Source organism: Vicia villosa, linkage group LG3 (genome assembly GCF_029867415.1).
Source record: "Vicia villosa cultivar HV-30 ecotype Madison, WI linkage group LG3, Vvil1.0, whole genome shotgun sequence".
Taxonomy (NCBI): Eukaryota; Viridiplantae; Streptophyta; class Magnoliopsida; order Fabales; family Fabaceae; genus Vicia; species Vicia villosa.
In genome coordinates this window covers 62,697,144-62,769,232 of record NC_081182.1, presented here as the reverse complement: position 1 = coordinate 62,769,232, position 72,089 = coordinate 62,697,144, and the positions used below count along the sequence as shown (strand labels likewise).

General features: G+C 33.8%; 5 protein-coding genes across 5 annotated transcripts; 1 reads left to right on the top strand and 4 right to left on the bottom strand.

Annotated features, from left to right (window-relative positions):
* The first annotated feature begins 17,983 nt into the window (after positions 1–17,983).
* LOC131655942 (methionine gamma-lyase-like) lies at positions 17,984–20,548 on the top strand. The gene is made up of 2 exons (XM_058925742.1): positions 17,984–18,832; positions 19,805–20,548. Exons 1-2 carry the CDS (start codon positions 18,046–18,048, stop codon positions 20,380–20,382), a joined length of 1,365 nt encoding a protein of 454 aa, XP_058781725.1. The 5' UTR covers positions 17,984–18,045; the 3' UTR covers positions 20,383–20,548.
* A 12,917-nt stretch (positions 20,549–33,465) lies between these two features.
* Positions 33,466–40,381, bottom strand: LOC131661656 (oligopeptide transporter 7-like). The gene is made up of 6 exons (XM_058931262.1): positions 40,160–40,381; positions 39,589–40,040; positions 39,249–39,346; positions 35,053–35,622; positions 34,505–34,760; positions 33,466–34,428 (listed from the first exon to the last, which is right to left on the bottom strand). The coding sequence occupies exons 1-6, from the start codon at positions 40,209–40,211 to the stop codon at positions 33,640–33,642; spliced, it is 2,217 nt and encodes a 738-aa protein (XP_058787245.1). The 5' UTR covers positions 40,212–40,381; the 3' UTR covers positions 33,466–33,639.
* A 7,747-nt stretch (positions 40,382–48,128) lies between these two features.
* On the bottom strand, positions 48,129–48,791 carry LOC131658198 (agamous-like MADS-box protein AGL61). The gene has a single exon (XM_058927521.1). It carries the CDS (start codon positions 48,789–48,791, stop codon positions 48,129–48,131), a length of 663 nt encoding a protein of 220 aa, XP_058783504.1.
* Positions 48,792–58,707: 9,916 nt separating this feature from the next.
* Positions 58,708–60,486, bottom strand: LOC131658196 (uncharacterized). Its single transcript, XM_058927520.1, has one exon. It carries the CDS (start codon positions 60,484–60,486, stop codon positions 58,708–58,710), a length of 1,779 nt encoding a protein of 592 aa, XP_058783503.1.
* Positions 60,487–61,735: 1,249 nt separating this feature from the next.
* On the bottom strand, positions 61,736–64,951 carry LOC131661655 (serine/threonine-protein kinase WNK8-like). The gene is made up of 7 exons (XM_058931261.1): positions 64,386–64,951; positions 64,246–64,283; positions 63,912–64,139; positions 63,594–63,814; positions 63,352–63,509; positions 62,831–63,230; positions 61,736–62,760 (listed from the first exon to the last, which is right to left on the bottom strand). Exons 1-7 carry the CDS (start codon positions 64,449–64,451, stop codon positions 62,066–62,068), a joined length of 1,806 nt encoding a protein of 601 aa, XP_058787244.1. The 5' UTR covers positions 64,452–64,951; the 3' UTR covers positions 61,736–62,065.
* Between the last annotated feature and the right edge of the window lie 7,138 nt (positions 64,952–72,089).

Genomic DNA, 72,089 nt, shown 5'->3' with positions numbered 1-72,089 from the left:
TGTTTTAGAAATGGAAATAACTGATTTTTTTAAAGAGTAACAAAGTTTGTTTTATTAACATTGCTTGTATTCAATGTATTGGATATTAAAATAAATCATTTTTTAAGGAATTTTTTCTTTATATGGAATGCTTAAAGAGTGCCCCTGGGGCACTCATTAGAAAATCATTCGAAATGACCGGACTGTAAACGTAAATGATTCGACGGGGAATTTAAAGGTATTTAAATGACTTGTGTTTATAAAACAAAGGATAAATATTGAAAAAATAATGGTGTTACACGTACATTTCTCAGTGAAAACTCTTTCTCTTACGCTTGATACTTGAGTGATTTGTGAGTAATTTGTACAAAATGAACACCCCTGGATCCTACCACTAAGACCCTTTATCTATACTAATTTGACCCTAACGGTCTTACTCTAATGAGATGACACGTTGCTCGTTTGCACGTGCTTCGAATTCCTGGAGTTCCACGCGTCCTTCTTGATTCAAACGAAACGCTTTGAAATTCAAATCTTCCCGCTCGAAACTCTTTGATGCGAAGCAACATATCTTTGTGAATAATAACATGTCAGAATATCCTAAGTCTTTTATTCTTTAGACTTCGAAGAGAATCCATTTATATCTTACTTTGACTTAGAAAATACTTTTTGACACATAGTAACTCTAAAAATAGCCATTAAAAGCCATTCTCTCTTGGAAACATATGAATTCGAAGAACATAAATATCATGTCGGAATCTCCAGCTAACACATGTATATTTTTAATCAATCTTAACAATTTCCATTTTGATTAAAAATAATACAAATTTCGTTGTCTTTACCAACAATCATACTCCACCATAAATAGTATAGTCACTTGAAGCTACGCCACTCCAAAAATTTTCACATTGTCTTTATCAACAATCATAGTTTTAAAAAACTATCATACTCTCTCATGAAAAATATATTTCACTTGAAGATAAACCTCTTCAATAATTTCACACTGTCATCACCGACAATAATATACTTTATCATGAAGAATAAATTTCACTTGAAGCTAAACCACTCCAAGAATTTTCACATGCCGAAAATTAGGTTGAAAACTTATGGTGTAACTTCCTTGTTGGCAGGAAGCTCTTCAACCACCGACATAATCTTGCACCTTGTGTAATATTGATTTTATCAACACATCTTTGACTTGAACTTTCCACAAGTAAAAAACAATTCTTTCATCAATTTTCTCTATTCCAAACTGCACATCGGAACTTGTGATTGCAGCTCAACAACTCTTTCACAACACTACCCATCTTTTCTAATATACCAGTTGTTGAAAATAACAAACATAGAAAAAAGATGAACAAAATAACAACGCAAGAGATTAACGTGGAAACTCCAAAACCGAAGAAAAAATCACGACCGTTGTCAATAGATAACCAAAGAATAACACTATGTAAAAATTGTTACAACACATGATATACCCTCAAATAACCCAGAGTCCCAGAACACTCACATCATCCAAAATAAATATTTAACCACATATCACAACACTCTTATACTAAAGCATAAGATAACAAAGAAACTCAAATACAAGCTTAAAGTGCTTTTGACTGGTGCATCTTGAAAAGAAAAACTTGAATCCTACATATAGCCTTGAACTCTCTTTTCCTTCACAAAAATAAGCGATGCAAGACTTTTTCAATATATATATATATATATATATATATATATATATATATATATATATATATATATATATATATATATATATATATATATATATATATATATATATCAACCAAACCCATCACATTTTTGTAGCGAAATTTTCATACTTGAAAAAAAATTATAAAATACAAACCGGATGTCTTAATTAAAGTGTTCTGGTTAGCAGAAAAAGCACAAACTGGGTGATATGAATAAAATGTTCCAGTACCTAATACGTAAGAGCTGGAATATTTGTGTGAACTCTTCCGGTTCATGTAAATACATATCGAAAGTATTCCGATTCGGATGCGTATGAGTGCAATTTCCGAAAGTCTATTTTAAATAGTAAAAATAAAATGGTAACTTAGTTAAAAATATGCAAGGACAAAATTGACATTTTAAAAAATTATTTGTCCCAAAATAAATATGCAAGGATATACTCCCTTTGTCCCAAAATAAATGTCACATTTGCAAAATTATTTGTCCAAAAATAAGTGTCACAGTTGACACTTATTTTCAGTGTTTTAAAAACCGGACCGGTCATCGAACCGGTGAGGGTACTGGGTCACTGATTTATCGGTCGAACCACTGGGTCAACGGTCGAACCGCACGACCAAACCGGATTAAACCGGATTAAACTGGATAACTCGGTTGAATAGACCTGTCATTATATAGGTATAAAACTGGTCGAACCGGATGATTCAGTCTCTAAAAAAATATAACTAGCTTTTAAATTTTTTAAAAATATCATATCATAAATTCACAATTTCATAAATTAAATTCAAATTTTAAACAAAGGTATCACACATAACAAAATAGTAAAAAATTACAAAGTCTAATTGCAAACAAAGTCTAGTTACAACATAATCTAAACAAAGTCTAATTACAACATAATCTAATTGAATAGTTTATAACAAAATAACTCTAATGTGTACCAAATTTAATTCAAAATAGGATTCTCCTAAAAAGAAAATCAAATAAAATTCAATATGTTTATGCTATTTAGGGTCCGTTTGGTTCAACGGAGGGGAGGGGATGGGAGGGAATTTAATAGAGGGGAGGGGAAGGGAGGGGAAAGGAGGGGAGGGAATTTAACTAAATATATGTTTGGTTCAAGAAGGGGAGGGGAGGGGAGGGGATGAATTTTTAATAACATGTATGTTTGGTTCACAAGGGGAGGGGAGGGATTTTAAAATCAAATTACTTTTTATCCTTATAAATATTGTTATTTGTACTTAGTAAAAATAATTCTAAATAATAATAGTATTGAGTAAATTTCTCCAAAAAAAACTTGTTCGTTCATAAATCATATTATAATAGTAAACAACAACACACATTAGTTGAATTATAGATCTTCAACGCAAATCAAACCATTATCTGATCTTGATGATTCATCTAACCCAATAAAACAATTTCTATAATTAAAAATAAATAAAATAATGTTAGAATGTTAAAAAAATTGAACAAATAATATTAAATTTAAATCTTTATTTATAACATAAACATAATATATTTTGCATAATGTTATTATTATTATTATTATTAATAGTATAATAAAAAAATCTATTACTATTATATATTATAAATAAGAACTGATATAAGGATGTTATTATTATAAAAAAAATAACATAACATTAAAAAGGGAAATTCAACAAAATAAAAACGAAAAAATTCAACTGAGAGCAACAACGCACAAATAGCTAGAAGAAAAATGAAACGTAAAATAACACAGAAAAATCAAGTCTTTAATAATTCAATAAGGACAATTTTGAAATAAAAAAAATAATTGAGGATAAAATAAGAAAAATAATAAAATTTTAATTAATGATCTTCCCTCCCCTCCAAATCCCCCCAATTTGGAGGGGAGCAAAAAGTGAGTCTAGGAGGGAATTTGCTCCCCTCCCCTCCCATCATAAAAAATGAACCAAACACACATATTTATAAATATTCCCTCCCCTCCCCTCCCCTCCATCTACTTCCAACAAAACGGACCCTTAAGAAAATTTATTAGCAAAGATAACAAATAGACAATAAAGTTTTTAATTTGTCACTAACGAAAAAAACTATGTGAGAATGCTATTTAAGTAATACACTACTAAATATATTAAAAAAAAAGTTTAAAAGAAATGTTAAAAAAATTAAAAAAAAAAGTTTTAAAAAAAACAAAAAAAAAACAATTAAACCGTCGGTTTTTCGGTTTTCCCGATTTTTCCGGTTCCCATCGATTTAATGGCATACCCGATCCGACTATTGAACTAGATCGATTACCTGACCGGTTTCCGGTTTGACCGGTCTGACCGGCCGGTCCAGTCCGGTTTTTAAAACACTGCTTATTTTAGGACGGAGGGAGTAAGATAAACGTAGTGATATAAGGTAAATTTTTCATGTTCAAGTAGTTTTACCCCATGATGGTGACCGACCGTACAAAGACTTGAATCTTGAATAAAACGTGACTCTGCAAAAGCATAATTTCTGTTGGATGTTAAGGAAGTTGAGTTGTCAGAAGGAAGTGTGGTGGTTAAAAACGACAAAAATTAATGTCCAATTAGGTTCTCGAAATGATGTCTTTTGTTCACTAGTGTTTGAAAGCCACATGAAGCAGTGGGGACCTAAAAAGAAGAAATGATATCTTTTGTTCATTAAGGAGAAGAAGTTATGGCCACAAGAGAATGCTTTGTTAAAAGAAAAATATCTCACGTTTTCAAATTTTTCTCTCTCAAATTAGCCTAGTTTCTAAATAAATTTCTAATGTACTTATATTTCAAACAAATTAAATTTTTTATATAGAGGATACACAAATGTAATTCGCGTTTACAGCACTTTTATGGGTGGTGCAACTGTTCACTGTATTTATTTATTTATAATCTAGTTTTTTGTGGTATTCCTGCGAAAATTATTTTTTATGAAATTTTTTTATATTTTAATAAAAATCATATTCTTTAAAACTAGAATTTATTAAAATCCACAAGAAATTAGAGTTCTGCAAGAAACTAAAATAATTGCACCACCCATAAAAAGTGCAATGAGCATATTCTATTGTGGCATATCCTCTGTGTAAAAGAATTAATTTGTTTGAAACATGAGTATGTTAAGAATTTGTTTAGAAACTAGGTTAATTTGAGAAAAAGTTGAAAATATTGGATACTTTGACAAATGATCCCCACATGAAGGACCACTTATTTAATGATCCATGTAGCAACATGTGGTGTTTGTCCCCATCAAAAAAAAAAAATACCGAGGTGCTTCTCTTTGTCGAGAAATTCAGTCGGGACCTCACACCTTAAAGGCTTAAATAAAATATTATATTACTTTTTAATAAAATAAGAGAGAAGGGGTGATGCAGTGAATGTGTAAAATAATTTTACACTGTCAATCAATCACAACCATGTATCCAATTCCATCATATTTTTATATTTAAATTTTTTTAATAACATGAAAAATTGCTTGTTTTTTATTGGATGACAGTGTAAAATTGTTTTACTATGTCAGTGCATATCCATTAAACCCATAAAATAAAAGTAAATTGTCAAATATAAATTAATATTTTTGGATTTTTATAAATATTATATAAAATTTTAAATTTGGATAAAAGTTCACAAGTATATGTCTTTTTTCTTTCTTTAGTTTTACGGGATATTAATAACAATTGACACAAATTTATTCAAATGCAATCATTTTACATATTTACATCGAATTTGTAATATTATTGATAAGAAATGCAAGGTTGACATCTGAAATTTCGAAAATCTTAATATAATTTTCGATTGACACAAAAGTTTATAAAATACTCGATATGGGTGAGGGTGGATTTTTATAAAATCTAGTAAGTTTTTTTTTTAATTATTAGTAATTTTATTTATTTATTATTTATTCATGACTTATCATTGCATAATCTCAACATAAACTTAACAATGTTGACATATCATATCATAAACTTAAGAACATATGGACTCAACATAACACATGATATAAAAATTTAACATAAAACTAAAATAACAGGACATAAATCTAAAATAACATATCATCATCATCAATTGCGTTGAAATGTTTTAGCATTTTTAAAATATCATCTATTGATTTGATTTTGCAAGGATTACATTAATCTCAATTAGACCCTTAGATTTGTAATAGTGAAATATATTCATAACTCTTACGTCCTCATCCGTCTTGAGCTCAAACTCACTAAATCTTATCTTCACTTTAAAATAAAGTGGGTGAATGATAAACAATCTTAACCATTTTTTTATTGTCGTTGTGGTGTAAGAAATTCTTGAGATTGGATTTCATATCCACAAAAGTGGTATTTTAAGTAATCCTAAATTCAAATAGATGGCTCATATTAAAGTAAACAAATTTAAGATAAAAATATTGATTATTTTTATTTATGATTTTTTAACATCACCAGAAGCATATGTTTATAAGTCACAAACCGTTGTCAACCAAAGTTTTGGTACAATTTCGATCATAAAATAAAAAAGTGTCGGTACTATCAATACCATACAAACGTGACAATGCAATCTCGGTCATACAAATATGTCGGTTTAATCCCGCCGTCTCTAGCTCATCATTTTCACAAAGTTTCACCATCTTTGCACTCCTATTCATCTTCTCCACCTGAACTGTCCCATAATCTAAGGAGAAAATTGTTGAAAGCCTGACCTCAAGTGGCGGGCATTCAAGTGAAATAATTTCTTCAAAGTGTGGACACGAGTTAGAGGTGAAGATGTTAGTGTTAAAATCAATTGTATGCTTTTCATTTATTTTCTTGATACTATTCTTATTTTTTATCCTTTTATTTGATTTTGTTTTTTCTAAAGGATGAACACTGTGAAATGTTTCATTGGGATGATGAATTGTTTGTTAAAAAACAAAATTAAGGAACGTTAATTTCATCAAAAGTTGACGTTGGGTGTTGTAGTTATGAAATATGAAAGGTTACTTGAAACAAATTGGAGCTGAAATTGAAAACAATAAAAAATTGGAAAATAGTTTGAGAATGAAACCCTGTTTAAACAAGAATGAGATACATGAAGAAGATGAATGTAATGTTTTAAGTACCTTAAATAATGAGTTTGATTTTGCGTTATCAATGTTTATAAGTTAATGTAATGTTTTGAGATACATGAAGAGATGCTCAATAAATTCAAAAACTAATCATTTGGGGGGCAAGATTATATTTTTTTTCAATTGTTTATAAGTTAATGTAATGTTTTGAGTATCTTAAATAATGAGTTCGAATTTGCGTTATGAATGTTATCAAATGTTATGTTCAATAAATGTAATCAAAAGTGATGCTCAATAAATTCAAAAACTTATCATTTTGTTCTTATATCTATGTTTATCAATATAGTGCTATACATTGGTAATTATTTAGTACTTGATTCATATTTGTTTAAGAAAACTAAAAGGAGCATACACTATTTTGATAACTATATTATCTTTGTCATTGTCAAATAGAAACAAAGGTAGTGGTCTTAAGCTTGTGTAATGCAAAAATATGAAAATATAATTGCAATGTAACATATTTAATTTAAATATTATACCGGTATGTCTATATCGATATTTGCATTCTAGGTTTCTTCTAGGTCAAAGAATTTCACCCTTACGCGCCTGGAGACTGTGTATTAATATATTCATATTAAATCAAGATCCAATCAGCGTCAACTGACCTTCACCCTTCATGCATAGCGCCTGAGGAATACTTAGAGGGGAGGGGTGAGGTCTAATAAGAATCACAAGAGCTCACTATTTCGAAGAGCTGGTGAGCTCACCAGTCTCGTGGTCGGCTTAAACTAAGGGTCGAATATTGTTTACCCTTATTTTTGGTAAACAATAGCTAGTTTCTTACTAAAGGTTACTTGCAGGATTAACTAAGGAATCCTAGGATATAGTGTTAAAGTCTTAACGAGTTTTGGTGTTAATTTGTGGTAATGTGAATGTTACATTATTAAGAGATTCGATAATTGTTGTAATCCTTAAAAGGAAAAAAACATAATAAAGGAGTAAAATAGTTGAAAGGAGAAATACTTGAAGGGAAAACTTTATATAAAAATGAAAGTAAATTACTTGAAATTTATAAATGGAACGTATACATACATTCTCCATCAATCACCCCTTTTCTCACTTTGACATAGATACTTTGAGTTTCTATAGCAATGTAACAAATTCGGACCTTTAAAATGTAAAAAATGTTGTTTATATAGAAATCCTAAAATAATTGTCTACAGATGTCGACTAAGCAAAATTTTTCATGTCTCAAACCCATGCAAATTTCTTCATGCAAGCCTCCACGTGTCCTTGAATAACGGTTTGGCCTTGTCCATTTTAACTGGCCATGACTACATTTCAGGTAACAAAGAAACTTACAAATTTTGCTAAAACCTTAGAATTGCCTAACCCTGGTTTTCCTAGCAAAAAAAATCTGACTAAGGTCATAGGTGCTTCACTACCGACGAAGCCAGATTATATTAACTAACCTCCAAGGTCAACTGAGACCTTTTCGACCAAAGAAAAATCATTTAAACCCAAACTTTTAGAACTTTGACCCGTATGACTTGCCCTACACTTGTGTCAAAAATCCAAGGTAACAAATTTCCCGAACATTATTAAATCTATAATATTCAACACAACTAACTTTCTTTTCACAGTTTATTGTCTAAGTAATAAATTATGGAGTAATGGTGATATGAGAGCCATTGACATAGGGCTGAATTAACTTAACACCATGACCTGATGGCATAATGAAGGCATTTACCAGAACTCTTTAATGAGATTAGTGTATATGGATCCATGAAGAATGTCAAAGTAACCTTTTAACTTTTGTTTGGAAATGGTTTTTCTTAGATCAAAACCTTTGTCTTTTAAATCATCTAAAACAACAAACTTTTCATTAATAACGAACAAAAGATTTTCATCTAAGGTTTTTGAAGATATTTTTGAAGAAAAGAAAATACTTTGAAACTAGGTTTGAAGACACAAAGAGTTGGAAATGAGATGTTGAAACTAGGAATAATTTTTAAATAAAATGGAGAATAGGAAGTGAAACAATCAGAGAAGCTCAAACGCCTCCTTGAAAATCCCAAAGATACGTTACGTTTTGAATATGGATGATCATTTCTATTCTAGTGATACGATTCCAATGCGCGCCATGTTTTATTTTTTAGAAATAAAAACCACATATTACCTCAGTTTTTATAATAACTGAGGGGAAAATCCACTTATTACCTCGATTTTTCTTATATTTTTAATTTGTAAAATAAATGATCTATCCCGTCGATTTCCTTAATAATTGAGAGATAAAATAAATCATATTTTACTACAAAAGCACTCGTTAAACACATTTTACATTAATTCTAACTTATATGTATTCGCCCCAAATTAAATATTCAATATTCGTCTATTTTGCGCAAAACATTTTTGGAATAACCTCCCAATATTGTCAATCAAAGAAACATCCTTGCTTTCCTCGGTTGACAATATTAAGAAATTTATTTCAAAAAATAGAATCTTGCCCCCCCCCCCCCTCCAAAAAAAAGAAGCTTTTTTTACCTTGGTTTTTAACAAAATTGATGGGATAATTAAGCGTGATAATTGAGCATATTGATCATCGTTCTTAAACAAGTATGTGTCGTCCATTTCATGAGTATTAACGCTCAAGACACTATCATTAGTGATCTGCGTGAAACCTAAAAAACTTCCATTATAAAAGCATTATGATATCTAAAATTGATAATGAAACATCATGAAGCGCTTGAAACTATCTACATCCTCCACTTTAAGGTTTGCAATAATATTTTCTATGAAGAGTTCTCTATGATGAATTGCAAGTGTAGAAAATTATTTGGGTTTAAGGTTTGTGTTATTAAATATTTATTTGAGCATAAAATCATTTATTTATCTAACTATTTTTTTTGTTTATATCATAAACAAATGCATAAAAAAGAAAGTGAGAATATAATGGTGCCCATTATTTGATCTTTGCCTAATTATAAAGAATTCGAAGATCCTACATATGATCTTCATTGACAAATTAATTTTTATTTTAATATTCTGTGTAAACAATGTAATATTTCGGGTAAACATTGTAGTTTTTAAACAAATTATTTTACTAATTTTATGTGTGAACAATGTAACAAGTTTTAATTAAAAAAACAATCTATCTTACCCCTCGGTTTTATTGATTAACCGAGATGTATGAGGCGCTATTTTGTAAATAATAAAAGTACAGATGATGGGGTTCGAACCCATGCGCAAATAAATTCACCCCCTTGGTGTTTTAAAAATCAAGGCGTTAAATTGTTACTTTTCAAAACTCCATTCGTTACCTCACTTCTTTAGCCGATGTACAATACATTTTGCGTGTGAGGTTAAAAGCGTTTTTTGTAGTAGTGTTTTATGTTTGTAATATGCACTACACCGTACGAGGGCTACGACAGCGCTTATTTTGGGCTTTAAGAGCGCTTAAAAGCGCTGTGAAAGCCAGCGCTGGCGTAGGTAACAAAAGCGCTTCAGAAAGCGCTCTGGTAGGCCCCCCCTTTAAGAGCGCTTTTTCAAGAAAAGCGCTCTAATACCCCCCCTATGAGAGCGCTTTTTCTGGAAAAAGCGCTCTGATAGCCACCCCTATAAGAGCGCTTTTCCAAAAGCGCTTTCGTATGTTGCGTTTTTTTTTTTATGCTTTTTATTATTTCTAAACCTGCACTTTTGGCAGCAATATTTTAGAACCTGTAATTTACTATTTTTTGGCAGTATTTTTTCATGAACCTATAATTTATCATTTCAAATCGATATATACCATTATAATCGATATCGATTATATACAAAAAAAGTATTATATTATATACCATTAATGTAAATCAAAATACATATATACATATTTCTAAACCAAAACAACTAAACCAATTCACATATTTCTAAACCAAAACAACTAAATGGGAAACAACTTCCGAGTTCTTATGCAACCAATGTACGCTTCTTGTATTATCTGGAGCTATGTTGTATTGATGCTTTAGTGGAGAACCAGTAGTCACCTGAGCTATGTTGTATTGTGTCACAGAATATGAATCAAATAACTGTACCCCGAACGATCCTGCCACAGAAGACTTCGGGGTACATTACTTGATTCATATTCTGTGGAACATAATCGGCAGGGGCACATTGTGTTCTATCCTTTACCAGTCCATCCACTGTTTGAAGCTCAACATACAATAGAAAAACGTGATTATTTACACAACATTCACATTCTCAATATTTTCTCTATCAACCAAAAATTTCCTCATCTCCGAACAAAAGACAAAATAGTTAATAAAAATAGTGCTATACCAGAACAGAAACCAATTTATAAGAAATCAATTAACAACCACATGCACATAAAAATAGTTTTTGATAAAAGAACAAGTCAATTGAGCCAACAACCAAAAACCCTAAAAAAAATCAGCCGTAGAGCCGTAGAGCCAACAACCAAAAACCCTAAAAAAAATTCTGTTCATCATCTTCGAAAAACCTCTCCAGAAACTGTAAATACATTGTTCATATTCATCCAACAACAATCACAATACACAGCCGCAAACACTAACCAAAACCCTAATTGTTCATCTTTCTCATACACGCAAACCATTCACCAGAAACAAAACCATTCACAAATCATCATCAAACATAACCAGACAAACATTCATCAAACCCAAACATTTGTTCATCACTTTCCTAATCAAACAAACCCTTCAGAAATTTGAGAGAGGAAGAGAGAATAAGAAATAAACTCAGAAAGGTCTCACCCGGTTTTGGTTTGTAGATTCAGAATCGAAACCGAACTCAGCAACAACACGAACCTCAACTCACCATAAACTCGTGTGTTTTGGATCTGAAAGGAAGAAGAACGGCGGAGGTTGCTAGGGTTTCGGAGAGAGGACGGCGGAGCAACGAAGGAAGAAGAAAGATCTGAAACAAAACGCGTGTGTTTGTAAAATATATAATTTTTTAAATGGGCTACCAGAGCGCTTTTCAAAAGCGCTTTAATAACACCCCCTACCAGAGCGCTTTTATCCCAAAAGCGCTTTCGTAGCACCCACCCTATAAGAGCGCTTTTAAAAGCGCTTTCATAACCCCCCTACCAGAGCGCTTTTTAAAAGCGCTCTCATACCCCCCTACCAGAGCGCTTTTTTTGCATCATTTTTCCTTGTTTATTAATTTTGTTTTTAGCGAGCCCTACGAGAGCGCTTTTGCTAAAAGCGCTTTAGTAGCTGCGCTGCTACAGCTTAAATTTGGCGTAGTGATGTCCGACTAATTTCTTAGAGCCCAGAATGGGATATGTTTAGGGGCTGATTTTTATTCAGTTTTCAATGAAAATATTGACTGCGAAAGCATAATTTAGAGATACTGTTTCAGATTTGAAAGAATGGCACCAGTATCCGACTTAGAAAAAATCAGAATTTAATTAACGGCACTGCGAAAGCATCTTTTACTTAAATTGTAAAATTAATTATTTTCAAAAAAGGATTTAAAGAACAAAAAGAGACACATGAAAACTGGCGTTTATGAGCTTAAAATCCGGTATTAGACGAGCGAAAGTCAGTAATACCTTTAAACCTTTTCTTACACTGTAAATAGCTTTTTGATTTAATAAAAGTAGTTAATTTTAAAAAACATGGGTTTTGCACTTTGACACGCTGAACACACGAAAGCGACAATGTAGATTTTAGGCTAAAACCTTATTTCAGCTGCACGAAAGCAAACATGTCTTTAAATTAATTCTGTTTCTTATGAGAAAACATTATCCCAATTTAATTATTTATTAATACTTCTTTGTAGGTACTATTGGTCGATGTGAGCCGCATTTCGGTTTCCATCTTTATATTACTTTCTAAAACTAGCTTATATTAGTTCCTATGCAACTAAAATTGTTATCAATAGCCTTAGATTTAAATAGTAATGATAGATAACGACACGTTTGATAATTGATCTTTGTGAGTTCGACATTCTTTTATATTACTAAGATATTTTCGTGCACTTACGGAGCTATCAATAGGAAGTGTCAAGTGTCAATGAGTGAATATCATATACGAGTTCAAGCAAAAATTGAAAAAAGAAAATCGTGGGAAAGAATGATGATGAAAGCCATAAAGGAGTTCTTTTGTTGGCCGTGTATGTAAAAAGGGAGAAATGATGCTTCAAGAACCTCTTATATGTTCCTCATCCATTAAAGATCGTACGTTTCACTACGCACCACAGAAAGTTGAGATTTCATCAAAAATTGTTCAAAGTACTCGAGCATTATAATGAAGAGGAAACATCATCGCCAGCTAGTGTAGGGACACACGTCAATTATTCCAAACCAATTGTTACCTAATATAGGAAAAATATTCAATGCGTTTGTTCCCCAAGACAGTGATACCCATCAAAGCTTCCACATCCCTAGATCAGGCAGTTGAGTTAAAGCACGCACATCAAACCCTCATCATGCAAAACAACAATAATGGCTTGGTGGATAACAGTTTTGGGACGTCCACAAGGCCTAACGTGTTGAAGTGTTAACATTGCAGGTCAGTCCCTTCTCCACTGCACTGAAACTCGAGTTAACTACAATAAGCACTATTTCATCGTTCATCACGTAATTCTGATATCGAAACTATACAACTACAACTAAAAAAATTCTAAAAATATTATGATAAAATTTATATGAATGTAATAGAGATCAATTGCTATTCACTGTCGGTGTAAATTTTTTTACAAGGTTAATACATCACATCCATTCGTAGATGTTACTTTATAGATAATTAAAATAAAAGTCAAATTTTAGTTAAAATCTAACGGCCACAATTTACTGACAGAGTAAATTTTTTTTACACTGTTGATACATATAATTAAATTTGAATGTAAAATACTAAAACAAATATGTGCTGATCATTCTTTACCATTTTGAGAAAAATAATACTCTCTCTGATCTTATTTATAAGAAAACTTTTACTTTTTAGGTTCATTGAAAAGATAATGTATCTGACTCATATATTATCCAGATACATTAGTTACTCAATGTATTAAAAAAATATTTTTTTTTTTTATAAATAGGACCAAAAAGAGTATTTCCAATCAAAATACAAAGTGTGAAGTTTTCATAAATATCATAATCTATATTACTCATACATAATCTATATTATTCATACGATAAGATATCAAGAAAAACATCATTAAAAAATTTTAAAATAAATTTCATTCGAATGTTGAATGACTGAATTATTTTTCTTATACTTTTTTAATATTTATATTGACTAAAAACACCGAATAGTTATTTATTGATTTTTTAATAAAGGGAAAATTATTTAAATAAAAAAGGAATTGGTTATTTATTACTTTAAATTTCTTTTTAGTTCTATAAATAAATAATTGAAAAGTTTTAATTCCATGATTCCGTCACTAATTTTTGTGTATCTTTTTTATCGGTAGAAAAATACAGAAAAAAATTAACCGCAGGTTAAAAATAAAATACGTATAAAGATCATAATAATTTTTAGAGTGAAGACCCATTTTGGTCCCTCACAAATATTACACGAGTCAAATTAGTCCCTCACAAAAAAATTGACTCAACTTAATCCTTTACAAAATTTAACCGGGTCATATTAGTCCTTCTGCTAATATTTTTCTCAAATTGGTTTTTTCTACTTCTAAACCGGTTCTTTTCATACTTCTAAACCGTGACTGGACTGACACGTTAGATTTTTTTTAAAATACTAAATTAATTTTTATTTTTAATTTCATTTTTAAACAGTTATCAATGAATAATATCAAAAAAAGCCAAAATTATTTCTTATAAAGTAATTTTTAAACAAGTAATTTCCATGATTTCTACTAATATTAACAAATTCTATACATAAATTTTTACCTATGAGGTCTCAAATCCAAGTCTCATTCAAGTTAAATAATCTTCACTTTACAACTAGACAAATCAATTTCTATCATTAATAAAGTGACTATCATTTACAACTAGAAAAATCAATTTCTATTGTTAGTTTAAAAAGGCTATTATTTACAACAAGACAAATCAATTTCTATTGTTAGTAAAGTGATTATCATTTACAACTAGATAAATTAATTTCTATTGTTAATAAAGTGATTATCATTTACAACTAAACAAATCAATTTCTACGGTTAGTAAAGTGACTATCAATAACAACTAGACAAATCAATTTCTATTGTTAGTAAAGTGACTATCATTTACAGATAGATAAATCAATTTCTATTGTATTAAATTGACGGTCATTTAATCTGAAAAGACTTAGGTTCGAGACCATATTGATACAAATTTTGTATTTTGTATTTTAAATTTAGAATTGTTTAAGATTAACCACGTGAGCCTGAGTTCAACTCCTTATAAGAAACAATTTTAGCTTTTTTATATTATTAATTTATAATTTTTTTAAAAATAAAAATAAAAATAAAAATAAAAATAAAAATCAATTTAGTATTTACAAAATGAAAAATAAATAAAATCCAACGTGGCAGTCCAATCACGGTTTAAAACTAGAAAAAAAAACCGATTTGAGAAAAATATTAGCAGAAGGACTAATATGATCCGGTTAAATTTTGTAAGGGATTAAGTTGGGTCAATTTTTTTGTGAGGGACTAATTTGACTCGTGTAATATTTGTGAGGGACCAAAATGGGTCCTCACTCTAATTTTTAAAACAAGATACTTAAAAATGGCTTCTTTGAGAATATCATATTTAATCATGTGGGCCATATTCTTCCTAGTCATACTTTGACCCAATTTACTTTAAAAAATCCCAATAAAATTAGAAACAAACCCGTGAACGCACGGGTGCTGGTACGAGACGCACTTTTGTCTCAAATGTATATTTTTTAATAATAAAATGTCTGGTAACCGTGAAAAAATAATAATTGAATGTATAAAAAATATCTGATACCCGTGAAAAAAATAATAATTACTTATATGGAAAAATGTTTGGTACTCGTGAAAAAATAATAATTGATTGTATAGAAAAATGTCTGGTACCCGTAAAAACATTTAGCTCAATAAGATCATTTTATAAGAAAAAACTTAGAAATTTAACTAAAATGACATATATTTTTAAAACACATTTAAATATCTATGAAGTGGATATTTTATATATATATATATATATATATATATATATATATATATATATATATATATATATATATATATATATATATATATATATATATATATATATATATATATATATATATATATATATATACAAGTTCGTATCCAACTACCATTACTACCAATAATTCATCACAAAGTGTTGCTTTTTATCCCATATAAAATTAGATCATTTTATCTACTCATTTAATAAAAATAATAAATTTATTAGAATAATTGTTTTAATTATGGGGATAAATTTGAAGATAAAGTTTTTCTCTCATTTGTTGGTATAACATAAAATCTATTTAAGTTAATGATATTTAATATTTTCCCTTTTTATTTTTAAAATTCTTTTTATATATGTTATTTTGATATGATCAATAAAATCATGTATTTATATATTTATTTTATCCTCCAACCTTTATTTATGTTGCAACTTTTGATCTCTTTATTTATTCATGTATTTATGTTCCCAGCAAAAGATAAGTGTTTTATTAGAGCACCTCCAATGGTGCAACTCATTTTTGGGTTTTTTATAGGACCATTAAGCCACATCATCTTGAAGCAACTCACCCAATTTTCACTTCAATTGTGCAACTTTAAAAAACTAATATTGGGTCCCACAATTTTATCTCATATATTAATATTTAATTCAAATGAAGTGTTAAAAAAATTTAAGAAAACTATTAATAATGGTCCATTTTAAGATTTATTATTATTTTAATAAAAAGTTGCTTTTATAGTCGTTGCATATTGAAGCCACGGTTTGCTAAAGTGGTCAACTCCAATGGCTCTTAGATTGTAGTTAGTATGCATTTGAAAAAGCAAGCATTTAAAAAAATAAGCAGGCATTTGATGAAAAAGCAACGTGGTAGAATAGAACAAATAGAACAAATTGAAAGAAAATGAAAGCTGGATGGAGAAGCCATCTACGTGGCCAAATATGAGAGTAGAAGAGAAATGTCGGTATTTTCAGAACATAGTATTTTCTTATAGGGGAGATAAGCACGCAGTTATGCTTTTCATAAACTATAGATAGAATAGTTAGATAAAGATCAAAATATTTATATATAATATAAATAATATATATTATTTAAGAAAATTCAAATTTTTTTTAAATTCAAATTCGAATTGTCCTAATTAAAAAAAAAATAAAAGACAAATTAATGCATAGTAATAAATTTCATTATAAATATCATAATCTATATTACTCATACATAATCTATATTATTCATACGATAAGATATCAAGAAAAACATCATTAAAAATTTTTAAAATAAATTTCATTCAATGTTGAATGACTGAATTATTTTTCTTATACTTTTTTAATATTTATATTGACTAAAAACACCGAATAGTTATTTATTGATTTTTTAATAAAGGGAAAATTATTTAAATAAAAAAGGAATTGGTTATTTATTTCTTTAAATTTCTTTTTAGTTCTATAAATAAATAATTGAAAAGTTTTAATTCCATGATTCCGTCACTAATTTTTGTGTATTTTTTTTTATCGGTAGAAAAATACAGAAAAAAATTAACAGCAGGTTAAAAATAAAATACGTATAAAGATCATAATAATTTTTAAAACAAGATACTTAAAAATGGCTTCTTTGAGAATGTCATATTTAATCCTGTGGGCCATATTCTTCCTAGTCATACTTTGACCCAATTTACTTTAAAAAATCCCAATAAAAATATGAGTAAATGAAAACTCCTCGAACCATAAAGTACATTGTAAATCATGATTCATTAATTCCAATCTACCTTAAAAAAAACCATCTCAAACAATATCCAAGAAACATTCTCATAGTCATAAAATATTTTAAAATATCAACACTTTTTACCTGACCAATTACAAAATAGTATATTTTAAAATAGTGATTAAAAATTAAAAACCATATTTGATATAAATATAAATGTTTTTCTAAAACAGTGCCTGTGCCTCTCTATTTAGAGTATCACGTGTTTCACATAAACCCAAAAATAAATCTCAATACCTGCCAGCACCGTGTATAACCATTGGATCCAACTCATGCAATTAATTTTAGATTGAACCATTTTATGAACGCAAAAAAAGAGGAAGAGACTCAACCACATACAAACATTGCGTCTAGATTCATTACGTAAAAATCAAACATTAATTACTAAAAATATATATAAATAGAGGTTTAATCCAACCACATTTTCAAACTGTCAACAACAATACCATCAATCTCTCTCTCTAGATTTTATTTTCAAGAAAACATGGCGGATGCGTTTGTTAATGTTAACGTTAATGCTAACAACAACAACAAACGTAGCCACGAAAACGGCGTCGCTGAAGGCAAAGATGCCAAGAAGCTTCAGAAATTCAGCAATGGGAATGACCACCATAACGTGGACCCAGCCGCTGCATTAGCAGACGTCCGCCATGAATTCGGCGAACACGGCGGTGTTAACATGTCGATTGAACCATCTGCGACATACACCGTCATGGAGCCGGACCATCTCCGACAAATGTTTACCGGAGAGCGTGGTCCCCAGACTGACTCCTACGTCTATAGCCGTCATTTTAATCCAACCGTCCTCAATCTCGCCCGTAAGCTGGCAGCGCTCGAAGGCACCGAGGCGGCCTACGGCACTGCCAGTGGGATGTCCGCCATTGCATGTGTTTTGTTGCAGCTTTTGAACTGCGGCGGACACTTGGTGGCTTCTAGTACTCTCTATGGTGGAACACACTCGCTCATCGAGCATTTTCTTGCTAGAACATGCAACATTACTGCGACTTTTGTTGATATCGCCGATTTGGAAGCGGTGGAGAATGCGATTGTGGAAGGGAAGACGAAAGTGCTGTATTTTGAGTCTATTGCAAATCCAAGCTTGAAGGTGTCGAATACTCCTGAGCTGGCTAGAATTGGACACAATAAGGGAGTCACTGTGGTGGTTGACAACACGTTTGCTCCCATGGTGATTTCTCCGGCTCGTCTCGGGGCCGATGTCGTTATTCACAGTCTCACCAAGTTTATCAGCGGAGGCGGTGACATTATTGCAGGTATATACCTCTATCATGAATTTTTCTATTTAATTATAATTAAAATTCATAAAGTCAGGTAGATTTAAGCCATTGTTGCTCATGCTATTTTATTAAAAAAGGTTGACTCGTTAAAAAATTAGAATGCAAATAATTATTTTGGTCAATAGATAATTTAAACTTTTGTGAACATGCATAAATTATAATTGTAGCAGCCAGATCTGATTGCGCTTCTGTTTATTTGGGATGCTGAGATGCAGATTGGTGTTGTTGCAGATGTTTAAAATATACACTTAAGAAATACTTGATATTAATATTTTTTTATTACATAAGAATAAGAAGTAAATTGAATTTTGGAATATGATATTTTGTGTTTTGATAAAAATATTTAAAAAAATATAGATAAGATTGTCTGATATGAATATTAATGACGATAATATATAATTTTAATTTATACCGCAATTGAGTTTCTATGTTTAAGATATATACTTAAAAAATACTTTATGTTAATATTTTTTTTAATACATAAAGAAGTAAATTGAATTTATTAATATTTTTTTATCACATAAGAATAAGAAGTAAATTGAATTTTGGGTTATGATATTTTGAGTTTTTGGTTATGATATTTTGATTTTTGATAAATATATTTTAAAAAATATAGATAAGATTGTCTGATATGAGTTTTAATGACCATAATATATAATTTTAATTTACACCGCAATTGAGTTTCTATGTTTAAGATATATATTTAAAAAAAAATACTTTATGTTAATATTTTTTTTATTACATAAAGAAGTGAATTGAATTTTGGATTATGATATTTTGAATTTTGATAAAATATTTGAAAAAATATAGATAAAATTGTCTGATGTGATGTAAGTGTGGAGGCTTTTGCATTCAAGAATATTGAGGATGCAATTCCTGTTGTAAATTGCAATTTAAACCATGCATGCATTATGTGTAATAAATCATTTTAATCTTGAAATTTGACAGGAGCTGTGTGTGGGTCAAAAAGCTTTATCAATTCCTTGATGGACCTGCAACAAGGTGGGGTAATGCTGTTAGGTCCAACAATGAACGCAAAGGTAGCATTTGAAATCTCAGAAAGAATCCCACATTTGGGCATTAGGATGAAAGAACACAGTCGCCGTGCATTGGAATACGCGACCAGGCTCAAGCAACTTGGCGTCAAGGTCCATTACCCAGGCTTAGAAGACCACCCACAACATGAACTTCTGAAATCCATAGGCAATAAGGAATATGGATTTGGTGGGATTCTTTGCGTCGATGTGGGCTCAGCTGCCAAGGCTAACCAGCTGATGAACTACTTGCAAAACTATTCTAAATTTGGTTTTATGGCTGTTAGTTTAGGGTACTATGAAACCCTAATTTCTTGCTCTGGGAGTAGCACAAGTAGTGAGATGAATGAAGAGGAACAGAAACGTGCTGGAATCACACCTGGACTTGTGAGGATGTCTGTTGGGTATGTTGGAACTTTGGAGCAGAAATGGAGTCAGCTGGAGAAGGCAGTTGTTAAATTTAATCTTGAAAATGAAAAGAAGGAGAAGTGAAGTTTTTCATTTTTCCGGTAATTCAGTGTTTTGAATAAATTCTAGTAATTGATTACTTTTGTTTTTTTAAAATTTAGAGGGAGATCTGATCTTACATGCATCATGTAACTCGCCACATTAGTTGGCTTTTTTAGCAATATTAATTCAATAAGAAATCGTTAACTTATCTTATGGCTTTTGTTAGTTATATTATTTTAATAAATTTATGAAATATTTCATATAAATGCTATAATAAAATATGTTATGATTCAACCTACAATCCCTGACAGATATAAAGTTTGATTTTGTACTCTCAAAGTATAAAGTTTAATATGTTAGTATTTTTTAGTATTAAAGAAATTCACCTTTCATTCCATATTTTGAATTCTAATAACAACAAGAACATTGTTTCTTTACTCAAAGAAACAAGTATTAATTGTAGTTTTTGTTAATAATTTCTTTAACAATTAATTGCAAACAGAAAAATAAATATAATGAGATAAAAATGATTGTATCAAAATAATATTTTGGACCATAAGATATCCATCAAATGACAGAATATTACAAAATATCAAAAAAAGACCTTCAAAGAGATTTCTCTACTAGAATGGTAAAGAAAACAATCATGCAAATGAAATTAAGGACCTGCTTCCCCTGGATCGGAAAGCTACCAACTTATTTCTATCATCAATATTGAGACATAATAGGTAACGATATCACTAAAATGGTTATGCACATTCTAAACGAGAATGGTAATGTCTTTAATTTTAATCAAACTCATATTTGCTTTATTCTTAAAAAGAATAACCCCATGACTCCGGTCGACTTTAGACCCATCTCCTTATGCAATGTTACGAAAATTGTCACTAAAACAATAACAACAAACATAATAAAACCTCATCTAAATACTATTATTAATCCCATCAAAGTGCCTTTATTCCTCGAAGGCTCATTACTGACAAAATTATGTTGTCTAATGAGTCGTTTTATATTATTAATAATAGAAAGAATAATAGGAAGGGTTATATGGACCTTATGCTTGATATGGCCAAAGCCTATGATTAGTGTGAATGGAATTTCATAAAAAAAATCCTGAAGTCCATGTGATTTCCTATTTTTTTCATAAGCAACTCTTGTATTAAGAAGATGAGTACTAGGGGTACTTCAACCCTTAGAAGAAAACAATTAATACCTGAAACTACAAGAGGTCATATACACGAGACAGAGCTTTTAAACCACTCATAAAAATTATATTTAATGCTGTCCTTTGAATCTATTTTGCTAACCACCACCAAGAGTACCATAAGATCTTGTAAAATAAATCCTTAATATCCAATTCTTCAACATTAAAGATTATATTATTACTGAATTTTCATATACACCAACAAGTTGGCAATTTCCCATTCAATAATTCTGTCCAATTTAATAGATGTCCACAATAGTCCACACCAGAAGGAGATTTAAAGTCCAACCACATTAATACTCTACTCCACAACGAAGCTAGTTTAACACAATTCAGCAACAGGTGGTTTATATCTTCCACCTGCGAATTATAAAATACACAAAGTGATTCATTCTCTTGGGATATGACGTGTCTTCTAAGAAGTTGATTCCGAGTTAGTAATTTGTCCCGTAGTAGTCTCCACCAGAAAATCTTAATTTTCGAAGGGACAGATGCCCCCCAAATGATTCTCAAATCATCTTCCAAAGCTGCAATTCCTTGATATGGATTCAACTTTTCATACCACGACTTCACAGTGAAACATTTAGTTGTGTCATAAGGCCAAATAAACACATATGGTATATTCGCGACGAGACTGATACCTAACAGTAGCACTTGCAGCTCTGCAAATTCCTTAGATGTCTCCATTCCCAGCACTTCTTCGCCTATCATCCAGCCATTCCGTGCCGGAACCGGAATATCGTAGAAGTTATGGGCATGTTATTTTCTCTCCAGTCAAACCCCCTATGTCGGTTACATTTTGGAACATCCGTACCTTCAACAACCTGAAGAGGACTCTAATGTCACAGTTAGAGGGGGAGTACAGTCCCAGGGAAGAAATCAAAAGGATCCAGAGGCTTAGAACAAGGGTCTCGCTTATGACCAAAAATATGGTACGTTGGTGGTTTGAATTGAAAAATGACCTTGATACTGAACAAATGATGGATGGAACAGATAACATTGTTTTAACCTTTGTAATTTCTTAGATATTAATTGGGCCTCTCAACTAATGGAAAAGCAGCGTATGGAAACGTCCAACAACCCAATGCTCTATGCGAGGAAATGTTGGGCGTAGATTTGGTCGAGGGTGAGGGCCGAGAAAGAGGGAGGGGCCAAGGTGTTAAGCTATCGACCCTTAAAGAACATTATGATGCATTGACGTTGAACCAGTTTTCGAACAAAGACCAAAAAATATTGAAAACTAGAATGTATATTATGTTATTATTTGGTAACTTTCTATTTCCCGAAGGTATGGGGAATAGTATAAATTTTATGTACTTGTCTTTGCTTGATGACATTGATACCATTAAGACGTACAGTTGGGGTTCTGCGGTATTGGCTTACCTCTACATCTCCTTGTGCAAAAATGCAAAAAAAAAGAAAGTTTTACATTTTATGGATGTGCATTTTTACTACAAGCATGAGGGTGGTGGAGCATGCCAAGACTAGCCCTTGAAAACTTGCACATATACATCTTCCCGTACGCGTCAAGGTAACTTAATGACATTATTTCATTTAATATATTTATTCTATTATTAATTGTAACTAATTTGATTTCTATTTATTGATGTGTTTTTGTTTAATGCAACTGGGTTGGATTACAGCCGAACGCCTAAAAATAAAATAATTTTTTACTGCCAACTCTTGGATCGACTTCGACCACAAGATGTATTACCACTACACTTTCCATTATCTGACTATATTTGTAAAATAAAGCATCTTCTCTATTTTGTAATCTAAATTTTTTTACTTTGCAGTTTATTTGGAGACCATACTTGGAATTGGGCCATGAACCCGCGAGAGAAAGGGCAGCTGTTTGGACGATAAAATCGCCTATCATACGGTTCACCACTGTGGAGATGCACCATAATGACCGTGTCAAACTCCAATTTGGCATGCATCAAAATATCTCCGATCCCCTTTTGAGTATGGAACCTTGGCATCTGCAAAAGGTTAGCCAGCAGTGGTACATAGCAAATTGGAAGACATTCGCTAAAGACTTCCGTAAATTATGGGCCCGTCGTTTCAACCATGTCTTGCATTTACTTGTGGCGTGGACCGAAATGAAACCAACATCTGAATATGTTAACTGGTACAAATCGGTTACAAATCCTGAAATGTTTGTGTCTGACCCTTTCTATTTGGAAGACCCGCGAGCACAACAACCGTATTTCCAACAACAACAACCACAAATTTTCCAACAACAACAACCACAAAATTTTAAACAACAACAACCACAAAATTTCAAACAACAACAACCACAATATTTCCAACAACAACACCAACAACAATATTACCAACAACAACAACAACCAAATTATGCTCAACAACCAATATACCAACAACAACAACAATTCCAAACTCAACCACAAACTCAACCTCAAACTCAAACTCAACCCCACCACCAACGCTTCCAAGACCCCAATGTGGAAGGCTCCTCCAGATCACCACCACTTACCCCCGACATAGGCATACATGAAGAATACTAGCCATACAACTCATTCAACCAACAAACATCACAATACCCCAACCAACGACCATTGGACTTCAACACACCACCACAACCATTGTATTTTAACCAACCCGATTCAACCACCAACTACCAGAGACCAAACTTTAAGGCCGCAACCACCAGGAGTCATTCTGTCCCACCAAGACAACGCTTTGAAGGTGCCACGGACACCCGCCTTTCCTATAGGGGGAATTCTATAGGTCAAGGTCGGCTGACAGATTTTGTAGACCCGGAGTGCATTGAAGGGCCATCGACCCATACACAAGAGGAACCAGTTAGAGGGGGCGTCGTAGGAATAGGGGAGCACTACCAACTCGTGAGTCGTGTAACATCCGTAATTTTCCTTAATTTAATTTAATTGGGATTTAAATTATTTTATTGGAATTATTTGGCATTTCTCTAAAAATTATGGAAAATAATAGAGTTGGGCCGATGTAGTGTTAGTAAAAGGAGGGGTGTTAGTCACAAAGCCTTTTACTAAATTATATTATTTTTCATAAAAGAAGGAAAAGGAGGAAATTAGAGAAAGAACGTGAAAAGAGCAGAAGAGGAGAATAGAGGAAGAACGTGAAAGTGCAGAAGCAGAGAAAGAGGAAGAGATCAAGAATTTGGCTAAGGTAAGGGGGGGACTTATCTGATTATCATCTATTATCGGGTTAGGGGTTGATAATGCTGAATAGATGTAGAATTTGGGTCGATTGAGTCATATGATAGGTTTAGGGATTGAGTCAAATTGTGTGATGTTTGATCCTTATATTTGAATCCATGATATCTATGTTGTTATGGTCTCAATTGATGTGTAATTGGTGTATCATGAGATGTATTTTGTGTTGTTTGTGCATTCCAATTCCCTAGGTTCGTACTGGTATGAATTGGGTGAGTTTGGGATGTGTAGAATGCTGTTTTCTGCAGGTTGGGGTTTCTGAAATCGCCGGTTCGTGCCGCGTGCATAGGGTTGGCGCCGCGAACAGGTGGGCAGAATGCCAGGAATTTGTGATACGCACAGGTCGCGCCGCGTACCCGTGTTGGCGCCGCGAAGGCGTAACTTTTTCTCGCTTCGCGCTGTGTGCAGGTGTTTGCACCGCGAACAGCTTGGCAGAGAGCCAAGGATTCTTGGAACGCTCAGTTCGCGCCGCGAACTGATGATGGCGCCGCGTGCTGTTGGTGTTTTGAGATATTTTTAAAAGTTCAAAGATGCATAACTTTTTAACCGTTGGTCCGTTTGATGCGCCGTTTCGAGCTAAACGAACCTTATAGAATAATCTATATGATGATGATTGATTGGTTTTAGAATGATGAAATTACATGTATGCTATTCTTATTGAGTATGATGATTGATGCAAATACGTGTATGTTTTGTATATGATGATGATGGAATTGTGATTGAATGATGTTAATATATATGAACATACTTGAATGATGATGATGATGTTGATGATGATGATGATGGTATAAGTATGTTGTATATGTTGCATTCATTCATGTCCATTGATGATACTGTATCCATAAGGGTGTGTTGGATCAGTGAAAGGCATGATTCCCATTGTGTGGAATCTGTGCTGGCAGGGCCGTATCTTGGATGATGTTGGATCGGTCATGGGTTATTCCCATTTGATGATGTTGGTACCACATGCATAGTGTCAGTTCATACATATGCATAATTTATAACATGATTGGATGTATTCCAGTGTTGTAAAGGTTGATGATGTGTTGATTGTTGTTTGAATTGTTTGGAATATCTGTTTATGAAACAATTGGGTGAATGATGCAACTGTGATGTGTTATTGCTTTATAACCTTATAACATTTGTTAATTATGATGAGACTCACCCTTACATGTTGTCATTTTCAGATTGAGGATAGCGGCTGTTCGACTCGGTGAGGATTAGCTCATGAGTCAGTGTTTTAGTAGCGTCAGGTGTCATGCTCTGATAGTTGTAACACTGGGGACGCGATTGTTTAGAGTTTATGATTATGACTCTAGTTATGTTTTGATGTTTTGAAGGATAAGTTTTAAAGATGTTAAACTTAGTGCGTTTTGATAAATTTCCGCTGTGTTAACATGGAACGTTTTAATTTATGATGATTACCTCAGTGAATGCATGACATGACTGAATGATGTTTATTTATTATGAATTGTGGCACCCTTATTTCATGTACTTTGAATAATTGTTTTAAAATTGCCGCGGGGTTAGTAAGGGGTGTTACAATAGTGGTATCAGAGCATAGTCGGTCGTTATGACCAGAGTTTTAGTGTCAGTTTTGTTTTCCTGTGTATGCGACTAGTAAGAGTTAATTGTCGATACTTCTGTTCTGATTAAATTGGTTGTGATTTAAGCAGAACAATGGCTGGAAGAGGAGGAAGAAACGACGCTGCTATCGCTGAGGCCCTGGGCATGATTGCTGGTGTGCTGGGAGGAAATGCCAATGGAGCTGCGATTGGTGCTGACAGGCAGCTGAACAGTTTTCAGAGGAACAATCCTCCATTGTTCAAGGGCACACATGATCCTGAAGGTGCTCAGAAGTGGCTTAAGGAGATCGAGAGAATCTTCAGAGTCATCGATTGTGCTGAGGATCTGAAGGTGAGGTATGGTACTCACATGTTGTCTGAAGAAGCTGACGATTGGTGGATGGCCACCAGGACTGAGCTGGAGACTGATGGTGTGGCTATTTCTTGGGCTGTGTTCGAGAGAGAATTTTTGAGAAGGTACTTTCCTGAAGACGTAAGAGGTCGAAAGGAAATTGAATTTCTGGAACTAGTTCAAGGTAGCATGACAGTACCAGAGTATGCTTCGAAGTTCGTTGAGTTGGCAAAGTACTACGTCCACTACAACAATGATGAAGCTAGTGAATTCTCGAAATGCATCAAGTTCGAGAACGGTCTCCGTGATGAGATTAAGCAGGGTATCAGATATCAGAGAATTCGGAGATTTGTAGACTTGGTGGACTGTAGTAGGATCTTCGAGGAAGATAATCTCAAGCTGAAGTCATCTCACTCTCGCGAGTTAGTTGACAAAAAAGGGAAAAAACCTATGGATAAGGGTAAGCCATATGGTAGAGGTAATCTAAAGACTGGTGGTTGGAAGAAGCCTAGTGGGGGAGACTCCAGTGCTTTTGTCAGGTGCTATAACTGTGGTGAGGTCGGACACCATAGGAATGAGTGCAAGCTGAATCAGAAGAAGTGCTTCAAGTGTGAAGAAGTGGGTCATGTTGCCGCTGATTGTAAGAAGAAGATTGTGACTTGTTACAATTGTGGTGAAGAGGGTCACATTAGCCCACAGTGTCCTAAACCGAAGAAGAACCAAGCTGGAGGAAAGGTCTTTGCTTTGTCTGGATCAGAAACCACTCCGGAGGATAGATTAATTAAAGGTACGTGTTTTATTCATGGCACACCTTTAGTTGCGATTATTGATACTGGAGCAACTCATTCTTTTATTTCTTTGGATTGTGCTAAGAGGTTGGATTTGGAAATATCGGAAATAAATGGAAGTATGGGTATTGATACTCCAGCGTCGGGTTCAGTAACTACTTCGTCTGCATGCTTGAATTGTCCGATTGATATTTTTGGTAGGGAATTCGGGATGGACTTAGTGTGCCTTCCGTTGAAACAACTCGATGTAATCCTGGGGATGAACTGGTTAGAATTTAACTGTGTTCACATCAACTGTTTTTCGAAGACAGTAATCTTTCCTGAAGAAGTTCATTCTGATGATCTGGAGATGACCGCTAGACAGGTGGATGAAGCTATCAAGGATGGTGCAACAGTGTTTATGTTATTTGCATTGACAAATTCGAAGGAAAGAGTAGTAAGTAGCGAACTACCGGTGGTATGTGAGTTTCCAGAAGTTTTTTCGGAAGAAGTGAATGAATTACCGCCAGAAAGAGAAGTAGAGTTTTCCATTGAATTGATTCAAGGAACTAGTCCAGTGTCAATGGCACCGTATCGTATGTCACCGTCTGAGTTGACTGAACTGAAGAAGTAGTTGGAAGAATTACTTGAGAAGAAGTTCATTCGTCCTAGTGTTTCTCCGTGGGGTGCACCTGTGTTGCTAGTGAAGAAGAAAGAGGGTTCAATGAGGTTGTGTGTGGATTACAGACAATTGAACAAGGTTACTATCAAGAATCGGTATCCTTTGCCGAGGATTGATGATTTGATGGATCAACTGGTTGGAGCATGTGTGTTAGCAAAATTGATCTGAGGTCTGGGTATCATCAGATACGTGTGAAAGACGATGATATTTAGAAGACCGCTTTCAGAACAAGGTATGGACATTATGAGTATTCGGTAATGCCGTTTGGAGTTACTAACGCACCTGGTGTATTTATGGAGTATATGAATAGGATATTTCATCCTTATCTCGATAAGTTTGTGGTGGTGTTTATAGATGATATCCTAATATATTCTAAGAGTGAGGAAGAACATGCGGAACATCTCAGAATTGTGTTGGAGTTGTTAAAAGAGAAGCAACTTTTTGCCAAACTGTCGAAGTGTGAATTTTGGTTAGAAGAGGTCAGTTTTCTTGGACATGTAATTTCTAAGAATGGTATTGCGGTCGATCCTACTAAGATAGAGGCTGTATCTCAGTGGGAAGCGCCGAAGTCAGTGTCAGAGATTCGTAGTTTTCTTGGTCTGGAAGGTTATTACAGGAAGTTCATTGAAGGATTTTCAAAGTTAGCATTGCCGCTGACTAAATTAACCAGAAAGGGTCAGGCTTTTATTTGGGATGTAAAATACGAGGAAGGATTCCAAGAGCTGAAGAAGAGGTTGACTAGTGCTCCTATTTTGATTTTGCCGAATCCGACAGAATCATTTGTGGTCTATTGTGATGCTTCGTTGATGGGTTTAGGTGGTGTACTGATGCAGAACCAACAAGTGGTCGCGTACGCGTCGAGACAACTCAAAGTGCATGAAAGGAATTATCCGACTCATGATTTGGAGTTGGCAGCGGTGGTTTTTGTCTTGAAGTTGTGGCGACATTATTTGTATGGGTCGAGATTTGAAGTGTTCAGTGATCATAAGAGTCTGAAATATCTCTTTGACCAGAAAGAACTGAATATGAGGCAGAGAAGGTGGTTGGAATTCCTTAAAGACTATGATTTTAGTTTGAATTACCATCCGGGTAAGGCAAACGTAGTTGCTGATGCTTTAGGTAGGAAGACTTTGCATATGTCTATGCTAATGGTGAAGGAATTGGATTTGATTGAACAATTCAGAGACTTGAGTTTGGTATGTGAAGGTACTCCTACTAGTGTTAAGTTGGGAATGCTGAAGCTGACCAGTGGTATTCTTGAAGAGATCAGAGAGGGCCAGAAGGCTGATGTCGAATTAGTCGACAAGTTGACTTTGATTAACCAAGGCAAGAGCGGTGAATTCAGAGTTGACGAGAATGGTATACTGAGGTTTGGAGACAGAGTCTGTGTTCCTGATGTTGTTGAACTCCGAAGAAATATTTTAGAAGAAGGACACCGTAGTGGATTAAGTATTCATCCTGGTGCTACCAAGATGTATCATGATTTGAGGAGGCTATTTTGGTGGCCTGGAATGAAGAAAGAGATTGCTGAGTTTGTGTATTCTTGTTTGACTTGTCAGAAGTCAAAGGTTGAACATCAGAAGCCATCTGAATTTATGCAACCGATGTTTATTCCTGAGTGGAAATGGGATAGCATATCGATGGATTTTGTTTCGGGTTTGCCGAGAACTGTTAAGAATTGTGAAGCTATCTGGGTTGTGGTGGACAGATTGACGAAGTCTGCACATTTCATACCGGTAAGAATGGATTATCCGATTGAAAAGCTGGCTCATTTATATATTGAGAGGATAGTCAGTCTACATGGTATTCCTTCGAGTATCGTGTCAGACAGAGATCCGAGATTTACGTCTAAGTTCTGGGAAGGTTTGCAGAAGGCTTTGGGTACTAAGCTGAGACTGAGTTCTGCTTATCATCCGCAGACGGATGGACAGACTGAGAGGACAATTCAGTCGTTAGAAGATTTATTACGTGCTTGTGTGTTAGAAAAAGGAGGTGCTTGAGATAGTTATCTGCCTTTGATTGAATTTACCTACAACAACAGTTTTCATTCGAGTATAGGTATGGCTCCGTTTGAGGCATTGTATGGTAGGAGATGTAGAACTCCATTGTGTTGGTACGAAGCTGGTGAGAATGCTGTGATTGGACCAGAAATTGTACAACAGACTACGAAGAAGATTAAGATGATTCAAGAGAAGATGAAAGCTTCTCAGAGTCGTCAGAAGAGTTATTATGATAAAAGGAGGAAGACACTTGAGTTTCAAGAGGGAGATCATGTGTTTATGAAGGTTACTCCTATGACGGGTATTGGTCGAGCTTTGAAGTCAAAGAAGTTGACTCCGCGTTTTATTGGACCATTCCAAATTTCTGAAAGAGTGGGAGAAGTGGCATATCGTATTGCTTTACCGCCGATGCTTGCCAACTTGCATGATGTATTCCATGTGTCGCAACTGAGGAAGTACATTTCAGATCCGTCCCACGTGATCCAAGTGGATGATGTGCAGGTTAAAGACAACTTAACGGTTGAAACGTTACCTGTGAGGATTGAAGATAGAAGACTGAAGCAATTGCGGGGCAAGGAAATAGCTTTAGTCAGAGTAGCTTGGGGAGGACCAGCTGATGGAAACGTCACCTGGGAGTTAGAAAGCCAGATGAAAGATTCCTATCCGGAACTATTTGCTTGAGGTATGTTTTCGAGGACGAAAACTCTTTAGTGGGGGAGAGTTGTAACATCCGTAATTTTCCTTAATTTAATTTAATTGGGATTTAAATTATTTTATTGGAATTATTTTGCATTTCTCTAAAAATTATGGAAAATAATAGAGTTGGGCCGATGTAGTGTTAGTAAAAGGAGGGGTGTTAGTCACAAAGCCTTTTACTAAATTATATTATTTTTCATAAAAGAAGGAAAAGGAGGAAATTAGAGAAAGAACGTGAAAAGAGCAGAAGAGGAGAATAGAGGAAGAACGTGAAAGTGCAGAAGCAGAGAAAGAGGAAGAGATCAAGAATTTGGCTAAGGTAAGGGGGGACTTATCTGATTATCATCTATTATCGGGTTAGGGGTTGATAATGCTGAATAGATGTAGAATTTGGGTCGATTGAGTCATATGATAGGTTTAGGGATTGAGTCAAATTATGTGATGTTTGATCCTTATATTTGAATCCATGATATCTATGTTGTTATGGTCTCAATTGATGTGTAATTGGTGTATTATGAGATGTATTTTGTGTTGTTTGTGCATTCCAATTCCCTAGGTTCGTACTGGTATGAGTTGGGTGAGTTTGGGATGTGTAGAATGCTGTTTTCTGCAGGTTGGGGTTTCTGAAATCGCCGGTTCGCGCCGCGTGCATAGGGTTGGTGCCGCGAACAGGTGGGCAGAATGCCAGGAATTTTTGATACGCACAGGTCGCGCCGCGTACCCGTGTTGGCGCCGCGAAGGCGTAACTTTTTCTCGCTTCGTGCCGCGTGCAGGTGTTTGCGCCGCAAACAGCTTGGCAGAGAGCCAAGGATTCTTGGAACGCTCAGTTCGCGCCGCGAATTGATGATGGCGCCGCGTGCTGTTGGTGTTTTGAGATATTTTTAAAAGTTCAAAGATGCATAACTTTTTAACCGTTGGTCCGTTTGATGCGCCGTTTCGAGCTAAACGAACCTTATAGAATAATCTATATGATGATGATTGATTGGTTTTAGAATGATGAAATTACATGTATGCTATTCTTATTGAGTATGATGATTGATGCAAATACGTGTATGTTTTGTATATGATGATGATGGAATTGTGATTGAATGATGTTAATATATATGAACATACTTGAATGATGATGATGATGTTGATGATGATGATGATGATGGTATAAGTATGTTGTATATGTTGCATTCATTCATGTCCATTGATGATACTGTATCCATAAGGGTGTGTTGGATCAGTGAAGGACATGATTCCCATTGTGTGGAATCTGTGCTGGCAGGGCCGTATCTTGGATGATGTTGGATCGGTCATGGGTTATTCCCATTTGATGATGTTGGTACCACATGCATAGTGTCAGTTCATACATATGCATAATTTATAACATGATTGGATGTATTCCAGTGTTGTAAAGGTTGATGATGTGTTGATTGTTGTTTGAATTGTTTGGAATATCTGTTTATGAAACAATTGGGTGAATGATGCAACTGTGATGTGTTATTGCTTTATAACCTTATAACATTTGTTAATTATGATGAGACTCACCCTTACATGTTGTCATTTTCAGATTGAGGATAGCGGCTGTTCGACTCGGTGAGGATTAGCTCATGAGTCAGTGTTTTAGTAGCGTCAGGTGTCATGCTCTGATAGTTGTAACACTGGGGACGCGATTGTTTAGAGTTTATGATTATGACTCTAGTTATGTTTTGATGTTTTGAAGGATAAGTTTTAAAGATGTTAAACTTAGTCCGTTTTAATAAATTTCCGCTGTGTTAACATGGAACGTTTTAATTTATGATGATTACCTCAGTGAATGCATGACATGACTGAATGATATTTATTTATTATGAATTGTGGCACCCTTATTTCATGTACTCTGAATAATTGTTTTAAAATTGTCGCGGGGTTAGTAAGGGGTGTTACAAGTCGTCTAAACGAGTTATTAGACCTCCTCCGTGCGGATTGTATCAGGGTCACCAGCACTAGGTCATCCAAAATTTAATTGTTATGATTAATGTAATCGTAGTTTTTTTATTAATATAAAATCGTAGTTTCTTTTATTCATATTATTTTTCTACACAAAAAATTTAAGTAAATAAATATAATGGCTAAAATATTAAAATATAATTCCAAAAATTAATTTAACTAAAAAAATTGAAAAAAAAAGGAATGGGTGTTGCCGCAAGGGGGTGGCGACTCGGCCCAACTTTTAGATGTTGTCGCCAGGCCCACTGGCGAATTCATTGAGCATGTATTGTTGTCGCCATCCCCTAACGACAACATATTATTTTTAGCAAATTTTGGACATTTAGGAAATTATTTTGAAAAGTTGGTTATTTTGGAATGTTTTTTTAGAATTGATTATTGAAAAAAAAAATCTAGAAATGCACATATATCTTTATTCTTAAAAACAATCGATAAAAATATGACAAATCATTAATTCATTATTTTTCTTATCTGTTACCGATAAAATAATAGATATTCAACCTTGATTTATTCGAACAAGAAATATACAAATTGGTTTCCAGCATATCTTAATGACCTTGCATCTATTCATAAACAGACAAAATTTAGAGTTCATAAGTAGACAAGGTTTGTTAAATCATAAGATTCTTCTATAGAACAAGCTACATAGTTAAATTTGAAATGTAACAAATTACATCTAACAAAAGCATCCTCATATGTATTATTACCATTTACAAAGGATGAATTGAGAATTATTTACATCAAACAAAGTAATTAAATGAAGGGGAACTAAACTTGAAAGCATGAACAATAATGTTGATTAACCTAACCAATAACTAACAATGTACATTTAATTCAACACCAATCAATTGAAAACAGGACAACCTTGAACCTTAAATCCTTGGGCTGTTGGACAGTGAGCCAAAGGACAACCATCAAGATCATTTCCCCACCAATTGATACTAACTTCTTCTAACCCTAAACAGAGATATAAAACCACACCCATGAAAGCAAGACCAGCATCCAATGCACCCGACAACACATAATTATGACGCTGCCACCAATCCGGCTTATACCTATAAACAACAAAACCCGACAAAAATCCAACAACGATCCAGCTAGTGTAATTCACTGCTGTAGCTGGAGGCATCATTCCAGTAGCACCTATCAAAACCGGCATGTTGATTAGTTTAATCCACTCTTGTTGAGGGAAAGCCCTTGCTGCCAACCAAACCAACAAAGGAGCAATGGCTCCAACTAGGAAGAACCAGTTCACATTCGAGTATGTTCCTAAATCTCCGAAGATTCTCCTTGGACCAATCAAACCCCAAATAACTGATGCGTCGTAGAACACTGTGTCACCTGGACATGTCCAAACAGAAGATGTGTCTTTGCATATGTCTGGTATGCTTTCCATTAACCACCATGCGGTGCTTAAATAGACAAGACCAGCAATTAGTGTTCCCACAACCTGTGCCATGAACATGGTTCTGGGAGGGATTTTCATGTAGTGGCCGAGTTTGAAGTCTTGTAAGAATGTAATGGCTTGTGTCATGCTAATGTAACCATAAACCTTGAAGCACATGTTCGCGACAGGATATCCCGGGTAGATATATCCTATGATGTACTCCGTGATTATGTTCAGTCCTGGACTCTATAATTAGAAATGAAGTTAACATTTAAGTAAGTTCAATTTTTTCTTCTATTGATCTGTGTATATATATACTGACCTGGTTTGTGATTGCGGTTATGATCCCGATTGGGAGAGTGAAGAAGATGGCAATGCCACATGCTAGTAGAACTCCCCACCAAGGCAATTGAAGCTGTTCATTGTAATATTCACATGCGAAAATGGTGGTTGCAATTGTTCCTATGAGTATGCACACAAACCACCATTCAGGAACTTGTTTGTACTTTCTCATAAGCTTGGTGTGAATGTCCATGCTCTTTTCATTAAAACTTGATTTGCTTTGCTCCCATATTTCTCTGTTTTTCATACAAAAATTATTCATCTCAACAAATATGTGTCATCGATTCGTGTCTGACAAAACTATACTAGAATATATAACTATGTTTGATTTATTTTTATTTTTAAGTATTGAGGTCTTATCAATACCGTGTCAGGTGTCTAACATGTGCTCAACACCAACATGACCCTGATATATGTTATATGTCAGTATAATGTGTTTGTAAATTGTGTCTGGTGTCACTGTATGGTATATGTGATTAATGTTATCATAAGTTGTTGATACAATTACAAAGTGTAAACAAAACATACCTTCCATGAAAGAGAGCAACATGCACAATGGTAGCAGTAAGTGCAGCAAAGCCAACACCATAAGTCATAGCAAAGAAAGTACTAAGATGTAATCTTCCTTGTTTTTCATAAGCAGCAAGGTCCATATGGAAATTAGAGTCTATAATATCCGTGATATTGTAAATGGCACCTTTTGATGTAAAAAGTTTATTAGAGAAAATGGGAAAGGTTTTGGCGCTATAAACGTTGAACCAATAGCACAATGGAGTGAGGATGTACATGACAAACACAAAGCCAGCTGCAACATTAGCAGTTGCAAACCATGGGCTTGCAAGTGGGCTTCCGAGGTAAGCTGAAATGGCCGACCAGTCAAGCCCGATTGCACCGATGCCGAGACCGTTTAGGCCCGAGCCGAGCTGTTGGGCTAATACATTGTGGGGAAATAGCCAGCATACCCAAGAGAGTGAGGTTAACATTTGGAATAAGTAGTCAGGGAAAACGTAGTATGCGAAACTGCATAAAAATGCGATGATGAAGAATTGTGATCTTGTTAAGCCTCCTTTTGTTCTTTCTTCTTTCTCATGCAAAGCCCTGAGTCAGTGAAGGAATGAGTGAAAGATATTAAACAAAAATAAACAACAATGTGTTGGATTGAATGGTTAACTACAAATGATTTTAAACTAGGAGTTTATATTTTTGAATTTAAAAGTGATTTTAATATTACAATTGGTTTTTTATTCACTTTATATAAATATAGATGTATCAAAATATAAAAACTTTATATTAATTCACTTTTAATTGTATTCAAATTTACAAAGTCACTTTACTTTGAATCGATTCTCGTTGACAAATATCCAAACACATAAAGATAGACAGCATTTCGCATCAGTCTATTTTATCAATTTAAACTAAAACTTAAAATTAGAGTTTGTCGAATTATTTATAAATTGCTTAAATTCTGTGTGACATTTCAACCCCTTACCTTAAAAGTTTGTTGAACATCTCATTCATCTCCACTTCATTAAAGATGCTTTTACAACTCACAAATCAATCATTTTTCCTTGTTATTATATCTCCACTCAATTTTTTAAAAATCAGACCGAGCCACTTGGTTGAACCGGTTGAATCGGATATCGAAGGAGTCTTCGATCTAATCAGGGACCAAGTAAGCTATTGAAGATGGGAATCGGTAAAAACCAGCTAAAACATATAAATATTGAAGAATCAATTATTTTAGAAAATAGGTGGGTTAGATGCTTACTTTTTTTTTCTTCGAAATTAAATTTATTAAACACTTTAATTATTAAATTTTTTTGAATTTATATTTTGTACTATTTTGTTGTGTGTTGTGTGCGATGATTATGTTTAAAATTTAAATTTAAAGAATGACATTATGAAATAATAATATTTTGAAAATTTGTAGGTAACATGATTTTTTTAGACACTGAGTTATCTGGTTTTATTGATTTAATAATTATATGGTTTTTTATAGATATTTGTTTATTCAACCGAGTTATGTAATTTAATTTGTTTTAATCATATGATTCGACCAGATCCAACGGTTCGACCCAGCGCCGTCTCAAATTTTTAAAAGTCATGTATAAGGTTGTTATAATTTAACCATGACAAAGAAAATAAGGGTCATATTTAATCACAATTTAACCTAATAAATATTTTCTGAGACCCTATTTAATTATAGTTTAACTCTAAAAAATTTGAAGTATTGTGCGGTAGTCCGTCTTGCACGTCTTAAACCAATAAATCAATACTCTCACCGATTTAATGATAAGTCCGATTTTAAAAAAATTGACTTTACTTATTAAGAATGCTTTTTACAATTCACAACTCAATCATTTTGTTTCAGTATATATCTCGTTTGTAAATACAAGATTGAAATTACAAGATTTATTTTTCTAAATTATCATAATTAAGGATTTACTTTGTTTTAAATTTTATTTTTCTTCAAATGTTTTATAGTATAAATAATTATAATATTAATTTAATATTAATATTTTTTTCCTTTTAGTATGGTAGATGAGCTGAATAAATAAAATGTCGTGGATTCATATTCGTATCTCTTCATTTAAATATTTTTTCAATTAGGGATGTTCAAAATTACATTAACTCAATAGAAAACCGTTAACTGAAATAAATCAAACCGAAATTATAAAAAACTTCATTTGATTCGGATGTGTTTGAGTTGTTTTTTTAACAAAATCGCACGATTAAGTTTGGATTGCGGTTTGTATTTTACCAACCAAACCAAATTACATTATGTTACAATCCAAACTTCACTTAACTCACATTCAACGTAAAACTCAGACCTATTATGTCTTAATTTTACGATTACGAATGATTTTCTCTTCCTCACACTTAAGGTTTCAGTTTAAGTCTTCTCAAATCTCTCCTAGCGGTACGCGTCTTCTTCTCATCTTCTTATCCATGTATTTCTCGTCTCTTCTTCTGAAGTCTCTCATCTCTTTTTTTTTTCATCTTCTTATTTTTATTCTACTATTTTCTCTTTCAATTAAGTTTTTAATGTACCTCTTCTTTCTAATGATCTGCTCTCTTCTGCTCTTTCTTTTTCATCTTCTCTAATATTTCATCTCCTATATTTTTCGATTTAATTATAATATTTTTATATTGTTTTATAGTATTGTTTTTTGTTTTTTATTTCAGTTTTCTCTAATTTTATTTTTGTATATATTAAATGAAAAGTTGTTGTTCAAATATGATAAATTTTATTTTTATTTGATAACGCATAAATAACTAAATATAAAATTATGTTGTTATCTATGTGTATATGTATGACTCAATAATTTTTTTTTTAAAAAAATCAAACCAACTCAAACCACATTGGTTTGTTTTGATTTTATTTTATTTTTGAAAATCGACCGAGACAAACCAAACCACACACTTTTTTTCTTGCAGTTCAGATGACTTTTTACTTAAAACCATCCAAACCGCATGGCAAACTCTCTTACTTTCAATTATCAACTTAACCAAATTAATTAGAAGATTTTTTCCTATTATATCATTTACTCTTTATTACTCTATATCAATTCTCCTGGGTTTAAGAATTCGATAAAGATAACGAGTGCTCGGTGCTCCGATGATACTTTTGTATAATAATGTATTTTCTTTTCATATATTAAATTATGTTCATTAATTTGAAGTGAATAAAATATTATATAATTTTAGATGAATGAAGTAATATTAAATTTATTAGTATAGGGATATTGTTTTTTAATTAATGTACATCTTTTGTGAAAGATGTAACATAATTTAAAGTGTTAAATACGTTTTTAGTCCCTATATGCGACCCTGCATTTTTAGTCCCTATAAAATTTTCCTTCAATAAATGATCCTTCTAAAATTTTTATGCATGCAATTTCAGTCCTTGCTATTTTCTTAAATTTTAAAAACTGTTTAATTATCCTTTAATTTTTAAATTTTTGAATAATTTTTTTTATATATGTTTAGAATACTGTAAAATATCTATTTACCAAGTTTTAGAATTTTTTAAAATGAGAAAAATTAAATATGAATTTTTCAAATTTCAAAAAATAATGATAAAAGTAATGAAAATTTCAACTTAGAAATTAAATTTTGAGTTTCTTTTTTTTTTTCAGGAACTTTTTAAAATATTATGAACATGTCTGCAAAATAATCATTTTAAAATACACATTGGTTTGACAGTAAGACTGAAACTAGGTGCATAATAATTTTATAAGGACCATTCATTAAAGAAAATTTTTATAGGAACTAAAAATGCAAGATCGCATATTTATAGGGACTAAAAACGTATTTAACCTTAATTTAAAATATATTGTTAAAAAACAAATGTATTTAAAAATTCCAAAGTAATCGAATAACAAACAATCTGAGACACAGACGTCTATTTATGGCATAACATTGTTGGGAGAACGTACACTTATACACTACCTTTACTTCCATATATTTTTAGTTTGACAGCGATTTTGTTTCTCGTTGACAATGATACTTAATTTCAATTTTCAAATGACTTAACGTCCAAACTAGTTCAAACAAATGCATTTATATAACGATGCTATTCCTATAGGTATAGATATTTATTGTCTGAACACTAAATATATTGGTAAGACTATTAATAATTCAAAAAAATTCATTCATTTTTCATACGTTTGCATCTGATTAATTCAATTCACATTAAAGAGTATATAGTTAAAATTATGTACCTGAAGAGTGAAACTTGAACTAAATTTGCTGGCCACCACATAGCCGCAGGCTCCACCAAATATTTTCTAAATATACCAGCCCATCCGAATCCTAATACCTACCATTCAAATTCAAACCACCTTTCTTCATCTTACAACTAAAAAAAATGAGTGAAGCACAGACATCCAAACTCGACTCTGATACCGACACCATAATATCGATAATAATTTGAAATAAATAAATTAAAGATAGTCATTATTGTTGGTGTCGGTATTAGTGTCTGACATCAACACAGACATATAGTTTTTCTGAGGTGTTTGTGCTATATAAATTATTTTTACTAGTCAAAACTTTACATACCTGAGTAGTGATGATTACCAGAAAAGAAACAGCAAAAGTGATATGTTTCTGATAAAACACTTTAACAGCGGTAACAATATGTATGGCATAAACAGTTCCAGCACCAGAGTTAGCAAATATAGTTATCAGAACATGTTCTTTCACGTTGAAAGGACCAGGGTTCAACGTAAACTCCCAAGATTTTCCTCTGAAGAAAACACGTTTTGTGATTTTCGCAGCCATGAGTTGACCTAAAGGAACAACAGCAATCTGAGCGGAGATTGCTGTGATAGTTAGAGGTTCGGTTCTGTACCAGAAAAACTGGTTGAGGAATGATAATAGAACGCAGGAAAGGGTTCCTAATACCCACATTCGAAACGTGAGGACCGGGAGAGATGAATCGTCGGTTGTTGGAACGGTTAGAGCCACTTGTTTTATAGGAGAGTTTTCTTCTGGTTCATTTTCCTGAGATACTGCATCATCATATATAATAAAATTTAATTATTCAATATTTAAGATATGTAATGTAACATATTCATATGGTAATGAAAGAAATTATGAAATTAAAAATGAAGGAGATGAATATGCTTACGGAGAGGGGATGTGATATTATTGTTCTCGTGTGATGAGGAGGAGGATGCCATCTGATATCTACAATTTTGATTCTGAAAATCTTTCTATGAATGTATGAATGTTAATTTTTTAAGAGAAAGAATGTGAGCGAAGATAGAGGGAGAGGGAATATAGGAGGAGACGACTAAGAAGGAGAAAAGTATGTAAATTGTAGATGGTGAATTAATGGCCAAATTAACATGTATGGACCACATCCCAGCCTCCCGGAGATGTATTCCAATAATGCCATTGTTCAGTGTAATTTCAAAAATATTATATATAAATTAATATTTGTAATAGTTTTATTTAATTCAAAAATATCAATACAAATAGTTGATTCTTAAATATAAATAAAAATGTTTTTGTAAACCAACTTATTTGATAAATATGTATGAACATCTTACGGCAGGAACGCGAGTTTGAATATGCGATATTTTATTTATTTACTCTTAAACACTACTACAGAAACCCCTTTTCACAACTGTTAAAAAAAGGTACCATCACGCGGGTTATACCGTTGTTAAATAGGGGGTGGTTGTGATTAAACACTACTGCAGAAAACCCCTTGCACAATGGTTGGAAAATGGTACCATCACGCGGGTCATATAGTTGTTAAGTAGGGTGTGGTTATAAGTTCGTTGTTTCTATCACGGTCAGGAAATTGTTATTGAAAGGCAGAACGTGCGCCACTTACCACAACGGTGATACTTATAAATGGTTGTGATACTTACACATAGGTACTGAGTTCGAAACCCATCAGCGCAAATTATGTAAATCATAAATGATCTTTGATCACGGTTACGATATATAACCGTTGTGAAAAGTGCCCAGAGTTTATTATATAATATGTAGATTGCTTGTTTTTATACACCTCACTAATAAAATACAAGCTTTCAAATTGATGAAGAAGTCTATAATTTGGAAATTAAGCTATTCTTGAAAACCAACTTAAACAAACTATTTTTTTCTGATTGCATGTGTCTCATCATGCATTTTAAGTTCTTTTACATATATATTGTGGTTTATTGGTCTAACTCCTTAGATACATCGTTATCTTCGATTATAGTTAAATTTCCATCACCATCACTTATCATCGTAATTTTTATAATTGAAATTTTTACGATCATTTGTGTTGATGATGAGGTAGATTATCTAATAAATTGAAGTTAATGGAATTTAACTATAATTGAAAACAACGATGCATCTGAGGAGCAAGGTCATTATATCATAATTTATATGTAAAAGAACATCAAATGAACGATGAGATGCATGCAATTCGGAAACAATGATTGATATAAGTTGATTTTCAAATATAATTTAATTTTTAGATGATAGTATCTATGTTAATTTAAATAAATTTATTTTAAGTGAGGGTTAGTGAAACAAACAATCAACATAGAATATAATAAACTCAAACCACATCATACAACAAAATAAGATATTTTAAATTTGTGAGCAATGAAAAAGATATATTATTTCCAGGACACACCTTTTATTAAAATTAATCGTGGAACAATAATCAATTCCGAAGTTCGTCTAGTTTGTGAAGCAATGAAAAATAAATGTAAGGAGAAAAAAGCTTACACAACAACTTCATACTTCTTATATTTCTTCTCATTGTATCGCAAACTTATTCGTCAACAGAATATGAAAAATATCTTGTTTGTGAAGCTATGTAGAAGAAGTACACGGTGGATGAAATTTCCATCATAGTTTCATGCTTCTTGTAACTATTTCCATAGCTACACAAACAATATGTAACATAGCCAAAGTATGGTCTTTGTTAAGGTAGTGAAGATGAATCTGATAAAATGAGAATAATTAATCAACGAAAACAACATGCAACAAACGAAATAATGGGGAACTTTCTAACAATAAGATGTAAGAAAAAGAATACCTTAACGTATGAAGCACAAGACTCACGGCTAATGGCGAAGAAGAAGAAGAAGAAGAAGAAGAGAAAAATGGGTGCTAGAGTTTCACTGTGAAGGAAACGACGCTACTGTCAATAAGTGAAAGTTAATTTGCTTATATATGGGTGAATTATTTCACAACAGTTATCTACCAAACATATTGGTAAGTATTTATTTATTATAAATATATCATAACAGTGGAACATACCAACTGTAGTCATATCACTTTAAGTTTTTTATATACAAATAGATAAAAAAGAAAAGACACGCCTTAACATTAAAAGAATAATATATATGATGGCGATGAGGTTCAAACCCGTGAAAGCTTTATGGTTTTATCACGGTTGGTTGATTAACTGTTGTTATATACAATTAATTTTTAATCAAAAAACAAAAATAATATGGTAGCGCCTTATTTTAGAGATGTCACCACGATGTAGTGAAGAACCGTTGTGACCATGGCACTGTTGTTTACGCGTTTTGTAGTAGTGAAAGTATTGAATTTCGATCGTTCGTCTTCCGTAAAAGATACTTTTTCAAAATTGGAGGGAAATGGGTGAATGGATGCAATTTCATCTTGTCCTCGAGTAAATGGATGCAAGGTGTACACTTTGTTGTTCCAATATGTGTCTCCACCTAAAATCAATCTCAACTCATCAAAATAATCTTTTCCGTCTTAGTGCGACATCAAAACTATTTTTATAAACGAAAGATGTTTCGTCCATTCCAAGACAATGCAAACAAAGCTTTGTTCCTACTACATGAGATTTGTGAGATATTGGATCGAACTCTAGTATGGTCGAAGGGTAGCTTCTTGGTTCGACAAGATTAAGCATGAAGTCGAAGGTTGTTCACATGCTTGTGTCAAAGATGCTAGGATTGTTAGCATGTTAAATTAGATTTTAGTGTTTAAACCCTAATTTGTTAAGTTAGCTTGTTTATTAAGTTGGCTTGTGTAATGGGCCTTGTGAAAAAGTCCATTAGTTAGTATGTTAGGTTTTATTATAAATAGCATACTAGTCTCTCATCATTATATACAGCAAATCCTAATTTAGGGTGAGAGAGGTTATTTGATATTCTTGTAATCTTGTTTTATAAGAGAAAGTAAAAGAATAGCAGTTATAACCAATTCTTGTGTTCTTCTTCTTCCTTGTTCTTTATTCATCCCTTGTTTTATACTTTTGTTCCTGGCATTGAATTCACAACAAATTGGTACGGTGAGCGTGGAGAAGATGCCTTCAACAAAGTATGAGATTGAAAATTTCATCGGAGTGAATGATTTCGGTCTGTGGTGCTTGGAGATGAAAGCCCTACTGGTTCAGCGGGGTTGCTTGGAAGCGTTGAAAGGAGAGGCATCCATGAATGCTAAATTAAAGGCAGCGGAGAAGACGACTATGATCGAGAAAGCACACAGGGCAATTTTGTTGAGCCTTGGTGATAAGGTTCTCCAGGAGGCATCAAAGGAGACGACGGTATCAGGATTATGGGTGAAACTAGAAAGTTTGTACATGACCAAATCGCTGGTAAATCGACTCTACCTGAAGCAAGCTTTGTATTCATTCAAGATGATTGAAGACAAAGTGTTGGCTGAGCAGTTGGATATGTTCAACAAGTTGATTCTTGATCTTGAAAATATTGATGTGAAGATCGATGATGAAGATCAAGCGCTGTTACTATTGTGCGCTTTGCCTCGAACACATGCTCACTTCAAAGAAACTCTCATGTATGGAAGGGAGTCTCTGACCTTTGAAGAAGTTCAATCAGCCCTGTATTCTAAGGACTTGAACGAACGAAAAGAGCATAAACCTTCGACTGTTGGTGAAGGTTTGGCCGTTAAGGGTAAATTCTTGCGAAAGGATGGCAAGTTCGACAAGAAGAAGGGCAAAATCCAGTCGAAGTTTTACAGTGGCGAAGCATATGGCATTCAATGATATCATTGTAAGAATGAGGGTCACACAAGAAAGGTGTGCCTTAAACGACTGAAAGATCTTGGAGGTAAGGATAATGGCAATGCAGCCATTGTTCAAAATGATTTCGAAACATCTGACGTCCTTGTGGTTTTTAGCAGTGACTCTAGGAAGGAGTGGATTATGGATTCAGGTTGCACTTGGAACATGACTCCAAACAAAGACTTGTTCGAGGAATTATGTGATCAAGATGGTGGATCAGTACTGCTGGGAAACAACATAGCTTACAAGATTGCAAGTGTTGGATATGTGAGATTCAAGCTCCATGATGAGTCAATAAGATTGTTGACTGCAGTCAGGTATGTTCCTGATTTGAAGAGAAATACGGTTTCTCTTGGTGAATTCAACAAGAAAGGATATGTTTTCCAAGAAGAGAAAAGTATTCTAAGAGTCACGAAGGGGTCGAAAGAAGTCTTGAGAGGTGTGAAGAAACAAGGCTTGTATACCCTTGAGGCTGGAGTTGTAAGTGGTTCGACAAATGTTGCATCCATGAAACCATTGTCGAAGACAGAAATCTGGCAAATGAGATTGGGCCATGTCAGTGAAAGGGGTCTGGTCGAATTAGGGAAACAAAATATGCTTGGTGGAGACAAAGTCGAATGGCTGAAGTTTTGTGAACCCTGTGTACTTGGAAAATCTTGCAAAGTGAAGTTCAACAAAGGCAAACAAAGAACACATGGATCCCTTGATTACATCCATTCGGATCTTTGGGGGCCTGCAAGGTGTCCATCACATTCAGGAGCAAGATATTTTCTTTCCATAGTTGATGATTATTCCAGGAAGTTATGGGTATTCATCCAGAAGATTAAGGATGAAACTTTTGAGAATTTCAAAAGTTAGAAGACTCTGGTCGAACATCAGACTGGCAGGAAGGTTAAGAGGTTCAGAACCGATAATGGCCTTGAATTTTGCAATGATGCTTTCGACAGTTTTTGTGCTGCCTCTAGTATTGCAAGGCATAAAACTACTGCAGGTACTCCACAACAAAATGGTTTGGCTGAAAGGTTTAATCGAACTATTTTGGAGAGAGTCAGATGCATGTTGACTAGTGCTGGATTAAAGAAGGTATTTTGGGCTGAGGCTGTTTTGACAGCAACATATCTGATAAACATATGTCCTTCGACAGTGTTAGATATGAAGACACATGATTATGCAGGTTGTATGGATTCTAGAAAGTCTATTTCTGGATATGTTTTCACCATGTTTGGCATATCAATTAGTTGGAAAGCAACACTTCAGAAGGTTGTTGCTCTATCAACCACTGGAGCGGAGTATATTGCCCTAACTGAAGCTGTGAAAGAAGCATTATGGCTTGAAGGTTTTGATAAGGAGTTGAAACTTCAAGGTAAAGGTATCATTGTTAAATGTGATAGTCAAAGTGCAATACACATGTCGAAGAACTCAGCCTATCATGAGCGAACTAAGCACATTGATGTGAGGCTGCATTTCGTCAGAGGAGTTATCGAGCGTGGTGAAGTCCAAGTGCTGAAGGTTTCGACTGAGGACAATGTTGCTGATATGATTACAAAGACATTGCCAAGTTGCAAGTTTTCCCACTGTATGCAGTTGATAAAGCTGCATGAAGAAAGCTAGTTTGTTCCCTTGACGTTGTAGAGTTAGGTCCAAGGTGGAGATTTGTGAGATATTGGATCGAACTCTAGTATGGTCGAATGCTAGATTCTTGGTTCGAAAGGATTAAGCATGAAGTCGAATGTTGTTCACATGCTTGTGTCGAAGATGCTAGGGTTGTTAGCATCTTAAATTAGGTTTTAGTGTTTAAACCCTAATTTGTTAAGTTAGCTTGTTTATTAAGTTGGCTTGTGTAATAGGTCTTGTGGAAAAAGCCCATTAGTTAGTATGTTAGGTTTTATTATAAATAGCATACTAGTCTCTCATCATTATATATAGCAAATCCTAATTTAGGGTGAGAGGGGTTATTTGTTATTCTTGTAAACTTGTAATCTTGTTTTCTAAGAGAAAGTAAAAGAATAGAAGTTATAACCAATTCTTGTGTTCTTCTTCTTCCTTGTTCTTTATTCATCCGTTGTTTTATACTTTGTTCTTGGCATTGAATTCACAACAAGAATAGTAAACGTTTTCCGCTTGAATGCGACGAGGACCTAAATCTGTGAGACTCTAGATTATGCTATCTATTATTGATGTGATGCAAATGTTCACTTCTCCATGATTTAGGGTAGCAAACAATGTTTTTTGTTCGAATGAGATAGAGTATCTCTCTCTAAAATCGACCAACCAATATACTTTTTCTACCACGAACTACAAAACTTTGATTTTCCTATTTCACCTCGTAATATGTTGGCACAAGATTTTGAAAACTTGACAAACACAATAATAAAAAAATTCTTTCTTTCGCCTAATAAGTAGAAGATCGTAAGTAAATATCACGCTAACATTCATTCGTAATTAATTAAATGGGTCCCGTTGAGTACAACAGATGCGAGGGGTGCTATTACTTTTCCTTCGCATAATCGATTCTTGAACCCGCTCTTTGTTGTGACGATTATGTTTTCGTTGTTGAGGGTTTTATCGATATTTTCATTTTCATTTGAAATAAATAAAGTTCGATGGTGACTATGTTGTATTTCAAGCGTGCGATACACTTGAATATTTTTCGCGCCGCGAGATATTGTCATTTAATTGGACAAAAGTGATTGGTTTCATGGGATTTTTTATTTATGAGAAAAGATAGACTCTAAATAAAAATATTAATAATATGACCGTTTTTAAAGACGTGCAAGGCGGCCTATAACACATAGTCTCTCATAGTTTTATGATTAAGATATGGCATAAGAGGCCTATATATATCTTGTGTGAACCAAACACATTATATGATATGTCTTATCATATCTGAATCTATCATATCCTTATCCTGCTTGATATCTTATCATGTCTCTATCATATCTTGCGCACTAAATGGGCCCTTAGAGTTTTGAATCTTAACTATTGAGTGATTTTTTGTTGTAATCTAAGAGTTGAGAAACACATTTAAACATCTAGAGATTAACTTATTCATGTGTCGAAAAGTTAAAGAGATTAAATCTCAAACGGATAAAAATTAGAAAGTATTCTTATTAATTTGTTGAGATAATTTCTTATAACCATTTATATTAATTTGTTGAGATAATTTCTTATAACCATTTATAATTTTTTATTGAGACTCTTGATTCTTGATTGATAGTTGTTCAAAGAGTTGTTATTTTTTCAATGTGGAGCAATTTAGAAATTGAACTAGATAAACAATTTATATGTATGATAATTTTTTATTTTTCTCATTATTTTTATTAACTTATGGATTTGCATATATTAAATTAATAAATTAATACTAATTAGATTGTTTAATTTGATTATGATTGTTCATCGTCACACATTACATAACAATACAGAATTATGAAGTTATAAAATCATCAATGTTAAAGTACTATTATATGATACACCGTTATGTAACCTAAACAATATATGAAACCCCGTTCTCCCTAATTTCATACCCTTGTTGAACATTATCAGAAAGTGATTGGTTTCATAGGATTCTTATGTAGGAGAAAAGATATATTTTAAATATAGATATTTACTTGTATTAATGCACTAGTTATTTAGCCCGGAGAATAGACAATTTTTTGAGGGGTTGACTTGTAAGAATTTACTCTACATGTAATTAAAGAGGATTTTATATTCTTGATGCCTTTAATTTATAAATAATTAGGGATAAGGTTGAAGAACTATAACGGGAGGCTGTAATATCATGTCTCTTCAAAATTAAATATATTCATTAAAGGAGAGTTATCTTGAATGTCTTGGTTGGGAAATCAGGTGCATAGTAAAGTAAGAATGATAATGTGAGACAATGGAAAATCCATACAAAAATCAGTTCATCCAACAAGAACAAATCAGTCAATGATAATGTGAAAGTTTATTACCAATAAGTCCTTAATAAAAGAACAAATTATTCCCAACCACATTTTTTAACACAAAGCAAAATCATAGTATCAACTAGTGTGATACTAGCATGGGAATCACTCATCTGAAACCAAAACAAACCACAAATCAATGTTCAAAGATATCCATGTCGAAAACCAAGATAATTATAGGTATTAGGAAGTGTGGAAGCAATATTAATTCCTACACCTGATTTGTTCTCAAAATTATTGTAACGTCCAAATCCATTAGCACCGATATTTGGTGAAAACATATTGGATTGTTCCATCATGCATTTGCTAGCAATTTTTCCAATATTCTTCTTTAGGTCTTCAATTGAAACCTTTAATTGGACCAATTCATTCAAGCCAAGTTCATCAATAGGGTTTTCCCACCAGTTTTGTACTTGTCTAGCTCTCCTCACATGATCTATCTCCTCTCCTTGCTTCTTCTCAATCTCGAGATGGCTTAGAAGTTGAGTTAGTTGCGCGTTGAGATCGCGGACATTGGCATTTCTATGAGCCTCTACAAGTTGGTGAGTGCTAGATTCTTGTGGAAGGTTACGACTCAGATAACGATCAACGATGGACTCAACTTCGGGATGACCGAAAGAGAATGCTTTATCGGCCGGAGAAAAAACCACAATTGCAATCTCCACCCCACATAGAGTACAAAGTTCGCTAGCCTTTTTGAAGAGACCTGAACGGCGTTTAGAAAATGTAACTTGTAAATGACTTTTTTTAGGTATTTTTTCAATAGGAATTTTTTGACGACCCAAACTGGACTTTTTCTTTAACATAGTGAAAAAAAATGGTAACGAGAAGAAGAAGAGAAAGTAGAAAGATTACTTCTGCTTTGGTCGTTCCATGAGTGGAAATTAACGTGAGTATATATATTACTAAATCTTTGATATAAATCCAACTCAATTAATTTTCCTTTTTATATATTTTATTACTTTTTATTATTTGTCCAAAACTAGGAAGTTATATAATCTTTTATCTTAATACCCTATTTAAATATGAAATGGGATTAGTTGTCATTATAAAATTAAAATTAGAATAATAAATGATTTTTACTCCTACCATATTATAACACAATGATTTCTTCTTCTAAAAAATAATTAGTATCAATAAATGAGTTTTACCATTTAAGCATTTTCATGACTAGATACAAGCAATTCATAACTCTTTTTTTAAGGGTACTGCATCGACATAACTTTTTAATTAAGCTAGTTTTATACAGTATATTTCCAATATAAATATATTTCCTAAATTCATCTTTTTGAGATAAGATATTTTCGTAGAAGTTAATTTTCTATCAAAATAATTTTCAAAAAGTGACGTGCTTGTGTCTCTTATTTTTAAAATGTTTGATTTCTTTACGAAAATGAAACTTTTTTCCTTTGAAGGTTGTAATAATTGGTCAACAAAATATTTTCTGTTGATTCAAAACAATTTTTAAAATGTGACTTGGTCTCTTCTTTTTAAAATATATGATTTCTTTGCAAAATTGACATTTGTTTCCCTTTGAAGGTCGTAATAATCAGTAATCAATATATATATATATATATATATATATATATATATATATATATATATATATATATATATATATATATATATATATATATATATATATATATATATATATATATATATATATATATATATATATATATATATATATATATATATAGGGTGCATATCAAGTGAGAGCATTTTTTAAATGAGAGATGAGAGGAAGAAATATCAACCATTGGATTCATCAAGAGAGAGAAATTATAGCCTCATTAATGTATTAACATTTTCTCTCTTGATGAATCCAATGGTTGATATATCTTCCTCTCATCTCTCATTTAAAAATGCTCTCACTTGATATGCTCCCTATATATATATATATATATATATATATATATATATATATATATATATATATATATATATATATATATATATATATATATATATATATATATATAGCCTATTTTTCGCCTAAAAAATAGGCTATTTATATGACCGTTTGATCAATTCTTTTAACGATTGAGATTTGGTGTCAAATTAAACTTGGACACCTTGGTGTCATTTGATCCTATCCCTATATAAGTATATATTTTTGTGGTATGTGTTAGGAAAGCATCTCCGACTCCACGCGGCTCATGCTTGAAGGGCTTAGTACATATCACGTATCTTGGGTTGGGTCATTTTTAATGGCTCGGGGTTGTGACTTGGATCCAGTAGAACCCGTTCTAATGGATAACTCACCCAGTAAAACTTGGTCTGACCCATAAAACATGCCAAAGACTAATACGGGAACTATTTGAGTAAGATACGATGGATAACACATTTACGGATGAGCGAGGGTATTATGGCCTAGAATTTGGAAAATGAATCGGGTTGTCAATCATCATTAAGAAATCACATGGATCATCGACAATAACGTTAAATGGCCTCTAACGGGCCTAAGGTGTAAGAAACACTACTACTATGGCCTTTAATAGACAATCAATATTAAAGAATAATTAGAATTATATAAAATATCATGATTAAGATTTATACATGAGTATCCGAACGGCTACATCTAACCCTGACAAAATAGAAATTATCTACTCGTATTCATAGTAGTTGTACAATTATGATCTAGAAGAAAGAATTGGAATAACAAATATGTGATTTTTCAGACAGTCTTCCTCCATCAATCTTCTATCTTCCTTTCACATATGTTGTCTTTGAGTTTTTGGTAAAATGATGACTTGAATGGTTTTTCAAGATATCTATAGTGAATGACCTGGACTACTATTTTTATATTTTTTTAAGTATCCTTGCTTAGTGAGGGTTTTAGCTCACCTAGAGAGCCTATTTTATTTACCTCTAAGTCATGTCATCTCATCCTCGAGTGGCTTTGGCTTCCATACTTCGCTTACATAGCCACTCTTTCTTGCCTGGCAAGCAAACCCTTCTTCAGTCTGAAGTAACTTAGCCAAGAAGTCTTTGAATCGCCTAACATCGCTTAGCAAGGTGGGGTCTCGCTTAGGGAGGTTTTTTCTTCTTTATGAAGATACTTATCCTTGAAGTAATCTTTGAATCGTCGTAGCTCGCTTAACGAGTCCCTGTCTTTCGCTTGGCGAGGAGATCCTTGGAAGTTTTGTCTTATTTTTGGCTTAGCGAGTTATTGCTTGGCTTGGAGAGGTAATTATCTTTTTGGTTGGGTGAGCCCCTACTTCAGATAGCAAGGTCTATGCCAATTATCTAGTAAACTTTGTAATTTCCTTGAAAATTTTCATGTGTACTTGTGAATAACATGGTTAAAAAGCACACACGGGTGTTTTAGCTTTTGTTTATGACAATTTTGAGGTTTTTTATGTGATTACTTATTATTTAAGTTAATAATTGCTTATGTAAAATCAGTAAATTTAGTACTTATCAACCCTCCCCAACTTATCATCTTTTTTTTCTTCAAACAAATTCTACACAAATGACAAATGGTTCAAAAATGAGGTTTCATAAGGGATTTTCCAGCTGACACGCGTCACATAGGAAGACACCTAGGGGACTCAACTAAGCCTCTCCTGAAGGACTTAACTAAATCACCCCTAAGGGACTCAAATAAGTTGGTGAAAGGGATATATATATATATATATATATATATATATATATATATATATATATATATATATATATCTTGACCTTAAATATCGTAGTTTTTTTTCATGAAAGTCTTCACTAGATGATGATGAATGAACAAAAACATTGTAAACTTCTAAATAAATAAGCGTACATATTTTAAACCCTTTATCTATGTCGACTTAACCATAAAAAATATCCAACCCCACATGTACAACCCTAGTACAATAGCCTAGATGACCGAACATGTTGATGGCTAACAAATTTTCCCAAGCTCTGGAACATACCTCATGTTGTGAAGAATAAACTCATGATCATCGTGCATTTTAAGTCTACCAATACAATAAATCTTGCAAGCCTTATTCTATCCAAGGAGAAAGGCCCTCCTTGATCTAGCTTCAAAGTCTTGAAGTATTCTTTTTTTTAACACATGTGATAAAAGCAACCTGAGTCCATGACCCAACACTCTTCAATCTCCAAACTTGATACCATTAGTGCACCATAACTCTCATAATTATCCTCATCTAAGGTACATGCGTTCATATCAAAATAATCATTGATCATCTTCTCGTTACAATCCCCCGTGAAATGGTTGGTTTTTTTACAAGTAAAGCATTTTTCTTTGACTTTTTAAACCTCTTTGATTTCGAAATCTCTCTATGCTCACTAACTCCTCTTGAGACACTCAAGCCTTCACCAACATCATAAATACTCAAATCTTTCCCTTTTTAAGACTCTTTGGATCTTATCGTTGTTTGGACTTCATTTAAAGTATCTTCCTTACCATAAAGAAATACATTCTTGAACTTCAAAGGATTTGCGTAATGAGCTAAACAAATGTAGATTCTTGTACTCATCATCAATCTTCACCTCAATATTCTCAAGATCATCAATAATCTTTTGAAATTCAATCAATTTTTCCATTATGAATTTTTTCTCTACCATTTGAAATAAGTAGATTTGTTATTTGACACACAACCTGTGAGTCAAAGAATTGGTCATATACAATAATTAAAATCTTATCCACATTGAAGTTATTGTCTTATCCATGGCGACTTCTCTTTGAACTTTATCTGAGGTACGAGATAATGACACTCATGGTCTTATCCATCGTCTCAGTCTTCTCTACTTAGATGTGCATGCATCGATACCTCACCCTTCTATGCTTCAGTACACTTCTATTGAGTTAATATTGCTTGCATCTTCAGTTTTCACATCCCCTCACCCTTGTCTCCTAAAAAATTCTTGATCTCACGTATATCCATGGAGCTCACTTGTAAACAACACCCTTTGCCCCCACAATGACCTCCATTGTTGTAAAAAAACCATAGAATAATTCAAAGCACTTCAGGAGAATTATTCAAAATTCAAACAAACCAAAATAATTAAATGTGTGGGACAAAGACCAATGACAAAAAAATAATAAATGACATAAGGCAACACAATAATCTTCCAAAAGTGAAACCAAATATATTAGTTAGAAGAAGAAAAAGACAAGAATGTAAGTGGATTGGAAAAAATCAATTAAACCAATAATTCAAACCAAACCAAAATAAAACCAATTGTTTCTGGTTCGGTTCAAAAATCGAACCAAACCAATGAAAACCAATGTGGTTTGGTTTGGTTCTCGGTTTTAGTTTTTAGGAACCTCCAAACCGATGAACCAAACCAATGGATATAATTAAACTCTAAATATTTTATTCCATCCATCATTAACCCAAAATTTTGTATCAGTCCAACCATTCTCCATTTTGTTTACACTTTCTTCCTTTCAGCAAAACTCAAAAACATAGAAAGTAGAAACCATATGTCACAAAAACTTGCTTTCACTAAAACGCACTCTCGTCACCCACCATAATTATTGCTCTCTATATTTTCGTTATGATATGTTATGGTTGCCTTCTTCATGTGCATGTTTTCTTCATTGTTTTTATCTTTTTTGTTTCTTCTTCAAAAAAATCCTTCTAGTCTTGTAACAAAATATTTTAATGTCTGTTTTGTTGTGTTTTATTTGTTAAGTTTTCAAATTCATTCACAAGTTTCTGATGCCAAGTGTCAACTTTTATATTTGACAGTGAACTTATTTTATGATGCAATGAAAATCATATCTCTGTTTCGTGTGGATTAAGAGCAACTTATAATTTGTTTGAAAAAATAGAGTATGAAATAAATTACATAAAATGTATTATTTTAAAAAATAATAGCCTAAAATACACCGAAAAAACATAATAATGGAGAATACATTGATGAATATAATGTTTGGAAAAAAACATTGTAAACCGATCAACCGAACCAAACTGGTTAGTTTGGTTTGGTTCCATTTTTTAAAAATGTTAAAAAACCAAATCAAACTGATGGGGATATCATCGGTTTGGACCTTTTTTTAACCAAAAATCGATCCAAACTGATCCGATTACACCCCTAAAAAAAGCAATAACTTGTTTATTCAATTCAATCAAACAATCTACTTTGAACTTTGAAGAGAGATCCACTCTCTAATTCACTTTACTTTTAAAAGTTCTTAGGAAATATTATAAATGATTCACACTAGTCCAAAGTGATTTAAAGTGTTTCTCAATTCTCTTATATATCTTCAAAGGTTTCTCAAATTTCAAGAATACAATCATAATAATTTTTACCTTTTTTTCTCTAAGTTTTCCTGGAATTTCCATATTTTCTCTGTGTCTTTCATACTATATTATGAAGGTTGTTTCTGAAAGAGCAATAGAGAAACATATTTATAATTGTTGAACTCCAACGAATCTTTAATGTACTGAAAATATAACTCATTAACTATTAGAATAAAAACATTATAAATATCTTATAATATCATTTATATTTGTGTAGATTATTTGAGTATCATTTTATATCTTAACGTATTGCTAAATATTTTAAAGTATCGCTAAATTAATATAATAGATATTTTATATTTATAATATTCTTTGAGTATCATTTTATATCTTAAAGTATTGCTAAATATTTTAAAGTATCGCTAAATTAATATAATAGATATTTTATATTTATAATATTCTAATATTAATTAACTGATCCACAAAATGAAACGTCTAAGTTTGGTACTTGCAAATTGCCCAAGTCACTCGTGGGCCAACCATATCGTTGATGAGTTGACCATTTATCAATTCAACTATTAATTGTTAACCAAGTCAATAGTTGACCATGTCAATGTTGACAGTTTACTGAACATTGACTTTTAATCGAAGGTCCACAGTGTCAAAGATATATTTTTCTTCTCTTCATCACTCAAGATTTTAAGACATACTTCAATATAGTTCTATAATCAACTCTCTCCCATTTTTTTATATGTCTTCTAAAAGCTCAATAAGCCAATAAAATGATAGAGAAACTCAAGGTCTTTTTGAGTTATCGTGTCGGTCTCATCATGTGTGATCTAGACTTGAATGATGATTTTCCTTGTAAAATGGCAAAAATATAAAAAGAAATATAAAAAACAAAAGTCTTATCTCAATACTTATTGTTTTTTATATTTAAGGTTTTTTTATTGTTTCTCATTGTTGCAATTGTACAAAGATGTGGAAAGTTTTGGAGAAGATACAAGTATGGTTGAGGAAAGATTTTGAGATGACTGAAGGATGTCGTGGGCATTTCTTGAAGATGGTCGGAGTGTTTAAGGAGCTGGTATGTAAAAAAAAGAGTGGGAGTTATTTGGCTAACAACATGTTGGTGTATTTGGAGAAGCAGAAATGAGATCTTATTCCAAGGTTCAATAGGTGATGTTGAAGACATAGTATTCAAACTTGAGATGTATCTCAAATTGTACTAATTTCCAGTCTTCATATGTTATCTTTTGTAATCAGGTTGGAGTATTTCTGTTACTCTTATTTAAATGCGAATTTGTTTAGAAAGAAAATAATCTTCAAATGTTTGTCATCCACTCTACCTTCCCTCGTATTATTATTTCTCATGAGTACCACCATCTCTAAAGAATCTAAAAACTTAATTGAGGTCTAATAAGTCAAGTGGATTCCCTCAAATATTACCTCTAGAAGAAAATATAAAGATAAATACGCCAATATTATTAGAGAGGCTAGTCTTTTTAACAATTTATCCCGACGATATTGTGTTAGAATCTCAAGAAACACGCGCATTCAGTTATGATATGTTACTTGAACTATTTTTTGTGAAAAAACGGTTGAAACTTTGTGAACACTCAGTTGCATGCATAATATCCATTGATGTGTGCATGAAGAAAAGAGAGAAAAACTGAATGTAGAAGGAGAAGAATATTGCAAGTTTGTATTGATCAATCTCAAGAGTTTACATTGATTACATTGGTAGTTATATAGCTTTCTATATCTCAGCTAACTAACTAACTAACATGCATAACAAACTGTTTTAACCAACTAACTAACTCTTAGAGAGTTAGTTATTCATCACACGTGGCATTAGTCTTCACAGTCCCCCGCAAGCTGGAATGAATGTCAAGCATTCCAAGCTTGGACTTAAGGTGATTAAAAGGACCTGGATGAAGAGATTTGGTGAAGATGTCTGCAACCTGTTCATGAGAGGTAACCGGCATTAAATGAATCGTACCATCGAGGACACGTTCTCGCACAACATGGCAATCTATCTCAATGTGTTTCGTTCTCTCGTGAAACACAGGATTGGCAGCAATATGCATAGCAGATTTGTTATCACAATAGAGGATAATGGGCAAGGCAGAAGGAAGATTAAAATCAGTGAGAAGAGAGAGTAGCCATATGCCTTCACAAGTCGCGTGAGCTAGAGCGCGATACTCAGCTTCAGATGAAGATCTAGAGATCACAACCTGTTTCTTGCTTTTCCAGCTAATGAGGGAATCCCCAAGAAAGAAAGAAATGCCCGAGGTGGATCTGCGAGTATCGGGGCATGCCCCCCAGTCTGAATCAGAGAAGCCAGTGAGGCGAAGGGCAGAAGAAGACTTGAATAAGAGACCTTGGCCAGGGTTGAGCTTGAGATACTTAAGCACATGGATGCCAGCAAGCATATGCTTATCTGTAGGATTAGCAAGAAACTGAGAGAGCTTACTTACAGCATAAGCTATCTCAGGTCTAGTATATGTGAGATACAATAATCTGCCAATGAGACGTCTGTATGTTGAAGGTTCAGAAATGGGAGTGCCAAAAGTCTGATGGAGCTGGATGTGAGGCTGCATAGGTGTGGTGCAAGGTTTTGCACCAAGGAGGCCAGCATCATTGATGAGATCAAGGGCATATTTTCTTTGACATATGAAAATTCCTTGAGCACTACGAGCAACTTCAAATCCAAGGTAATATTTAAGAATTCCTAGGTCTTTGATGCTAAATTTAGCATCTAATAATGCCTTGATATTAGTAATTTCTTTGGGGTCAGTGCCTCCAAGTACTAAATCATCAACATAAACTAGGATGACAGTGAAACCAGAAGTGGATTGTTTGGTGAACAATGAGTAATCTGCCTTGGACTGTAAGTAACCAGAGGCTAATAGGGTGTCAGACAATTTGGTGTTCCATTGGCGGCTAGCCTGCTTTAATCCATATAGAGATCTTTGCAGCTTGCAAACAAGACCAGGTTGAGGAAGTTCCAGACCTGGAGGAGGCTTCATGTAGACTTCTTCAAGAAGATCTCCATGGAGAAAAGCTGTGTTGACATCCAGTTGATAGAGAGGCCAATTGGATGCTGCAGCAATTGCAAGGAGAACACGAATGGTAGTCATTTTGACCACAGGACTGAAAGTATCTGTATAGTCAAGACCTTCAGTTTGTGTGAAGCCTTTGGCAACTAGCCTAGCTTTGTATCTCTCAACAGTCCCATTTGCATGAAGTTTGACTTTAAACACCCATTTGCATCCAATTGATTTCTTCTGTGGAGGCAAAGGCACAAGCAGCCATGTATTGGTTTTAATCAGAGCAGATAACTCAGCTTCAATGGCCTTTTTCCAATTGACATCAAGCATAGCAGTCTCATAGGAATGTGGTTCATGAATGGAGGATAGATTTAGAACAAAATGTTTGTGGTCAGGAGACAAAAAACAATAATTGAGTACATCAGAAATGGGATACTTACAGGATGATGTGGACTGAGCTGAATCAAGCTTGGGGATTGTATCAGATAATAAAGCACAATGGTAATCTTTAAGATATGAGGGTGGCTGAATATGTCTGGCAGATTTTCTGACAGGATTAGGAGGTGGATTAGGGTTAGGGGCTGAAGATGTGCTGACATTAGGAGTAACATTAGGAGCGGATGAGCTGGGATTAGGGGCTGAAGATGTGCTGACATTAGGAGTAACATTAGGAGCAGATGAACTGGTGGAGGGTATATGAGGAGAGGAGAGTGACTCAGTCATGAAAAAATGATCAAACATGTCATCTGAGGATGAAATTGACTGTTGTGTAGGAATGCTAAACTGAGAATGAGGTTTGTAGGGAAAAACTGTCTCAAAGAATGTGACATCCCTAGATAAGAAGAGTTCCTTGCATTGAAGGTCAAATAAGAGATGACCCTTGACACCTGGTTTATATCCTAAGTATATGCATTTCCTAGACCTGGTATCAAGTTTCTTTCTATTAGTTTTAAGTGTAGTTGCATAGCATAAAGAGCCAAATACTCTCAAATGGGACATGTCTGGAAGTGTATTATGAAGGACTTGGTAGGGTGACTTGTGTTTCAAGAAAAGGGTTGGCAATCTATTAATGATGTGAATGGAGTGACTTACAGCATGAGCCCAGAAAATGTGTGGGAGATTGGCTTGAAATAAAAGGGCTCTAGAAATGCCAAGTATGTGTTGATGTTTCCTCTCAACAATGCCATTTTGTTGAGGGGTACCAACACATGATGTTTGATGTGTGATGCCATGGGACTGATAAAAATCAGAGAGTTTGAATTCATGACCATTGTCAGATCTAATGCATTTAACTTGGCAATTAAACCGTGTCTTAACCATGGCTATGAAAGATTGGACAAGTTTTGAAGTTTCAGATTTCTGTCTCATTAGAAAGATCCAAGTGAATCTACTCTTATCATCTACAATGGTAAGAAAATACCTAAAACCCATCATGGAGGAAGTGGCTAAAGGCCCCCATATGTCCATGTGTATCAAATCAAAAACAGCCTGTGATATATTAGTGCTATGAGAGAAGGCAATCTCTTTTGTTTGGCATAAAAACACACATCACAAGGTAAATTAGAATTGATAGGTTTGATAAAAGGGAAATTTTTATTGAGTTCCACCAGTTTAGAGAAAGAAGTATGACCAAGCCTTAGATGCCATAGGCTACAATTGGAAGAGCTATTTACAGGAATATGTACACTTGAATTAACAAAATGATTAGGTGGATTAGGGTACAAGGAAACAGATGGAGACTTGAGAAGATACAATCCACCATGCAGTTCAGCTGTGCCAATCATCATCTTGGATGATAAATCCTGTATGACACAATTAACATCAGTAAACATAAGTTGGCAATTGAGGGTTTTGGTCAACTTGGGAACAGAGATAAGATTGAAAGAAAACTCAGGCATATATAAAACATCAGTGATGTAAAAAGAATCAGTAAATTTAATGGTGCCTGAAAACTTAGTGGTAACAAGACTACCATTAGGAAGTTTGATTGTGATGGGTTTGATTTGCTTAAGACACTGAAAATAATTTTGAGTGAAGCAAACATGATCAGTTGCCCCTGTGTCAAGGACAAAGGTTTCAGGGTGAAAAGAGTTTGGAATAGCACAAATGATACCTGAACTGGGATTGGTTTGGGAGGTGAGGTGATTAATGCTATGAGACTGTAAGTTTGATGCATCTTGGAGTAAAGCCAACAAAGCCTTGTGCTGCTCAGGAGTAAAAGCCAATCCAGAATTTACCTGTGCATTAGCTTCAGAATCATCACTTGAATGAGTATCAGATTTGTCATGTGCAGTGGTGTAATTGTTGACTGCACCATCTGGTTTCCAATTGGGAGGATAGCCATGCTTTTTGAAGCATGTATCCACTGTATGATTAGTCATTCCACAGTGAGTACAAACACGATTACCTCTACCTCTGCCACCTAGGGATCTACCACCACGAAAACTACCTCTGCCTCGAGAATTACTTCTGGATTGTGGATCACGATTGGTGTTAGGAGTGGCTAACACTTTTGGTTCATCAAGGGGAATGCAAGATTGTCTTTCTTGTTGAACAAGTAAAGAGTAAACCTTGCATATGTTGGGCAGTGGATCCATCAACATAATTTGAGAACGAATGGCTGCATACTGATCATTCAAACCTTTCAGAAATCGAATAACTTGATCACTATCTCTGTAGGTGCGTATCTTGGTGATAGCACAACATGTAGGATCACAGTCACACGTAGGTATTGGACGAAAATTATCTAACTCTTGCCATAAGATTTTCAGCTTAGTGTAGTAGGAAGAAATAGATGTGTCACCTTGCTTTAAGGTGCAGATTTCTTCTTGTAGATCAGAGATACGAAATACATCACCATGATAGAATCTTTCCTTCAGTTCGATCCACATGTCAGCTGCATTTTCAATCCAAAGAATGCTTTGAGCAATTTCATGTTCTACAGAGTTCTTGATCCATGACATGATCATGGTGTTGCACCTGTCCCAAGCAATAGAATTGAAATCGAGATCCGAGGGACGAGGTAAAGCGCCATTGATGAAGTGAAGTTTGTTCTTGGAACGTAACGCCATTGTCATGGAACGAGACCAAGAGTGATAATTGTTGCTTGATAGGAGAGGAGTAACGAGAACCAACGCTGGATTTTCGTTTGGATGCATGAAGTATGGATTGAGAGTATCATTTTGATACCCTTTTTGCTGATTGCGAAGAATGGTTTCACCATGAACACTGCCTTCAGAAGTTGCAGACATGGTGAGAACGAAGCAGTGGATTCAAAGAACGAAGATGAAGAAGATATGGAGATTGAGGACTTGCAAAGCGTAGCGGAAAAAGGATCACAGGTCGATGATACCATGTGAACACTCAGTTGCATGCATAATATCCATTGATGTGTGCATGAAGAAAAGAGAGAAAAACTGAATGTAGAAGGAGAAGAATATTGCAAGTTTGTATTGATCAATCTCAAGAGTTTACATTGATTACATTGGTAGTTATATAGCTTTCTATATCTCAGCTAACTAACTAACTAACATGCATAACAAATTGTTTTAACCAACTAACTAACTCTTAGAGAGTTAGTTATTCATCACACGTGGCATTAGTCTTCACAAACTTCAAAGGGAAGCTTTAAAATATTTTTGGTTGATTTTTTCTTTTGTGCCAATAATAATGAACAAAATTACATGTAGTTATTATAACTTCGTTGGGTAAAGAGAACAAATTCTGTAGCATGATTAAACTTCTGTAGGATCTGAATTTAACTGAGGGATAGTTGAACATGTGATCATACAAAGTTAAAATAGTTCATTAACTAAAGTCTAATAGAAATATGATTTAATAGTATATTCGTTTTCTTGTATAAATAGTAAAAATAGTAAACTCATGTTAAATATGTTCCTAGCTTCTATAAAAAATTTGCTATAATTTTAATGCATAAGAATCAAATGATGCGATAAATGTTAATCCAATTAGACCGATACCGACTGATCAACAATACATATACTTCTATGAGAAATGCTAAAAACACACTCCCTAATATACATTCCAATATATTCTCTTCTAGTGACTAAAAGTTCCAAGAGTTCCACAAATTTATGAGATTCCCATGCTTATGAGTTCCACAAACTTATGAGTTCCACATTCTTATGTCGGATCCATAAGAATTTCAACCAATAAAAGATAGTGAACTGGAATGTGGCGTTAAAGAGATGAAAAAGAATAACCTATTTATGCTGGATTTTCTAATTTTCTTGGTAAGGAAAACAGCCTAAAGAAAGTAATCCCAAATATAGGAGGAACGCCATCAAACGTAAGACAGAGCACAATCAAACATTCTACTACCAATATCCAAAATGAAACATGCTTTGCTAGGCGATCTGCAACAGTTTTTTTTGGACAAGTGATTCTCCAAGTTTTAGGATTGGACAACAATGATTAAGGTCATACACATCAAAAAAGGCATTTGACCTAAAACTCAGATGATAAATTCACATCTAAATATGGCAAAATATAGTTTATTCGTCATCATCATTCATATAAAGTAATGTCAACATCACAAGGCCAGTTGCAACCAAAAACAAAATCCATCAAAGGAATTTCAAAGCAATTGATAAAAAAGCAGCCAGAAATCAACTAATGTAAATCAATAACCAAAATACCAGATTGCTCAATCCGCCCCCCTAAGTTTACCGGAAGTTTCCGGTAATGCATTTTTGACAGATTTGAAAATATAGGCGGACGGATTGAGAAATTTAAAAAATATCAACCAAAAAAAATCAACAAATAAAATCACCAAAGAATATCAGAAAATCGCCCTAATGCATCATATAACTATGTATTCTTCTTTGAAATCCATCTCTTTTTCGCATTTTCTATGGCATCCTCCCTCATCTTCAAAAGCTCACGAAAACTTTGCTGATACTGGGTTTCAATTGCTTCAAGCTCCAACTGTAGCCCGTTTAAATGATCATTGTCAAGAGAACATTTGCTTGACATGTAACTTGAGATTGAGTTCTCTGATTGATTATTGTTTCCGTCTTCTTGACCATAAATCCTGACATCTGAATTGGAATTTAAACCATTGGACCCCTTGCAACATTCATGAAGAATAAAACAATCAGGCTCTATACCTCCAGAATCAGTGGCAATTGCAACCCCATACTCAGCTGAAATATCTGATGTAACAGATTCTTGTTTGTCCTGATCTTCCCCATCACGCTGTGACTGATCTAAATCCTCATACATTGCCTTCATATCAAAACCATCTGATCCCAATGTCCAATGGCAGTTTAACTGTCCATCATTCTGAGCTTCCGAAGGCCTGTACAAATTATCTGTTCCAGATGAGAGGTTATTACACACGGGTTTCCAGTCAGGCACAAGCTCGAAAATCATGTTGTGTATAAGCTCAGCAATGACAGCTACATCCTCATCCTTGAGTTCCAGATGTTCCACCATTTCCTCGGCAATTGAAATTGTGGTGTCGGAATCGATATAAAATGGAAAATGGATATTCCTAACTCCACCTACATAAACAAAATAATAATAATACATTTAGCATAGAGTAGATGTTTAAAAGAAAATCAACATACTCACCATCAGAATCAGCAATTCGTAGTGTAAGTGAAATTGTACGATCGGCATTCTTCTCCCCTCTTAACCAAAATTCATTGTTCTCTGTCTTCCTATGGAGATCAAGTATTGAAACTTGGGAAGTTTCTTTAATCCCTTCCACAGAGGAGCCAGGTGGTGTATGCCCGGGGTTTGAATCTATCTCCATGGGATGGGGCTCACATGCTGGTGGATTCATTGATTTGATGGGGGGACTAAGCAGCAGCGGGGTATCATGATAGATCTTTGTGTTTCCAGTTGCGAGGAATGGGTCTTTCAGCAATTCAGATGCAGGCAATCTTATAGATGCTGGAACTAAACACTTTTCTATAAATTGCTTCACTTCAGGATCATTCACTTTAGCAAGAGCAGCAGGCTTTACACCCTGAATCAAAAAACATGAGCACAAGCTAAGAACAACATAAAATCAACACAAGTACTTTTATGAAGGAACAAAACATAAACAACATGGAAAACTAAATGAACTCCAATGCCTGCAAACTTACAGAGGTAACTTTCTTATATATCTGCGCCGGATTTTTGCATTCACTATACGGGTACTCACAGGTGATCATTTCCAAGATACACATGCCAAAGGAATATATGTCAACAAGTTCATTATATTCTTCCTCATAAAGCTCAGGAGCCATGAATTCTGGAGTACCTGTTCCCAGCAAAATCAAAAAACAATTATTCAATCAGAAGGTTTAATCAAGTAGAAAGTTTCAGATAAGCTCAAATACAATACCAATAACACTCCGGGCAGTAGGTTGCTGCATGATAATTGCCAATCCGAGATCTCCAATCTTAACTTGCCCATTGTTCCCGTTAACAAAAATGTTATCGCATTTAAGATCCCTGTGAATAACAGGAGGATTATGACTGTGCAGAAAGCACAAGCCACGAAGAATCTGCCTCGCCCAGTTCTTGATAGCTTTCATATCCACATTCTTATGTTTTTTCCTATACCTACAATACAAATCAATACCAATATAAACACGATGGATAACTCACTCAAAACAAAACTTGAAATCACAACGCAAAAACTCAATTCAACAAAACTCACTGCCGCAAACTCCCAGAAGTAAACAACTCAGTAATCATGTTGATAGTCCTAGTCTTTTCATCCACCCAAGAGCTATACAACTTAATAATATTTTCATGTTTCAGTGACTTAAGGAGATGAACCTCAGAATACAACTTCTCCAAATTTTCGGGTAATTGCATAACATCCTCTATACAAATTCGGTTCCAAGCAACTTCTATTCCATCTACTTCATCAAAAGCTTTATACCTAAATTCACATTACAAATCCCCAAAATAAATAAACAAACAAACAAAAAAATAAAATCCAATACTAATAATAATAACCAAAGTTGATAAAGAGGCAAAAATCATACACAGTCTTAAAAGCTCCTTTCCCTAACATTTCATCATACTGAAAAACAAACAGAAATCAATTATTAACATGAATAATAAACAAAAATTCAAAATCAATAAAGCAGCAATAACAATAACAATAACATTAACATTAACATACTCGTGCGTAACGCAAAGTTGGATCTTTCTCCACAACACCAACATCAGATTCAGTTTCAAAATCCATAACGACGTCAATACACAAGAAAATCCCCCTCAAAAAAATCAGAGAGGAATCGAACGGTTATTCAGATTATTACTAGAGAGTGAGAAGTCGAAGGGCGGGTTCAGAAAAGGCTTCGGAAGCAGCTGAATAAGGATCGAACGCCGAACGGAAACGGAATCGGAATCGGCATCCGAGGGAAGACATATTGGAGGATTGAAATTGCATGGTGAAATTCGCGTTGTGTAAGGAGCGGCGTAACAGAATCGGAATGTTCAAGGGCAATTGAAACGAACGCAATTCCATATCTCTTTTATCTGCATCTTCTTCAAAACAGCGATTAACCCTAATCCTAACCCTAACCTAACCCTAACCCTAATATTCGAATGTGAAAGATTTGAATTTCGAAAGAGAATGGGTTTGAGTTTCAGTGTTTGGTTGGTTCAGCTGATAATAACTGAATTTTTTCAGCAAACCTTAATTTCTAGCTCTGGGGTGCAAATGAATGACAAGCGCAAGCAAATAAATAACCCTTTTTATTAGTTTTATTTTAGGCTTAATCGGCGGCGAATAATTTTGATTTTCATAAACAAACTTGATAAATGATAAATATAATATTAATTTAAAAACAATTATTATTAAAACAAAGAAAAAAATTTATTACTTTATTATAATCTTCCGTTTCTGTTTTGCTTTATTTTTTTATTTTTTGTTTTCTTGAAAAGGATTATCTCCCATCAAATTTTAGTCCAGTGTAATCTTTACCATTGATTTAAGTTCTCCTTATATTTATTTTAGGTCTTTTCAAAAAAATTAAGAAATAAACTACTGGCATTTTAAAGGTGATCTAATTATTGATTAATATATCCTGACATCCTCAGTTACACTTGGCATATTCACAATTGCAATGTTTTTATTATTATATCTTTTTTATTTTTTGCCTTTTTGAAAATTTATGTGTTTTTAAAAAAAAATTAAAACTTGAGTTTTTAATTTTTTAAAATTTCATAGTTTTTACCAATTTTTTGGGAGGTCAATGATTTTTTATTGAATTTTTAAAAAAATTTATGAGTTTTTATCAAATTTTTGAGAAAACAATAATTTTTATCGAATTTTTAAAAAATTTCATGAGTTTTTACCAAATGGGAGATTAATGATTTTTTTATGAAGTTTTGTAAAAATTACAGGATTTAATTTAGCAAAATTTTTAAATACATTATTGTATTTTTTATAAAAAAAATGAGTTTTTATCAAATTTTTCATAAAACAATCTAAAAACTTTTACATGATTTTTCAAAAAAAATTGGTGAATGCTCATAATTTCTTTTAATAAGAATATGAATTTAAACTAACTTTCTCATAATAAATCATATTTTCTCTCATCACAGTTACAAACACTAAAGAAATATATTTGAATTTTTACTACTATTATAAATAAAATTATTCTTGATTAATATATATTAAAAAGAAATCAAAATTATTGATATTTATAATATATAAAAATTATTATCGTCAAAAATTAAACTCTAAATTAATAATTTATATTTATTTAATTAATTCGAATACTTTAATTTTATCTTTAATATTACTTTCTTTTTTCTATTTTACTATTTTTAACCGCTCTCTTTATATTTTTTAGGTCTATTATACTATTTTTTTTAAAATCAAATTCATGATTCTTTTCTTTTAATAAAAAAATAGAGACAGTAGTAGATAAGTTATCTCACCCATCTACTATAAATTAAAAATATTTAATGTAGATAGTAAATTAAATCTATTTAGTAAATTTTAAATGGAAAATTTAATTAGTTAATTTAATATTTTAATAAAGTTTAAACAATTAATTTTTTTAATCACATTAAAATAATTATTTTTGTTTGTAAGCAACTTTCTTTTACCAACAAAGAAGCTTTTATTTTTCAGCAACCAAATTTAAAGCATTAATAAGGCAGCCAAATTTAAAAATGTAAATCTCATTGGATAATTTTTCAATGCACCCATATATCTCTCGCACACCCCGCAAAATTTTAATTATGCCCCATCCTTCCGTAGATGCACTTTCGAAAACATTCATTTTTAAAAAAAAAAATAATTGTTTTTTTTCCTGTAAATGCATAGCGTTAAAGCATAGTGAAATTTGAGATTTTCCCAATTAATTGGGAAAATCAGAATGTTCTATAGATACATCTACAGAAGAGTTTGAAAAGAGAGTGTTTCATAAATACATCTACGGAACATTTTGATTTTCTCAATTAATTCGAAAAATCTCAAATTTCACTATGTTTTAACGCTTCCGTAGATGCATCTACAGAAAAAACTATTTTTTTTAAAATGAGTGCTTCCGGAAATGCATCTACGAAACTGAAGAGCATTTTTGCCTACTTAGTGATGTGTGAGAGGTCTATAGGGTGTAATGAAAAATCATCATCTCATTGTTATTAATGATATTAATTTTCTCAACTGCTGACTTGAAAATCTTATTATTATTAATATTCTCAACAAGCCTTTAGTTTTTTAAATAAAATGCCTTGAAAATGTGATACAATTTTAAGATTTTAATTATAATATCTTGCCAATAAAGGGTCATAAAAAGCGTGATGAATTATTCCGCAATAATTTTAATTTTGTTTAATATTTTAAAAATTGAACTGATTATCAAATTGATGAGGGTATTAGATTATTTGTTTATTGATTAAAGAGGTCGGCATTTTTTCGAAGGTTGGTCTTCAACTGTTTCCTGACGAGTTCGGGAATGTCGCTCCGATCTTCACTCCCTTATTCGGATCATTCCCGAGGAGAATGATTTCAAAGTCTCCGCCGGGGATAGGACGGAGGGGATTAGTGGTCTCTTAATCAATGCTCGTTACGGATGGCGATGACTCATGCTCATTTTGGTCTTTAAACTGGTCTTGGGAGAATCGGTTGTCAAGGTAGACGGAATCAACGCGGGGTAGTTGTTTGGGATCCTCCGAGCTTGAAGGGATAGGCGTTTTACCTCTGTTTGCAGTGTTGATGGAGTTGAGGCCCTTCGACACAGCCTCGAAGCATCTCCTTGTAGCTTCAATATTGTCGTGTCGGGTGGCGACGAGGCCCTTCGAGGTGAAATATTTCATTTTCAGATGAATTATGGATGGGGACGGCCGTTAATTCGGCGAGAGTGGGTCTCCCGAGGATGCATTGATACAACGACAAGAAATTTATTGCCAGGAACAGGACCTTGATAGACCTGGCCGTTTCAGCGGCCCTGAAGGTGACGATGAGTTTTACGTAGCCCCAAGGTTTGGTGACGGCACCGTTGAAACCTTGTAGGTCGGAGCCTACATAGGGCGTCAGATGAGTCTCATCGAGTTGGAGTGTCGAGAAGAGCTGCGAGTACATTATGTCCAACGAGCTTCCCTGGTCGACCACGATTCGGCGCACATCAAAATTTGTCATCTAGGTGTGAATGAGCAAGGGAATGCTCGCATTAGGGGATCTGTCGGGGAGTTCTTCTGTGTAGAATACTATGGGAGTGGAAGTTCCCCGACTTGTGTCGAGGGTGGAATTCTTGGTCGTTGTTGAGATTAGTTCCTCGAATTTCCTAATTACAGACCCGACCGTCATCTTCGTGCCTCCGCCACCCGAGATGACCATTGTCGTGGGGAATTGTTCCTAGGGGCTGTATGCGGCCATGTAGGAGGGGAATGTTGTCTCGTTAGGGATGTAGAAATCCTTAGGACGAGTGATGCTCAGTGCCACGGGCATTGCCCTGTCATCCGATGGAGTTTTCTCTTCGATATTTTTGGTTTCTTGGGTCTCCTGACGAGCATCGTCTCTTTTATTGGTATGCTGTTTCAAGTGTTCGTCCCTTATCAGGATTTCGATGGCGTCCTTTAGGTGGATGCAATCCTCCGTGTTATGCATGTGGCTCTTGTGGAACCAGCAATATTTAGTCTTGTCCGTATTAGATTTGGTCGGTATTTGTCGAGGAAATCGGACCCCAGCTTGCTTGAATTCGGCATTAACGCGTCAACACGGTCGTCTGTCACGCAGAGGTTATTCCGCCTCTGATAGGAGCAGGGTATGTGTCTCGTAACTAAGATGAGAGCAATCTAGTCGAGCGAGATGTCCTTGTCGGGACGGAGAGCGAGCTCAGCAAAGGGCATGGGAAATGGCGCCTCTACTGTTCTTTGGTGATTGGACCAAGATCATTGGACCATCCTAGAAGCAAAAGTGGATTGAACCATGTCTAGCTATTGGACCAATCCAAAACATTAACAATTATATAACCTTATATACATAAAAGTATAGTAATAATGAAAATTTCCATTTCATTTAAAAATGGAGAGATCCATATCCATCAATATAAGAATTTTTCTTTTCAATATCCACTTTTTTTAAAAAAATTTCAAAAATAACCAACTTTTCAAAAAAATTACGAAAATGTTTTTTTTTTAAATATAACACGTTGTCGCCAGGGGGGGTGGCGACAACGTTTTGGCCCATAGTGTGTTCGCCAGGCCCAGTGGCGCCTTCCTTGTATCTTTAGGTGTTGTCGCCACCCCCCGGCGACAACACCCCCCCCCTTTTTTTTTCTTTTTTTTTATGTTATTTTTTTTCTTTTCTATTTTTTCTCCATAATTTTTTTAGGTCCTTTTTTCCAACTATTTTTTCAACATTATTTTTTGATATAATTTTTTTGTTAACTTATTTTCCAATATTATTTTTTTAACTAATAATTTGATTCCATTTCATTAAAAAAATAAATTACAAATATCATTGCACCTAAATACTATGTTGTGGAGTTAGCACCACGATTGGGACATTTGTTCCTATTATGTCCTACCTCACAACATATACTACACTTCCTCTGCATTTTTTCAGTGGCATCCATCTCGGTTCTAATACGCCTGCTGTTTGGTCGACCGCTTTTATTCCGACGCATTAAATCGTTATGCCAAAATGTTTCCCCCTCGTACACGGGCCAATATGCCTCCATTGCTACCACCGGAAAGTAATTGTCATATACGTTAAGCAACGTTGATACCTTGTAAATTTCTGATACCAAAGATAATGCATCAAAGTGAGTATGTGAACATGCTGCAAGGACATGGGAGCAAGGCATGCGATATGCTTGAAATTGGCCACAGTCGCACCAACGACCTGGGATATTGACGTGATACTCTTGTCGTGGAAGCCCCTGGTTGTGGTCAATTGTTTCTTTTACACTGAAGGTGTGGCCATGACGGTCGAACTCGGTCACTCGATGAGTGTTACCCTTGGCAGATTCTTGTTGTATATATTTCATGCAGACATCGCTGTATACCTGTTGTGTTTGTAACACTGAATTCCACCGCTTACCTCTTGTGGCGAACAAAGTTGCCATCCAAAAATACGTAGCACTAACCAAGGCAGTTACAGGTAGGTTTCGAATGCCTTTGAAAACCCCGTTCATTGATTCCACAAGATTTGTAGTCATGTGACCCCACCTAGCCCCATCGTCGTATGACCTAGTCCATCTCGCTCTGTCAATGCTGTCAATCCACCTCCCTGCATCTGGATTTGTCAACGCTATTTCTCGGCGGTAGTATTGAAATCCAGGTTGGTTTAAGGCATACCCCGCGTTCACCAAGTGGTTCTTCAAAAATTTATCTTTGATCTCTCTCATAAAATTTTGTGCTATATGCTTAATACAGTAGACATGCTTAGACGGGGGATTGTGCCAACCATTTGCCGGATTGTTGTATGCGCTGTCAATAGAAGCGTGTCTGTCTGAAATCAAACAAAGATTAGGTTGTGGAGCAACTCTAGCTCGGAGATTCTTCAGAAAGAAACTCCAAGCAGCAGTTGTTTCTCCTTCTACCAGAGCAAAGGCTATTGGAAAAATGTTGCTGTTTCCATCCTGCGCGACCGCCATCAGCAAAGTTCCCTTGTATTTCCCATACTGCCATGTTCCATCAATTTGAATAATCGGCTTGCAAAAACCAAAACCGATGATGCATGGTCGAAACGCCCAGAACAGTCTATGGAAGATTCCATTACCTTCGAGAGGGGTTCCGTCCTGGGACTGTGCCGGCAGTGTCTCCAATATAGTAACAGTCCCAGGTGAATACAATTGCAGTGCAGCCAAGTAGCGAGGAAGTTGTTGGTATGATTCCTCCCAGTTGCCTTAGACTTTTTCAATTGCTTTCTGCTTGGCTAACCAAGCCTTTCTGTACGAAGGTCTGTATTTGAACACAGAAACGCAATGAGAAATTATTGTCTTCACCTTCAGTGATGGGTCAGTTTCGACAAGAGGAATGATGGTATGACATATCATGTCATGACTGAGTTTTCGATGATCTTGCGCCATATTAGTGGTGACGCAGGTGTGGCCTTGAGATATCAAACGTATCACCCAGGCATTAAATTTCTTTCTGAATGATGCCTTAAGCATGTATCCACGCTCCGGGTTTTTGCACACAATAGTCACTCTCTCTGGATTTGAGCGATCAGCTTTAAAATCAACACAATTTGCTAAGTGCCAATTTTTTATAGCCAACATACAATCATCCTTCGAGCGAAACGTGTCACCCTCTTTTAGCTCCTCGTCTGACCGCATATATGGATTGTAGAACATATCGGACGATGGCTCGTCCTCTCCCAAATTAAGTGTTGTGAAATGTGCTGGAGGTGAGTATGCATGTGTATCTGGTACTGGATCCGGTACTGGAACTTGTTCGTCATCTTCGGAGTCACGATTCACCAACTCGTCAACAACATCTTCTATTTCAGTTTCTTCGTCCATGACATGTTCGGGCTGTTGTTCGTCATCAACAACAGGATCAATAACCTGTGACTGAGTATTTTGTGAAGGAACAATTTGTTCGACCACTATGTACACTTCCAGATAATCATAACCAAAATACTCATGGGTAAGGAACATGTTTTGAACCTCTATGTCAGTTGTTATCTGTGATTGATAAAACTTGACCGAGTTGTTAGGTTCAACTAGGGGTTGTTGGTAAAATATTTGAGAGACTGGTTCTCTTATTTTGGATTCGATTTTCCTTTTTAGATAAGAGAAGTCCGCCTGTCTATTTAGAGCAAAACGCGTTGAGTTGGTGTTTCTAAAAAAAAACCGTTTGTGTCACAGTGGTAAGTCTCACCGTTCATATGAACACGAACTTTGTATTGCGAGGTGGATGCCATAATTTTGATATGTGTTTGTGAGAAATATGTGGGATGAATGTTTATGAAGTTTAGGTGTGAAAGAAGAAATGTCTGGGAGAATTGTGTTGTAAATCTGTGAAGTAGTTCATATAGTAGATGCACCACCTCTTATACAAGACTAATGCATGCAAGAATACATGCAATAATTCTGCACAAGATTCAAACATGACAAGACTAATGCATGCCACAATGAAATCTCGTCCCCACATCTTACACAAGCATGCATGCAAGAATACATGCAATAATTCTGTACAAGATTCAAACATGACAAGACTAATGCATGCCACAATGGAATCTCGTCCCCACATCTTACACAAGCATGCATGCAAGAATACATGCAATAATTCTGTACAAGATTCAAACATGACAAGACTAATGCATGCCACAATGGAATCTCGTCCCCACATCTTACACAAGCATGCATGCAAGAATACATGCAAGAATACATGCAATAATTCTGCACAAGATTCA

Bases quoted from the DNA above. Each gene is read 5' to 3' on its own strand.
- LOC131655942 (XM_058925742.1), top strand. From the start codon at position 18,046: ATGGCGGATGCGTTTGTTAATGTTAACGTTAATGCTAACAACAACAAC. The intron at 18,833-19,804 runs GTATATACCTCT...GAAATTTGACAG, and splicing joins AGGCGGTGACATTATTGCAG to GAGCTGTGTGTGGGTCAAAA.
- LOC131661656 (XM_058931262.1), bottom strand. From the start codon at position 40,211: ATGGCATCCTCCTCCTCATCACACGAGAACAATAATATCACATCCCCT. The intron at 39,347-39,588 runs GTATGTAAAGTT...TTTGAATGGTAG, and splicing joins TGGTAATCATCACTACTCAG to GTATTAGGATTCGGATGGGC. The intron at 34,761-35,052 runs GTATGTTTTGTT...TATGAAAAACAG, and splicing joins GTTGCTCTCTTTCATGGAAG to AGAAATATGGGAGCAAAGCA.
- LOC131658198 (XM_058927521.1), bottom strand. From the start codon at position 48,791: ATGTTAAAGAAAAAGTCCAGTTTGGGTCGTCAAAAAATTCCTATTGAA.
- LOC131658196 (XM_058927520.1), bottom strand. From the start codon at position 60,486: ATGTCTGCAACTTCTGAAGGCAGTGTTCATGGTGAAACCATTCTTCGC.
- LOC131661655 (XM_058931261.1), bottom strand. From the start codon at position 64,451: ATGGATTTTGAAACTGAATCTGATGTTGGTGTTGTGGAGAAAGATCCA. The intron at 64,140-64,245 runs GTATGATTTTTG...ATGTGAATTTAG, and splicing joins AAAGGAGCTTTTAAGACTGT to GTATAAAGCTTTTGATGAAG. The intron at 63,815-63,911 runs GTGAGTTTTGTT...TTTGTATTGTAG, and splicing joins ACTTCTGGGAGTTTGCGGCA to GTATAGGAAAAAACATAAGA.